The sequence below is a fragment of the Pan troglodytes genome, chromosome 1, assembly GCF_028858775.2.
Source record: "Pan troglodytes isolate AG18354 chromosome 1, NHGRI_mPanTro3-v2.0_pri, whole genome shotgun sequence".
NCBI lineage: Eukaryota > Metazoa > Chordata > Mammalia > Primates > Hominidae > Pan > Pan troglodytes.
The window spans coordinates 136,806,428-136,878,516 of NC_072398.2; the positions used below are offsets into that span (position 1 = coordinate 136,806,428).

A 72,089-nucleotide genomic window follows, 5' to 3' on the forward strand; every position below is an offset into this window, starting at 1 on the left:
TGCATCAAAAGGGGAAGGAGAGGGGAGAACAGCAGCATAAGTGGCTGGCAGAGGCAGAGAAAGACAAAGAGAAGGAAAGAGAGAGAAAGAGGAAGAGACAAAGAGAAAAAGAAGGAGCCAGAGAGAAAGAGAGAGAGAAAAAGAGAGACAGAGAAGGAAAGAGAGAAAAAGAGAGCGATAGAAGTAGTAAAGAAAAAACAGTGTACCCTATTCCTTTAAAAGCCAGGGTAAATTTCTGTCTACCCAGCCAAGGCATATTCTTCTTATGTGGAACTTCAACCTATATCTGCCTCCCCACCAACAGGACAGGCACCTGCACCTTAGTCTTCCTAAGTCCCAACATTAACATTGCCCCAGGAAATCAGACCCTATCAGTGCCCCTCAAAGTTCAAGTGCATAAGTGCAGGGCCATACAACTAATACCCCTACTTATAGGGTTAGGAATGGCCACTGCTACAGGAACCAGACTAGCAAGTTTGTCCACTTCACTATCCTACTACCACACAATCTCAAAGGATTTCTCAGACAGTTTGCAAGAAATAATGAAATCTATCCTTACTCTACAATCTCAAATAGACCCTTTGGCAGCAGAGACTCTCCAAAACTGCCAAGGCCTAGACCTCCTCACTTCTGAGAAAGGAGGACTCTGCATCTTCTTAGGGGAAGAGTGTTGTTTTTACACTTCAGTCAGGGATAGCATGAGATGCCCCCCGGCATTTACAGGAAAAGGCTTCTGAAATCAGATAATGCCCTTCAAACTCTTATACCAACTTCTGAAGTTGGGCGACATGGCTTCTCCCCTTTCTAGGTCCCGTGACAGACATTTTGCTATTACTCACCTTCAGGCCCTGTATTTTTAAACTCCTTGTCAAATTTGTTTCCTGTAGGATCGAGGCCATCAAACTACAGATGGTCTTACAAGTGGAACCCCAAATGAGCTCAACTAACCACTTCTACTGAGGACCCTTGGACTGACCTGCTGGCCCTTTGACTGGCCTAAAGAGTTCCCCTCTGGAGGACACTACAACTGTAGGGCCCTTTCTTTGCCCCTATCCAGCAGGAAGTAGCTAGAACGGTCATCGTCCAATTCCCAACAGCAGTTGGGGTGTCCTGTTTAGAGGGGGGATTGAGAGGTGAAGCCAGCTGAACTTCCTAGGTTGAGTGGGGACTTGGAGAACTTTTCTGTCTAGCTAGAGGACTGTAAATGCACCAATCAGTGCTCTGAGTCTAGCTAAAGGATTGTACATGCACCAATCAGCACTCTGTAAAAAACGCACCAATCAGCACTCTGTGCCTAGTTAAAGGATTGCAAATGCACCAATCAACACTTTGTAAAAAAACACCAATCAGTGCTCTGTGTCTAGCTAAAAGATTGTAAATGCACCAATCATCACTCTGTAAAATGGACCAATTGGTGCTCTGTAAAATGGACCAATCAGCAGGATGTGGGTGGGGACAAATAAGGGAATAAAAGCTGGCCACCCCAGTCAGCAGCAGCAACCCACTCAGGTCCCCTTCCACTCTGGGAAGCTTTGTTCTTTTGCTCTTCACACTAAATCTTGCTGCTGCTCACTCTTTGTGTCCGTGCCACCTTTAAGAGCTGTAACACTCACCACGAAGGTCTGCGGCTTCACTATTGGAGTCAGTAAGACCAAGAAACCACCAGAAGGAACCAACTCTGGACACAGTAGTATTCCCTGATTATTTAAAAGTCTACATGCATATTAACAAGTCTACATATGTAAATTTGACAAGTTAGATGAAATGGACCAATTCCTCAGAAAATACAAAGTGCCACAAATTACTTATATGAAATAGATAATTCAGATTTGTAACTATGAAGGAAATTGAATTTGTAATCTTAAAACTCCCAAAAATGAAATCTCCACCTCCAGATGGTTTCACTGGAGAACTTTACCAAACATTTAAAAAAGAATTAACACTAATTCTATACAATCTTTTCCAGAAAATAGAAGAGGCATGAATATTTCCCAATTCATTTTAGGAGGTTAGTATTGTCTTAATACCAAAACCAGGTAAAGACAGTGCAAAAAGAAAACTAAAGATCAATATCCCTCATGATATAAACACAAAAATCCTTAACAAAGTATTAGCAAATTGAATCCAGCATAGAATTATATTCTCTGACCAAGTGAGATTTATACCAGGGTTGCAAGCCTGATTCAGTATTTGAAAATCAATCAGTGTAATTCAACCCATTAACAGGCTAAAAATGAAGAGCCACATGCATATCAATCGATGCAGAAAAAACATTTGACAAAATCAGCACCCATTCATCATAAAAACTCAGAAAAATAAGACTAGAAGATAATTTCCCCAGCATGATAAAGAACATCTACAAGAAAAACCCTACAGCTAACATTATACTTGGTAAAAAATGAGGCTTTTCCCCTAAGATCAGAAATAAGGCAAATATGTCCACCCTCACCAATCTTACTCAAAATAGTGGCAAAAGTTAATAAGCAATAAGGCAAGGAAAGAAAGTTTAAAAGCATTCAAATAAGGAAGACATAAATGAAACTATTTCTATTTTTAAATTACATGATTGTCTACAGAGAAAGTGATAAGTAATCAACAAAAATACTCCAAGAAATAAATGAGTTCAGCAAGTTTGCAGGATACAAGATAAATATACAAAAATCAACTGTATTCTTATATACTAGCAATAAACACAGGGACACAGAAATGAAAAATACTTGTACTATTTATAAATTGTTCAATAAAAGTGAATTACTTAAGGTATAAATTTAACAAAACATATATAAGATTTATGTTCCCAAAACTAAACAATGCTAATAAAAAATATCAAAGAAGATCTAAAGAAATGGCAAAACAGACCTGTTTCAGCCCCTCTGAGCCAGAGGCCTCTTGCACAGTTCCTGGACCTCACCGGGCCTGAATGCATGGCCTTGGCTTTGTTTATAAACATCTGGGGATATTTTTGAGGTAGTCTGATATAGTTCCATGGTTTTCAACTCACAAGTCCCTGAAGTCCCTGTTAAAAATGCACATTCTTCCAAGATGGCCAAATAGGAACAGCTCCAGTCTGCAGCTCCCAGGGTGATCAATGCAGAAGACAGGTGATTTCTGCATTTCCGACTGAGGTGCCAGGTTTATGTCACTGGGACTGGTTAGACAGTGGGCAAGCCAAAGCAGGGCAGGGCATCGCCTCACCTGGAAAGTGCAAGGGGTCAGGGGATTTCCTTTCCCTAGTCAAGGGAAGCCATGACAGTGGTACCTGGAAAAATGGAACACTTGCACCCAAATACTGCGCTTTTCCAAAGGTCTTAGCAAACAGCACACCAGGAGATTATATCCCGTGTCTGGCTTGGTGGGTCCCATTCCCACCAAGCCTTGCTCACTGCTAGTGCAGCAGTCTGAGATCAGCCTGCAAGGCAGCAGTCTGGCAGGGGGAGGGGCATCCATCATTGCTGAGACTTGAGTAGGTAAACAAAGCAGCCCAGGAAGCGCAAACTGGGCAGAGCCCACCGCAGCTCAGCCAGGCCTGCTGCCTCTGTAGACTCCACCTCTGGGGTAGGGCATAGCTGAACAAAAGGCAGCAGAAACTTCTGCAGACTTAAGCGTCCCAGTCTGACAGCTCTGAAGAGAGCAGTGGTTCTCCTAGCAAAGAGTTTGAGCTCGGAGAATGGACAGACGGCCTCCTCAAGTAGGTCCCTGACCCCATGTAGCCTAACTGGGAGACAACTTCCAGTAGGGGCCAACTGACACCTCATACAGGTGGGTGCCCTTCTGGGACGAAGCTTCCAGAGGAAGGATCAGTCAGCAATATTTGCTCTTCTGCAATATTTGCTGTTCTGCAGCCTCTGCTGGTGATACCCAGGCAAACAGGGTCTGCAGTGGACCTCCAGCAAGCTCCAACAGACCTGCAGCTGAGGGACCTGACTGTTAGAAGAAAAACTAACAAACAGAAAGGAATAGCATCAACGTCAACAAAAAGGACATCCACACCAAAACCCGATCTGTAGGTCACTAACATCAAAGACCAAAAGTAGATAAAACCACAAAGATGGGGAGAAACCAGAGCAGAAAAGCTGAAAATTCTAAAAACCAGAGCATCTCTTCTCCTCCAAAGGATTGCAGCTCCTCTCCAGCGACAGAACAAAGTTGGATGGAGAATGACTTTGACAAGCTGACAGAAGAAGGCTTCAGAAGGTCAGTAATAGCAAACTCCTCCGAGCTAAAGGAAGATGTTCGAACCCATCGGAAGGAAGCTAAAAACCTTGAAAAAAGATTAGACAAATGGCTTACTAGAATAAGCAGTGTAGAGAAGACCTTAAATGACCTGATGGAGCTGAAAACTATGGCACAAGAACTACATGACACATAAACAAGTTTCAATAGCCAATTCGATCAAGTGGAAAAAAGGGTATCAGTGATTGAAGATGAAATAAATGAAATAAAGAAAGAAGAGAAGTTTAGAGAAAAAAGAGTAAAAAGAAACGAACAAAGCCTCCAAGAAATATGGGACTATGTGAAAAGACCAAATCTACATCTGATTGGTATACCTGAAAGTGACGGGGAGAATGGAACCAAGCTGGAAAACACTCTTCAGGATATTATCCAGGAGAACTTCCCCAACCTAGCAAGGCAAGCCAACATTCAAATTCGGAAATACAGAGAACACCACAAAAATACTCCTCGAGAAGAGCAACCCCAAGACACATAATTGTCAGATTCACCAAGGTTGAAATGAAGGAAAAAATGTTAAGGGCAGCCAGAGAGAAAGGTTGGGTTACCCACAAAGGGAAGCCCATCAGACTAACAGTGGATCTCTCTGCAGAAACTCTAAAAGCCAGAAGAGAGTAGGGGCCAACATTCAACTTTCTTGAATAAATGAATTTTCAACCCAGAACTTCATATCCAGCCAAACTAAGCTTCATAAGTGAAGGAGAAAGAAAATCCTTTACAGACAAGCAAATGCTGAGAGATTTTGTCACCACCAGGCCTGCCTTACAAGAGCTCCTGAAGGAAGCACTTAACATGAAAAGGAACGACCAGTACCAGCCACTGCAAAAACATGCCAACTTTTAAAGACCATCAATGCTAGGAAGAAACTGCACCAACTAACAGGCAAAATAACCAGCTAACATCATAATGACAGCATCAAATTCACACATAACAATATTAACCTTAAATGTAAATGGGCTAAATGCCCCAATTAAAAGACACAGACTGGTAAATTGGATAAAGAGTCAAGACCCATCAGTGTGTTGTATTCAGGAAACCCATCTCACGTGCAGAGATACACATAGGCTCAAAATAAAGGGATGGAGGAAGATCTACCAAGCAAATGGAAAGCAAAAAAAAGCAGGGGTTGCAATCCTAGTCTCTGATAAAACAGACCTTAAACCAACAAGATCAAAAGAGACAAAGAAGGCCATTACATAATGGTAAAAGGATCAATTCAACAAGAAGAGCTAACTATCCTAAATATATATGCACCCAATACAAGAGCAACCAGATTCATAAAGCAAGTCCTTATAGACCTACAAAGAGACTTAGACTCCCACACAATAATAATGGGAGACTTTAACACCCCATTGTCAATATTAGACAGATCAACGAGACAGAAGGTTAACAAGGATATCCAGGACTTGAACTCAGCTCTGCACCAAGCAGACCTAATAGACATCTACAGAACTCTCCACCCCAAATCAACAGAATATACATTCTTCTCGGCACCACCTCGCACTTATTCCAAAGTTGACCAGATAGTTGGAAGTAAATCACTCCTCAGCAAATGTAGAAAAGAGAAATCACAACAAACTGACTCTCAGACCACACTGCAATCATATTAGAACTCAGGATTAAGAAACTCACACAAAACCGCACAACTACATGGAAACTGAACAACTTCCTCCTGACTGACTACTGGGTAAATAACAAAATGAAGGCAAAAATAAAGATGTTCTTTGAAACCAATGAGAACAAAGACACAACATACCAGAATCTCTGGGACACATTTAAAGCAGTGTGTAGAGGGAAATTTATAGCACTAAATGCCCCAAGAGAAAGCAGGGAAGATCTAAAATTGACACCCTAACATCACAATTAAAAGAACTAGAGAAGCAAGAGAAAACAAATTCAAAAGCTAGCAGAAGGCAAGAAATAATCAAGATCAGAGCAGAACTTAAGAAGACAGAGACACAAAAAACCCTTCAAAAAATTAATGAATCTAGGAACTGTTTTTTGAAAAGATCAACAAAATTGATAGACCACTAGCAAGACTAATAACGAAGAAAAGAGAGAAGAATCAAATAGATGTGATAAAAAAATGATAAAGGGGATATCACCACCGATCCCACAGAAATACAAACTACCATCAGAGAATACTATAAACATCTGTACGCAAATAAACTAGAAAATCTAGAAGAAATGGATAAATTCCTGGACACATACACCCTCCCAAGACTAAACCAGGAAGAAGTTGAATCCCTGAATCGACCAATAACAGGCTCTGAAATTGAGGCAATAATTACTAGCCTACCAACCAAAAAAGTCCAGGACCAGACAGATTCACAGCCTAATTCTGCCAGAGGTACAAAGAGGAGCTGGTACCATTCCTTCTGAAACTATTCCAATCAACAGAAAAAGAGGGAATCCTCCCTAACTCATTTTATGAGGCCACTATCATCCTGATACCAAAGCCTGGCAGAGACACAACAAAAAAAGAGAAATTTAGACCAATATCCCTGATGAACATCGATGTGAAAATCCTCAGTAAAATAGTGGCAAACCAAATCCAGCAGCACATCTAAAAGCTTATCCACCACTATCAAGTCAGCTTTATCCCTGAGGTGCAAGGCTGGTTCAACATACCACAAATCAATAAACATAATCCATCACATAAACAGAACGAATGACAAAAACCACATGATTATCTCAATAGATGCAGAAAAGGCCTTTGACAAAATTCAACAGCCTTCATGCTAAAAACTCTCAATAAACTCGGTATTGATGGAACATATCTCAAAATAATAAGAGCTATTTATGACAAACCCACAGCCAATATCATACTGAATGGGCAAAAAGTCGAAGCATTCCCTTGAAAACTGGCACAAGGCAGGGATGCCCTCTCTCACCACTCCTATTTAACATTGTGTTGGAAGTTCTGGCCAAGGCAATCAGGCCAGAGAAAGAAATAAAGTGTATTCAATTAGGAAAAGAGGAAGTCAAACTGTCCCTGTTTGCAGATGACATGACTGTATATTTACAAAACCCGATCATCTCAGCCCAAAATCTCTTTAAGCTGATAAGCAACTTCAGCAAAGTCTCAGGATACAAAATCAATGTGCAAAAATCACAAGCATTCTTACACACCAATAACAGACAAACAGAGCTAAATCATGAGTGAACTCCCATTCACAATTGCTACAGAGAAAATAAAATACCTAGGAACCCAACTTACAAGGGATGTGAAGGACCTCTTCAAGGAGAACTACAAACCACTGCTCAATGAAATAAAAGAGGACACAAACAAATGGAAGAACATTCCATGCTCACGGTTAGGAAGAATCAATATCATGAAAATGGCCACACAGCCCAAGGTAATTTATAGATTCAATGCCATCCCCATCAAGCGATCAATGACTTTCTTCACAGAATTGGAAATAACTACCTTAAAGTTCATATGGAACCAAAAAAGAACCCACATTGCCAAGACAATCCTAAGCAAAAAGAACAAAGCTGGAGGCATCACGCTACCTGACTTCAAACTACACTACAAGGCTACAGTAATCAAAACAGCATGGTACTGGTACCAAAACAGAGATATAGACCAATGGAACAGAACAGAGCCCTCAGAAATAATATCACACATCTACAACCATCTGATCTTTGACAAACTTGACAAAAACAAGAAATGGGGAAAGGATTCCCTATTTAATAAAAGGTGCTGGGAAAATTGGCTAGCCATATGTAGAAAGCTGAATGTGGATCCCCTCCTTACACTTTATACAAAAATTAATTCAAGGTGGGTTAAAGACTTAAATGTAATACCTAAACCCATAAAAACCTTAGAAGAAAACCTAGACAATACCATTCAGGACATAGGCATGGGCAAGGACTTCATGACTAAAACACCAAAAGCAATGGCAACAAAAGCCAAAATAGACAAAGGGGATCTAATTAAACTAAAGAGCTTCTGCACAGCAAAAGACATGACCATCAGAGTGAACAGGCAACCTACAGAATGGGAGAAAATTTTTGCAATCTACCCATCTGACAAAGGGCTAATGTCCAGAATCTACAAAGAACTTAAACAAATTTACAAGAAAAAAACAAACAACCCCATCAAAAAGTGGGTAAAGGATATGAACAGACACTTCTCAAAAGAAGACATTTATGAAGCCAACAGACACATGAAAAAATGCTCATCATCACTGGTCATCAAAGAAATGCAAATCAAAACCACAATGAGATAGCAACTCACACCAGTTAGAATGGCGATCATTAAAAAGTCAGGAAACAACAGATGCTGGAGAGGATGTGGAGAAATAGGAACGCTTTTACACTGTTGGTGGGAGTGTAAACTAGTTCAACCATTGTGGAAGACAGTGTGACAATTCCTCAAGGATCTAGAACTAGAAATACCATTTGACCCAGCGATCCCATTACTGGGTATATACCCAAAGGATTATAAATCATGCTACTGTAAAGACACATGCATACGTATGTTTATTGCAGCACTATTCGCAATAGCAAAGCCTTGGAACCAGCCCAAATGTCCAACAATGATAGACTGGATAAAGAAAATGTGGCACATACACACCATGTAATACTATGCAGCCATAAAAAAGGATGGGTTCCTGTTTTTTGCAGGGACATGGATGCAGCTGGAAACCATCATTCTGAGCAAACTATCACAAGGACAGGAAACCAAACACCACATGTTCTCACTCACAGGTGGGAATTGAACAATGAGATCACTTGGACACAGGGCAGGGAATATCACACCCCAGGGCCTGTCATGGGACTGGCCCCAGGCCCCAGGACTGGGGGAGGGATAGCATTAGGAGAAATACCTAATGTAAATGACGAGTTAACAGGTCCAGCAAAACAACATGGTACATGTATAGCCATGTAACAAACTTGCACATTGTTCACATGTACCCTAGAACTTAATGTATTAAGAAAAAAAAGAGCAATGGCAAAACATAGTGTGTTCATGGATTGGAAGACAACTTAATAAAGATATTGATTTTCCCTAAATTAATATACAAGTGTAATGTAATTCCTATCACGGTAAGATGTTTTTGTTGACAGAGACAAGATTATCCTAAGATGTATATGGAAAGGTAAAGAAAGTAGCATAGCTAAAATTACTTTGAAAAAGAAAAATAAATCGAAAGGGCTGGATGCAGTGGCTCACACCTGTAATCCCAACACTTTGGGAGGCCAAGGCAGATGGATCACGAGGTCAGGTGTTCGAGACTAGCCTGGCCAACATAGTGAAACCCTATCTCTACTAAAAATACAAAAAATTAGCCACATGTGGTGGTGGGTGCCTTTAATCCCAGCTACTCCAGAGGCTGAGACAGGAGAATTGCTTGAACCTGGGAGGCGAAGGTTGCAGTGAGCCGAGATCGCACTACTGTACTCCAGCCTAGGCAACAGTGAGAGACTCTGTCTCAAAAACTAAATAAATAAATAAATAAATAAATAAATAAATAAATAAATAAATAAAGTGAAAAGATTCAGTTTACCTGATTTCAAGACTTAATATACAGCTACAGTAATCAAAACTGTATTGTATTGGTAGAGAGACAGACACATAGATTAAGGAAACAGGATAGAGAACTCAGAAATACACCCACAAAATAAGCCCAGCTGGTTTTTGACAAATGTACAAAAGCAATTCAATGGAGGAAAGATAGCCTTTCAATAAATGGGGCTGGAGCAATTGGACAGACATACATAGGCAAGAAAAACACACACACACACACACACACACCTTGTCCTATATACCACATTGTATACAAAAATTAACTCAAAATGGATCATTAACTTACCATGTATAAAATTATACAACTTATAGAAAAAAAGTAAGAGGAAAATTGTGGAGTTTAGAGCCAGGCAAAAAGTTCTTAGATTTGACACTAAAAACACAATCATAAAGGAAAAAACTGATACATTGGACTTTATCAAAATTATAAACTTTTGATCTGCAAAAAATCACGTTAATAAGAGGAAAGACAAGCTACATAGTGAGAGAAAGTATATGCAAATCACATATCTGAAAAAGCACTAATATCTAGAATATGTAAAGAAAAAACAGTGAAAAAAAACCAATTCAATTAGAAAATGGGAAAAATACATGAAGAGACATTTCACCAAAGAAGATACACAGATGGAAATAAAACACATGAAAATATTTTCAACGTTATTAGCCATTAGGAAAATGTAAATTTAAACCACAATGAGATACTACTACATACCTATCAAAATGGCTAACAAAAAATAGTGACAAGACCAAGTGCTAGCAAGGATGCAGAGAAACTGAATTACTCATACGTTGCTGGTGGTGATGTAAAATGGTACAGCCACTTCGGAAAATAGTTTGGCAATGTTTTAAAAGATGAATCATGCAATTATCATACAACCCGCCAATTGCACTACTGGGCATTTATCCCAGAAAAATAAAAACTTATGTTCACATAAAAGCCTATTCAAAAATATTAGTAGCAGCTATATTTGCAATAGCCTCAAACTGAAAACAATCCAGATATCTTTCAAAGGGTGAATGTTGAACAAATTGTGGTATATCACTGCCACGAAATACTACTCAGCCATGAAAAAGATTGAACTATTGATACACTCAACAACCTGGATAAATCTCTAGAGAATTATGCTGAGTGAAAAAATATAATCCTAAAAGGTTACATTCTTTATAATTCCATTTGTATAAATTATTGAAATAGCAAAATTATAAAAACAGAGATTGGTGTTTGCTAGAGACTGGAAAGAAGAGGGTGTGGTTATAATAGAACATGAGGGATCTTTGTGATGATGGAACTGTCCTGTATTTTGACTCTAGTGATGGATACAGGAAGCTACACGTGGGATAAAATTGTACAGAACAAAGCTTGTATACATGCACACACACAAATGAATAAAAGTCAAATTGGGGAACTCAATAATATTGGTGCACTGTATCAATGTAAATATCCAGGTTGATATTGTATTATAGTTTTGAAAGATGTCAACGTTGGGGGAAACTGCATAAAGGATACATGGGATCTCTTTGTATTATTTCTTACAACTCTGTGAATCTAAAATTATCTCAAAGTAAAAAATTTAATCAAGAAAGTAATAACTTATGATGGGGATGTCAACCAAAGCAACATGCTGCATGCTTACTGAAACTGCTTATTGATAGAACATGTGCCTTAGGAAGGGAAACAGACTTAAGCAGTCCACCTACTATTATCATAATTTATTGTATTTTTAAATTAAATTTTTATTTTAGGATAAATAACAATCTTATGGGACCACTGTTGAATATGTGGTTCATCACTGACCAAAATGTCATTATACAGCTGAGATGGTTTGGCTGTATTCCCACCCAAGTCTCACTTGCATTGTAGTTCCCACAATCCCCATATTTGTTGGGAGGGACCTAGTGAGAGGTAACTGAATCATGGGGACGGTTACTTGCTGTTCTCCTGATAGTGAGTTCTCATGAGATCTGATGGTTTTATAAGGGGCTTTTCCCCCTCTTCGCTCTGCACTTCTTGCTGCCGCCATGTGAGAAGGCCGTGTTTGCTTCCCCTTCCGCCATGATTGTAAGTTTCCTGAGGCCTCCCCAGCCCTGCAGAATTGTGAGTCTATTAAACCTTTTTCATTTAGAAACTACCCAGTTTTGGCCAGGTGTGGTGGCTCATGCCTGTAATCCCAGCACTTTGGGAGGCTGAGGCAGGCGGATTACCTTAGGTCAGGAGTTGGAGACCAGCCTGGCCAACATGGTGAAACCCCATCTCTACTAAAAATACAAAAAATAGCCGGGCCTGGTGGCACACTCCTGTAATCCCAGCTATACTCGGGAGGCTGAGGCAGAAGAATTGCTTGAGCCTGGGAGATGGAGGTTGCAGTGAGCCGAAATCATGCCACTGCACTCCAGCCTGGCCAACAGAGCAAGACTCTGTCTCAATTAAAAAAAAAATAAAAAAATAAAAACTACCCCGTTTTGAGTATGTCCTTACAGCAGCATGAGAACAAACTCATACAGCAGTGAATTACTCTACTAAAAGTAGTACAGCACAAAACCCATATACTTTCTAATGAAAAGTATATTTATAAATTGGGGTTTTTCATAATATATTATCTTGACCTTAAATATATGTATCATGGTGCTCAATAACAATTTCTCCTACTTTTGCATTTCAGAATATAGGTGTTTCTAAGCTTTTAAACTATTGGAGATCATGAGAAGAACCTCATAAAATCCTACTTAACATTTACCAAAGAATTTGGTCATAAACCACTTTTAAAATGGCCTCCATTGTCCACTGTAGCTTGTTTAAGTGACTTGGATACAATGCCAAGAGTTTCTGAAGCTTTCTTCTTATTCATCATTGATATGGTTTAGCTTTGTTTCCCCACCTTAATCTCATCTCAAACTGTAAATCCCAACATGTCGAGGCCAGGAGGTGATTGGATCATGGGGGCTATTTCCCCGTGTTGTTCTTGTGATGATGAGTTCTCATGAGTCCTGATGGTTTTATAAGGGACTCTTCCCACTTCGCTTTGCTCTTCTCTTTCCTGCCACCTTGTGAAGAAAGTGCCTGCTTCCCCTTCCACCATGATTGTAAGTTTCCTGAAGCCTCCCCAACCATGCAGAACTGTGAGTCAATTACACCTCTTTCCTTTATAAATTACCCAGTCTTGGGTATTTCTTTACAGCATTGTGAAAATGGACTAATACAATCATCTTTCCATGTATGACCTCATCAAAGGTTTCTTTCCAGGAAGTCAGATGAATTTACTCCATGTACACTCTGATTATACATTTAATTTACCATTTCAAAGGAAAAAAGTTGAAAGAGATTATATATTAATCTATATCAGCTAGTTAAGTGATGAACCTAGGATTTGAACCTAGATATGGCCCAGAGTCCACAGACTTAACCACTACTCTATCACTTTGCACCTGGCTGTCATTTGCAGCCTAAAGCATTCCAACAGGTACTAACTACACTTTGCTTCTCAAGGCTGCCTCAACTGAGACCTGGGATTTGAACAGATTTGTCTCCCAAGTATACATCTTAAGGCAAGCTTTATTCTCCCATGCCCACTTGCAGGGCCCACTGCTTTCCCAGAAGAGGAGGTGAAACATTAATGTCTGCTTTTATATCCTATTTAAATACCTAGAAAGACAGCCAAAAGTTAACATGTGAGCTCTTATTTCATATTCTGTGGATTTTAAGCAGTTTGATATGATCAAAGGGCATCAATTATGTAAGCCAAATCCTACCTTTCAGGAGAGACACTTTGCTCATAAGATCTGGCTGACAGCAACTGGGAGCTTTTATATTTGTCCTGTTGCCATTGAGGAAATAGACAAGCAAGATGTTAATGGAAGAAACTGGTAGTGGTGGGGGCTAGGGTTATATCAGAACTCTGTAGTTTGTATTCCATTTATCTGTAAACGTGATACTACTCTGAAAAATTCTATTGATATTTAATGTAAAAAAAGTTTGGACTCTACAATATATTTTTATGTATTTTAGATTAATGTCTTATGTTGGCTTATGTATACAAATTACTTTTTTATGTTGTACAAAACACTGGTTATTTGTATGCAGCCTTTCTGTGTGATTGATTTCTGTCTTTATACATTAAACACCATGATTAGGATCTAAGTAAGGCATTTCCATTACAGACTGAGTGTAATAGACACAGGGAAGCCTGCCACAGCATTATCACAGGGTATGTGAAAAGCCTGGTAGGAAGCTCCTTCACAGAGTCAGGGCTGTAATTCCCAGGCTGATATCACTCCCCAGGCTGGTTATGCTCCTGGGCCCCTGGAGGCAGACAGCCCGGATCCACTCATGGCCCTGCCACTTACAAGAACATGTGGCCTGACCAAAGTCATCAGCCTTTCTGAACCTCAGAGTACCCACCAACAAATGGAAATAGTAACAATCATTTTCTTATAAAGCTGTTGCAATTGTTAATGTGTCCTGAATTTTCACAAACTTAACACACCCTTGTAACCAGTGCCTTGATCATGAAACAGAACATTTCCTGGCTCTCAACAACTGCCTTGTGCTCTATTCCTGTCACTATGCCCCGGTGTAATCACTATCACCGTCCTGATGTCTGAAAGCATAGATTAGCTCTGCCTACTTTGTAACTCATGTCAGTGAATCACGCGGGACGTGCTATTTTGTATCTGGCACCTTTTCCTTAACCTGCGACCCACACATTGCCTGTAATTGTAAATTGTTCACTCACATTACTGTATTACAAATTGTTCACTCACATTACTGTATATTATTCCATTGTGTGAATATTCCACAGTGTATTTATCTGTTCAGTCCTTGATGGGCATTTAGGTTCCCGGAGTTGTTTTCAAGAGTGGGTGGTACATACTGATCTTTCACCAACTGAACACTCCGAGGGAACCAGCACCTAGGTGGAAAAACAAAAGCCTTCCACATATGCCCTTCCAGCCAGTATACTCCAAGAGTAACTCAAATATTATTTAACTTTTAAAAGTAGTACTTGACTATTAGTTAGCGTTGTTGAGGTCAGAAGAGATCCTGACGCCATCCAAAAATGAATTGTTCTCTTCTCCAGCAAGAGTTGTGCCAGAAAATCATTTGCGATCAATGAAAGTCCATCCTCGTTATCTGGAAGAGAGCGTGTTAGCACCTTGAAATCACTTGTACAGGGGTACGGGTGAGGCCTCGCTGAAGAGTCAGTCTCTTTAAATCACTGAGAAAGGCTTCCTATGAGAATGGGTACAGGGCCCCTGGATCTCTGAAGGTAGCTTCCTTAAAAGGTTTCATCTTTATCTCTATTGTCTAAGGAAACAGGGCGTAATCAGACCCTTTTGACTTTAAGGTTTAAATAGAAAAAGTAGCCAACGTTTATATCAGTGTTTTTCAAACTATGGGCCTTGAATCACTAATGGACCACCAGTATTTGAAAAAAAAATGACAGAATAGAATAGAGGAAGATTATAGGAATGTCGGTCATATGTAGTAAAGGTAAGTTTTGTGATACTTTTGTTTCAAATCTATGTATATGAGTGCCTGTGCACAAGTGTGTATACTGGGTTGAGTAAATATATTTCTCACTGTGGGTTGAGAAAACTGTTCTAGATGGATCCATAGGAAGGCAAGAGCATCAGGGTTCAGGTCTGACTTGGCTCTTCTCGGGCTGGTGATGTCCTAGAACGTGGATTTGCCTGGAATTCGAAAATGTTGCATCCTTAATGCCACAACACTCAGAGCACTGCAGAGGTGAATACTGATGGCCCTTGGCTCTGAGGGCATGGGATCATGCTCTCTGAAAGAACTGAGAAACTGTGTGGTGACCTGTGTCAGCAAGGCCTCAGGTCAATAGTGGATAAACATCTGCTGTGGGATCATGCAGGTCTCATTCCATGTTGAAGGTATAGTGGGACAACTGTGTGAGCCTCAGGAGGAAGTCAGCCTGATCTACCCTTTACAACCTTGAAAGCACCTGGATTCTCAGACTTTTCAACAAGAGAGAGAATCCTTGGAGGAAAATACTGAGCTTCCTGCTTATTCAGCAGATGAGTGCTTAGGCAATTTCTTGGAAAAAATAAAATGATATGAGCGTATTTTCACTTTGAGATTATGAGGCTCATTATACTAACTCAACAATTCATTCACTCAGGAAATGTTCAAGATACAGTTCTATCTATCTATACCTATCTGTCTATTTACCTCTATCTATCTATCTATCCATCCATCTATCCCTCTATCTATCTATCTATCTATCTACCTATCTATCTATTTATCTATTTTCCTACCTACTGTTTGCCTACTTACTAAGAAAAATTTAACAATGAACTCTAAGTACTGGCATTATAGGTAATTTTCACATGATTATAAGAACAGATGCTCAATAAATATCTGTTGAATGAATAAGTGAATGACATTTCTTCTGTGTGCTTTATGTTTGATTCTAAACTCCATGAAAACAGAGAATATGTCTATTTTTGTTTGAGATTGCATTCCTAGAGGCTACATATAATAGGATCTCAAAAATATTTATTGTTTGAATGAAGAATACTTTAAAAAATTTTTAACAGTAAACGTATTACTTTTAAAATCAGAAAAAAATACTATTATACAGCCATCCCTTGGTATCTGTGGTGGCTTGGTTCCAGGACCCCCGGCAGAAACCAAAAATCCAAGGATGTTCCTTATATAAAACGATGTTGTATTTGCACATGACCTACACACATCCTCCCATATACTTTAAATGATTTCTGGATTATTTGTAGGGCCTAATACAATGCCTACACATCACTTTAGTCTCATGGTTTCAACACAGTGCTCAGCATGCTACAGATTCAAGTTTAGCCTTTTGGAACTTTCTGGACTTTTTTTTTCAGAATATTTTTAATCCTCGGTTTGTTGAATCCATGGATGTGGAAACCACCAATATGAAAGGCTGTACTGCACTATAGTATATCATATAGTATGCCATACAAAAAAATTATAAGAATAACTAAAAATGCTTATCTATAAATTGAGGATTGGTATTTCCAAAAGATAAATACATCACCCTGACCATCTCCTTAGTGTTGAACTATTCCATTAAGAAACCAGGAGGACTGTCAGAGATCAGAGCATTCTACCAGAACACATAAGCCATTCATAATTGGAGCTCCTCCAGCATTTTCCCCATCCCTATTATCACTTTTCTATATATTTTTTTTTGTCTGGAGAAAATAATATTTGAATTTTTAAAATATAAAATAAAAAATTTCTTCTAGAGTGCACACAAAGAAAAATCCCAGTCCTCTGTGAGCATTCTCTTCTTTAGCTATTCACATAAAGACAAGACCTCTCAAGCCTCTGACCTTTATCTTCAAAGCCCAGTGTGAGTTGAAAAAGAGACATTATACTTTTTTGCACTCTAAATTCAGATAAGTTTGAACTATCTGCTTCATTTTAGTTCTGTTTAAAAGGAAGCTTCAGATGTTTATAATACAAAAGATTTTAGGAGAAAAAACCCAAGTCCTCCATGTTTAGACATAAGGAGATCCTATCACACTTGAGATCCTTTACCATTTTAGAGTTTCTCAAATGTGAAGTCTTCCTCTCTCCACATCATTCAAGATAACACACCTTCTTTTTCAGATAAATCTAGAAATGAGTTATTTAACATTATTTCTCTTCTTGATCCTTATGAAGTGACTTCAAACAGATTAGTGTTGAAAGAATGCTGCCTCAGGATTAAGCAAGAGTACATGCCTGACTTAATCAAATAGAACCATCCACTGATAACCTTTGCCTCAGATTTAGAATCCCTTTCACCTATCCCCTAGATGCTTTGATTATTTTTCAAATAATTCTGAAAATTTGCCAAATAATTTACTGGTAATAGTGGTAGGCGTGGAGCATGGGAGGGCTGGCAGGGAAGGTAAGTTGCTAAAATGTTCCTATGCAAAGTCCAGATCCTCTTCCAATCACAGGCTAGGAAGAATGTGATCGACAGCCTAAAACTCTCAATGAGGAGGGGGGAAGGGACTGCTCAGGACGAAGGGCAGGGGGAGCAGAGGTAAATTGATTGATCTTGTCTGGTAATCATGTTCCTTCCCACTCCCATGTTATACAATGAAGGGGGAAACCGTGCTGATTATCAAAGGAAGAATATATACAGCTGTGCTAGGTTCAGGAGTTTCCTATCACAACATAAGCTTGGTAAATATATGTGTGGGGGGATGTGTCTATCTGTCTATTATTGATCTTCCTATTTACTGTCTGCCTACTTACTTATCAAAATGTAGCAATGAACTCTAAGTTTTACGTATATAATATATGCATATATATCACATAGTCCCCGAGACAGGCTTGAGGAGAGCTTGTCTATTTCCTCAACAGCAACAGGACTAATATAAAAGCTCCCAGTTGCTGCCAGCCAGTTCTTAAGGTCCTTAAGAGGGTCTCTCCTGAAAGGCAGGATTTGGCTCACACAATAGATGTCATTTGAATAGGGTGACCATATCAAGGTGCTTAAAATACACAGAATATGAAATAAGAACTCACGTTTAACTTTTGGCTGCCTTTCTAGGTATTCAAATGGGAAATGACATTAGATATTAATGTCTGGACTCCTGGTCCCTGCAGGTGGGCATGGGAGAGTGAAGCTTGCCTGAAGCAATAGATTTGGAGGCTAAGGAGGTCCAAAGCCTAAGTCTTGGTTGAGGCAGCCTTGAGAAGCAACGTGTAGTTAGTATCAGCTGCAATGCTTTAGGTTGCAAGTGACAGCCCGGTGCAAAGTGATAGACGAGTGGTTAAGTCTACGGATTTTGAGCCAGCTCTAGATTCAACCCTAGCTTTATCCCTTAACTAGCTGTGTGACCTGGGCAAAATATTTAAGCTCCTTGTATCTTAGTTTTCTTGTGTGCAAAATGAGGAAAATAGTGAACTTGATAGGTTTGTTATAAGTTGTAAATACATGGATTTATTTAAGGTACTTGAAGAGTGCCCAAAACTTAGCTCAATGTATGTTAACAAGTAATAGAATTCTCTACTCAAACTGAGTCGAACATTTAGAAAATGTATTATATATTTCTCTTAACAGGAAGCCCAGAGGCAGAGTGGGCACCACAGTTGATTGACTGAGCAGGATGACATTGCCGCCATCTCTCCATTCTGCCATCCTAAATGGGGGCTTCGTTTTCAGGCTGGTAGTAAGATGGCTACAGAAGATCCTAACATCACATTATGAGATAGGATATGTTTCCTTCTGTGGCTTTCTTTTAAAAGAAAAGCGTTAAGTCTGGCACAGTGTCTCATGCCTGTAATCCCAGCACTTTGGGAGGCTGAGGCAAGAGGATCACTTGAGCCCAGTAGTTTGAGACCAGCCTGGGCAACATAGGGAGACCTCATCTCTACAAAAAAATTTAAAAATTAGCCAGGCATGGTAATGCATACCTGTGGCCCCAGCTGCTTGGGAGGCTGAGGCTGGAGAGTCACTTGGGCCTGGGAGGTCGAGGCTGCAGTGAGCCATGATGGCACCACTGTACTCCAGCCTGGGTTTCCTCCTTAGGCTTCTAAATCCTCATTGGCCAGAATTGGTCTTTTGGCAAAGGGAGTGAATAAGTTTCCCTTAGACTGATCAATTTCACCTCTGGAGCTGGGGGTGGGATCAGCTTCCTCTCACTGCTTGGAAATAAGCGAATGTCTGAATGGTGTTGCAGTTCCATCAGGAACCATCCTGAAAGGGGTGGGAAAATGGTAGAGAATGAATACTGAGTAGCCAACCAATAATGACCACTACAACTATTGTGGACAAAGACCAAGAACAGGCTGAGAGAGGATGGCACAAGAGAGTACAAGAGGCAGAGCCTGGAGAGACCCATTGAGGTAATTTCCTGTTTAAAGAGCCTGTCCGTGGCCATCATGCCTGTAATTCCAGCACTTTGGGAAGCCAAGATGGGAGAATCCTTTGAGCCTAGGAGTTTTGAGGCTGCACTGAGATGTGATTGCAGCACTGCATTCCAGCCTGGGCAACAGAGGGAGACCCTGTCTCAAAAACAAAAACGATAATGAGCCTGGCCAAGCCCGCTGATGGGGAGAGAGTTGTGGAGGACAGCAAATACCACCCTAGTCCCTCATTAATCCTTCTTTTGAGGTTGGAAAGGAATAGGATTATGCTAAATTCACTTGGTGGAAAACTTTAACCCACTAGGAGCATTATGAATAAGATGGAATGATGTCAAGAGCTGTGAAGTGTCTGAGATTTTACCCTACTTGCAATCTAACAAGTTAGCTTGTCATAGTTTCACGGATACTAGCAGAAGACTTGAGACTCCTGGGTCAGAGTTAAAGGCCTTATTATTCACAGCAATAAGAGTAGCCAGATTATGAGGATTTGTGCTGGTTCCCCAAGCCCCGATTCCCACAGGGTGATGCAAAAAGAGTCAGGTGTTATGTGATGGATTACATCACAGAGGAGAGACCCTAAGGTCCAAGAATCCAGATATTTTACAAAGGGGGCCAGGCTCAGTGGCTCATGCCTATAATGCCAGCACTTTGGGAGGTCGAGGCGGGTGGATCCCTTGAGGCCAGGAGTTCAAGACCAGTCTGGGCAACATGGCAAAACCCCATCTCTGCTAAAATACAAAAATTAGCTGGGCGTAGTGGCAGGCGCCTGTAATCCCAGCTACTTGGGAGGTTGAGGCATGAGAATCACTTGAACCCGGGAGTCAGAGGTTACAGTGAGCCAAGATCATGCCACTGCACTCCATCCTGGGCAACAGAGCGATACCCTGTCTCAAAAACCAACAGACAAACAAACCAACAAATATTTTACAATGGAATGTAAGCCTGTCTACTCTTTTTCCCAGAAGCAAACATTATCTTTATTACACTAGACTAGATAATAAGTTTGTCTATCTATACTCCCTGGGTTCTGTCAAAATTTCCCATGAATATGTCACTCCATTGGCCACTCTGATTAATCTGAACAATAGAGGCTAAGGGCAAATCTGTTCCATTTGTCTCATATAGCATTTAATTAAGCTATTATTAAGATGACTCAAATCAGCAGAATGAGGCCAACCTACAGGATTGACCTTCTTCATGCTGCCCAGGGTGCCAGACCGAGGCAGCTGGACAAACCCTATGAATCATCAGGGTCCGCTTTAGAGAGTCACGTGGCTTTCTCCGTAAATTTTTGTACTGGTCTTTCCACTTGGCCTAAGACATTAATCCAGGAACATCAATATATATCAGTGATTGCATAGGCTCTGTCTTGGCCCTCAAAATGGAAATCCAGGGCAATTATACTCATAACAACCCTGGCCACTTGAGGCCAACCGGAATGCCTTCCAAGAAGGAGGCAGTAGTGTTGATCACTTAAACTAAAGTCAGGCACTAATTTATACCATGTGTTTAAACTGACTCCTGACATAGGGATAATTATATACTGGGGACACATACATAACAAGGGATACAGTTATCTCTCTGGGAATCTCTCCCACGTAGCCAAAAGTTGCCCTTTTTTGGGAGAGATATCTGTAGTTCAGAGGGCTATGTCATCTACTGGTGGTGCTTCTTTAAACATCTGAAGATTTCTTATGACCATTGCTAAGTCGTAAGTCAATGTGTTTTCAGAAGGCAGAGAGGTTAATGCCTGAGTTCTATATAAAAAGTACAGTCCCAAGGGTATACATCATGTTCATGGAAAAAAAGTGTTGTTTATAATTGTTGGGGGTCCCTAGTGGAACCTACGTCATCTAGATGGAGAGGCTGACGTGCCTCCGACATGACTTTTTGGCCAGTTGGTAAACTTTAAAATTCCCAGTTTAGTTTAAATGAATGAGTTTAGTCTTTGTTTTTAGAAAGACTGCCTGAGGGCAGCCAGTCCAACCTGACCTGTTTTTTCATACCACCACCTGGGTGGCATTTTTCCACCAGAGAAAATGACTGAGTGACAGTTATGAGAAGGGGCTAGGAAAGACATCTGGAGGTGTTAGCAGGTGTTCTTGTGGGAGGTGTGGGAGCTGGGGCCATCCACTGTTGTTTCTGATAGACTTCTCAGTAAGTTTAAAGGAAGTGGCAGTCAAATCATGATCAGAACCATCTGGCAGAGGATTGCAGACCCGGCAGGCAGTTCCATTTAAGGCCCTTCTGACAGTTTGGAAAAGCCTCATCAGAGTTTTCCTTCATGAGGAAGGCTCCGGAGGTGGTTCTGGAAAACAAACATCATCTGAATCCCCCTCTCTTTTGTGTCTCTCAGGGTCTGAGGCACTCCCATCTCAGGTGCTGTTGTTTTGTCCTGCTTCCAAATTGGTGCATCCAATTCTAGTAGGTGCAATTCACCTTTTCTCAATTGTCCCCTAATCACACCCCGACCTTTGTTCAGAAGGTTGGACATTTTTATAAAAGTTATAGAGACCCATTATAGCCCCCACATTGGCCTGTGTGAGCCACTCACTGTAGGGGGATTTCGTGAGCATGTGCTCAACCAAGTGGCAATTATCATTGTAATCCAAGTCAATCCAAATAGAGAATACAGATGACTGAACCAGAATTAAGCTGAACTCTCCTGGCCACCAGGCTGGTGTGGGGTTGCTATCAGGGAAAAGAAAGATGCATCATGGCCAGGAATGGTCAGGGAGAAATCTCACATTTCAAAATAAGTCTACACAGCCTTGCACTCCTTTTTGTCCTGGTTATCATCCAAAAAGCTGCCAAGAGGAGATGATCTCTTTCTGGGGACAGCTGCCTTCATTAACCAAACTGCCTTACTAAAGTGGACCAAGACAAGGTGAGGGAAGTAGAGTCAGAAATCTTTTGATTCCTCAATTTTTGAAGAGGCCATTCCATTGCTAAACAATACCAAATACCTGTTGATGGTAAGGGGCTTGGAAGGTCCATTGAATATCTGTACTGTCAGTAGCAGAGGCCAGGGTAGAGAGGGAGGGATGGATCAGAGGGCAAAAGGGGAAAGAGCCTCTCCAGCAGTGAGGCTTTTCATTTACTTTCAGTTTTAGACAACGTGGTGGCTGCTCATGGCTCAACCAAATGAAGTCACAATGTTTTTGGCCAGTCCAGTGCCTTCTATTGGGCAGCAAGGTCCTCATGTCTAACACCTTCTATTTCAGCCTGGGGACCTTTTGACTCAGAGTCACAGCCACACTGTTATCTGCCTGGCGTCACCAGGTTTATGTCACTTTGCACTCTTGGGCTGGACTCACACAATGAGCCTGCAACTCTTCAATTCCAACTCACAACTGGCAAAAAATAGAGAAGCATTTCATGCCTACCTGATCATAAAATTTGGTCAACATGTTCACTACTGATTACCAGAGGCTCCCCACAAAAACTTTTTATTGGCCTATGAGGCCCTCATCATTCCTCTTTTACTTATCAATCTACATCCCATCATAGTCACTAAGACTGTCAAGAACTGTGAACATTTTGCTGTACTTATAATCTAAGTTATCCTGCCACAGTTTCATAGATGCTGACAGAAGACACAAGACTCCTGGATCACAGACAAAAAACGTTATTGCCCACAGCAATAGCAGTAGTTAGATAAAGGCATTTGTACCAGTTTCCTAAGCCCTAATTGGCACAGATCAATGCAAGCAGAGCCAGATGACACCTGCACATGTAGAGGATTGTGTTGCAAGAGAGAAACCCTGAGCTTAGGGAACTAAAAACCTTTTATAATGGACAGCAAGTAAACACGCACCTTTGTTCCAGGGGAAGATACTCTATCTTCCAAAGTAGTTTGCTATACAAATATCCTTAAAAAGATAGTTCATAACAAAAGTGTCAGTCATTGTGCTTGTAAGATGTGCAGAAACATAAGAGACCCAAGAAGATTTGTCTTTTAATAATGAATTTTAGCAACTACTTCTCTCAGTCACACCATTCCTCATAAGTCTCTTGTGAATCACAGTCTACTTTCCATTCTTGTTCTTCACAGATGGGAGATGCAATATTGGTAGAGGAAATAAAGCCAGCAATAGGGATAATTGATAGGGACTTTAACAGAGAGAGGCAATAGGTATTAGAAGATTTATTAGTTAGAAGGTTTTTTTGGTTGCAAATGGCAGAAATCTACTACGGTTAACATAAGTAACGATAAAATTTATTACAGAACTACGGAATAGCACAGAGAAATAAAGAAAAAGTTGGACAATTCGGTCTTTAAGAGAACAGGAACCACAGAAGATCCAGGAATCTAGATTTAGGAACTAAAAAACAGTCTCTGGGTGATGCTGTTAAGATGATCCTAATGTCATCTATTCTTGTGTCACACTGCTCAAGATTCAAATTCTCATAGGACAGCATCTGATTGGCCACACTTGGGCCACATGCCCATGTTTTGGGCAGGAGAGGATAGGGATGGTAACTGCCAGTTGGAACAAAAGTGCATTCAGGGAGAGTGACAGATTTTCAGAGAAAAATTGAGATATTTTCCTACATATGAGATTCATTTTTTCAGTTTTCTCCACATAATGGGGGATACTGTTGCTAGCAGTTCTGGGATCACATCTTACTTACATCTTCATTACCAGTGACAGATGAGAAAGAATCAAAGAGAATGCCTCTGAAAGGCCAGGCTTTGTCACACGCTCTGTGTATGGGGGTTAGGGGTTGGAGCAAGACACTGGAATTTGTTCCTATTTCAGGACCATAAGGTAAAATAAGGATCATATAACAGCCATTAATAATAATAATGGCTATTATTTTAAAATAATATTTATAATTATTTAAACATAATAGCCATTAATGGCTCTAAAGAATGCCATTAATGGCTATTATTAAAAAGTCAAGCCAGACACGGTGGCTCACGCCTGTAATCCCAGCACTTTGGGAGGCTGAGGTGGGTGGATCACCTGAGGTCGGGAGTTCAAGACCAGTCTGACCAACATGGAGAAACCCCGTCTCTACTAAAAATACAAAATTAGCTGGGTGTGGTGGTGCATGCCTGTAATCCCAGTTACTCAGGAGGCTGAGGCAGGAGAATCACTTGAACCCGGGAGGCAGAGGTTGCAGTGAGCCACGATTGCACCATTGCACTGTAGCCTGGGCAACAGGAGCAAAACTCCATCTCAAAAAAAAAAAAAAAAAAAAGTTAAGAAGTGACAGATGCTGGCAAGGTTGCAGAGAAAAAGGAATGCCCACATACACTGCTGATAGGAATATAAATTACTACAGCCATTGTCAAAAGCAGTTTGGTGATTTCTCAAAGAACTTAAAACAGAACTACCATTTGACCTAGCAATCCCATTATTAGATATATACCCAAATATGTTAAGACATTCTTGCTTTGCTATAAAGAAATAGCTGAGACTGGGTAATTTATTAAGAAAAGAGGCTTAATTGGCTCACTGTTCTGAAGGCTTTACAGGAAGCATGATGCTGGCGTCTGCCCAGCCTCTGGTGAGGCCTTGGGAACTTTCAATCATGGTGGAAGGTGAAGTGGGAGCAGGCACTTCACATAGCAAAAGCAGGAGCAAGAGAAAAAGAGCAGGGGGTGGAAGGTACCACACACTTTTAAATGACCACGTTTTGTGAGAACTCAACTATCATGAAGACAGCACCAAGCCATGAGGGACCTGCCCCTGTGACCTCAACATCTCTCACCTGGCCCTACCTCCAGCATTGGGGATTACAATTCAACATGAGATTTGGGTGGGGGAAAATATCCAAACTTATATCATCAAAGAAATGTAGATCTTTCTGCCATAAAGACACATGCACATGTATGTTCATCACAGCACTATTTACAGTAGCAAAGACATGAAATTAACCTAAATGCTCATCAACAGTAGACTGGATAAAAAAACCTGTGGTCCATATAAAGTACTCCATGGAGTACTATGCAGGCATGAAAAGAATGAGATGATGTCCTTTGCAGCAATATGGATGGAGCTGGAGGCTATTATCCTAAGCGAACTAATGCAGGAACAGAAAACCAAATATCACATTTTCTTATAAGAGGAAGCTAAACACTGACTACACATGAACTGAAGGAAGTGAACAACAGACTCCAGGGCCTACTTGAAGGTGGAACATGGGAGGAGGGTGAGGATCAAAAACCTCCTATCAGGTATTATGCTTATTACTTGGATGATGAAATAATCTGTACACTAACCCCCATAACATGCAACTTACCTATATAACAAACTTGCACATGTGCCCCCTGAACCTAAAATAAAAGTTAAAAAGAAAAGAATGCCATTAACAGTAGAAGGGGGTGAGAGTGGTATTGGGCAGAGAAAAACAACAGATGTCCACTATGGTCACCAATCCTACACTATCCTTCCTCCCAGTCTGGGATTTCATATCTTGATTTGAGCACATCTGTAGGAGAAAGGAAACTAAAGGCATTGTTACTGAGCGTTCATGGGAGCAATAGCCCAGACCAGGGTGGGTAGTTTCCTCTGGCCACCGGAGGATGGGGGATGCAGGGAAACAGAAAATGGCTGGGCAGAGACCTTGGACATTAATCACTGGGTGCTCAGGGCCACCTGGGGCCACTGGAAGGTACAACTGAAGCCTGAGGCTGAGAAGTCTCATTAAATACCACCAGCCTCTCACCAGAGACCAAGGAGAAAATCTGCAAGGTGAGCAGGTTTGCCATTTGGGGCCTGTGGCTCATGCGTCAGAAATAGGCAAGAAGCTAACTGTCCTTCGTTTCGCCCAGGGCCACTCAAGGGGAAACAAGCATGATCTAAAATATCAAGCTCACAGCACAGGTTGAGAGATGGGATTAAGAGTGAGGTGTGTCAACAAAATTCTGAAACCAGATACCAGCCAAGGACTCCTAAAGGCAAGCTGCCCCTAGTAGAGTCTGAAGATATATTCTGAGGCACCAAAGCCAGGGAAGGGAGTCCTTTATGGAGGAAGGAAAGAAAAAAGTTGATTTTGAATAAATGGTAACTCCAAACATATAATGATTTTTTTTTTTTTTTTGCGACGGAGTCTCACTCTGTCACCAGGCTAGAGTCCAGTGGCGTGATCTTGGCTCACTGCAACCTCCATCTCCTGGGTTCAAGCGATTCTCCTGCCTTAGCCTCCCAAGTAGCTGGGATTACAGGCACCCACGACCACGCCCGGCTGATTTTTTTATATTTTTAGTAGATACGGGGTTTCACCTTATTGACCAGGCTGGTCTCGAACTCCTGACCTCGTGATCCACCCGCCTCAGTCTCCCAAAGTGCTGGGATTAGAGGCATGAGCCATCGCGCCCGGCCGTGATTTTTTTTTTCTTATGCAAGAATAAAAGCATCAGGTATGCAGACAAGTGATATGACTATATATTTTATATTAAATTATATGACACTATATATAATAAATTATATTATGTTAAATATATTGTAATATGGTATGTTTTGTGAAACTCCTGTTGGCCTACCTTGGATCTCCATGCAACTGCCATGGAAGTTATGTAGAAAGCAAGGCACAAAAGGAGAATGTCTTTGCTGCTCCACGGTGTTCATGGAGCCTGTCAACATAGGTTCTCAGTCACAGCGCTCCCCACATGGGGCATGGCTCACAGAATAAAATCTGAGAACTGTGAACAGGAAAATCTGAGATCTGGAGGTCATCTGCAGATCGTGGTTCAAGATATTCAGCTGTCATAAGAAAACACATAGGGCTGCTCTGTGGGCCCTTATTCATAACTGTATATAGCCGGCGTTTGTACCTCATCCTTGGGTAAGAGTGAGATCTACCTTCTTGACAGCCTGGCATTTAGTCCAGGCTGGCTTTAAAAAAAAACCAACAACTTAGTAACCAATCAAATGTCCATTTTCTGGAAAATTGGTAAACAAACTATGGTACATCCGTACAATGAAATACTACTTAGCGATTAAAAAAAACAAACTACGGATTCACACAACAGTGTGGTTGAATTATGTTCAGTGAAAGAGGTCAGAGAGAAAGAACTACGTACTTTATGATTACATTTATATGAAATCCTAGAAAAAGCAGAATTACAGTGACAAAAGGTAGACTGGTGTTTGCCAGGGTTGAGGAAAGTGATAACTGCTAAGCGGCACAGGGAAACTTTTGAGGGTAATGAATATTTTCTATGTTTTGATTATTTGGTGACTTTTTATTGTGGTAAAAAATATATATAGCATAAAATATGCCATTTTAACCATGAAGTGTACAGTTCGGTTACATTAATGACATTCATAATATTGTGCAACCACTCTCTATTTCCATAACTCTTTCATCACCCCAAACAGAAGCTCTGTGCCCGTTAAGTAGTAACTCCCCAGTCCCTCTTCACCCCATGTGACTTTTATTGGATGTAAATTAAACCTTAATAAAGCTGATTCTACAAAATGTACTGTCTCTCTCCAGTCCCTGTGATAAATGTCCTCCTCCTAGGTGGGGTCATTTTATGGAGCAACCCCCTCTGGACTTTCCTCTGTTCTCTGGACCTGAGTGCCCAGGTCCCTGGCCGTCAGCCTCCCTTCCCAGACCATCCACAGATTCTACACACCCATGGTGTCCCCAGCTTGTTTGAGGACTTATTCTTTGGCCCTTGCTCTGACAGCAAGCATCCTTTCCCTCTCTCCAGCTAATCATCTCTCAGTTAGTCTTTTTACCCAGCCCCACCTACCAATGTCTGTCTTTGGCAACATATACACAACACACACACACACACACACACACACACACACACACCATATCTCTTCAGTCTTTTTACCCAGCCCCACCTACCAATGTCTGTCTTTGGCAACATATACACAACACACACAAACACACACACACACACACACACACACACACCCCCCATAACGACAGCTTCTCCCTTCAACAGTGTGGCATGGCCTGTTTTGTGTCTTTTCTACTTCCAGGCCCCTAATCCTCTTAACTTTAGCATTTTTCCCTCCCTCACAAGTCAGCTAAGTCCAACTTGGACTTCATACTTGTATTCTTAAACAGTACAGACTGACTTAAAGTCCAGGTAAAGAGAAAGACATTGAGTTTTCTTTTAAAAGACAGGAATCCTTCTTATGTCATCCTTTCTATGACACTCTACTAATCATGCACTTTCAAGGACATGGAGCTGTCATCTTCCCAGTGTCCTGTCCCACTGATGTCCAGCAGTGGCCCCAGATCTGACTTGTTGGTCCTGTTGTCCTTTCAAGTGAGAAAGTAAAATGCATCTCTCCCTTTTGGCTTCCCTTCTCCTCCTCCAAAAGATATGTAACCAACCCTTTCTCTCTCATTTTTCTCCTCACTAAGGGCAAGGGTGGTCCTTAGTTAAAAACAGCATCCTGGCCTGGCATGGTGGCTCACACCTGTAATCCCAGCACTTTGGGAGGCCGAGGTGGGCAGATCACCTGAGGTCAGGTGTTTGAGACTAGCCTGGCCAACATGGCAAAACCCCGTCTCTACTAAAAATACAAAAATTAGCCAGGTGTGGTGGCACGCACCTGGAATCCCAGCTATCTGGAGGCTGAGGCAGGAGAATCGCTTGAACCCAGGGGGCGGAGCTTGCAGTGAGCTGAGATAGTGCCATTGTGCTCCAGCCTGGGCAACAGAACGAGACTCCAACTCAAAAAAAAAAAAAAAAAGAAAAGAAAAAAAAAGAAAAAAAACACGGCATCCCATCATTTCACAAGAGGTGCTAGAAAGCTGCTGCAGGGTGGCTCAGACAGTGGTCACATGGGTTGGGTCCATTTCTTATTTTGTGAGGCCTGAGGGGATACAGTCTGAAAGCATGAGATTAGGGAAAGATATTAACACACTCAGTAATAGGAACATGAAGATAGGGGTCTGCAGCTTATGTGGGTCAGGATACTTCCAAGGGGGCTGGACCAAGGCTGCCCACTCCGGACTCCTCCATATTGAAATATTGAACCCTCTCCCCACACAGTTCTGGGGAACTTGCAAAGGCAACTGTTCACTCCATAAGCGTGTGCAGGAAGAGCTCCTCTTCCCCTTCAATATCTTAAGGAAAAGGTACTGCTGCGGTTAGAGAAGTAATCTTGGGATAAGACTGACCCTTGTGGACAAGTAGCAGAGTTTCCTTGAGAGGTGGGGTTAGAAGAAGGTTGGAAGAAAGATCTAAGGACAGGGAGTCATGTTAGCGACATGGCGAACCCATGAAGAACTTCTTATGAAGTAATTTAACTTCCTGAGTGCCTTCTGGAAAAATCACATTTAACCCTCAGTTTCAGTCCTCTTCCCCCACCATCCTATGTTATAATTCCCTTCAATTCAATGGCAATTCACCCTCTCCCTATCCCCTCAAAATGATTGATGGTATTATGGAAAATGAAGGGAGCATATAATAAACAAAGCGTGGTTTCCCCCAGACTCAGCTCAACTGGTGCCTGGTTGAAGGGCCCTCTCTGCAGGGAGGGGATTATGCCTAGGAACTCCAGGTAGGTAGCAGCCGTGAGGTAACCAGAGCTCCACAGCAGAGTGGATAGAGGGAAGACGCACATGAAGTTGAAGAGCAGCTCCCGGTAGTCATCTCTGGAACATAAGATGAATCTTTCCAAATGCTTACAGAGGAATGTAACCTTTTATGGAGGGGAAGCTGATATTTGGGCCATGAGTGGATCAGCTCTAGAATTTCACTCCACTCCAAACAGAAGGGAGCGGGAAGTTGCCATGTATTTTTCAAACTCTAGGTCACATTTGAGTGACCTTGAGTCTTGAGGTCTGTTCACTCAAGACTCCATTCTTGAGTGGACTCCATTCCATTCTTGAGTCTTGAGTGAACAGACCTCACTCAAGTAAACCTACACAAAAGCCACATTAAAATAAAACTAGAAAGCAACAAGCTGAGGGAAATGTTCCCATGATGAACAAAGGGTGGTGCCCTAATGTGGAGAGGAGAGTATCTATAATTCAGTTAGAAAAGTCAACATAACAAAAAAGTAAAAATGATAGTATATACCCAAGGATAAACCAAAGAGAGTTTATTTACAAAGAAACTATTTATCTAGTTGTGATCTCATGAAACTACATAAGATAGTGCAGTTACCTGATAGCTCCAGGTAGCAGTCCCAGTTATCACTTCTTGATCTGAAAAGATAAGAGGAGGGAAAGGTTACAGGAGCTCAGAGGGAGAGCAGGTCGGGTCAGAAGATCACTGAGCTTTGTTCTAAAGATACAGCCAGTCAGAGGCAACCTCACAGGGAAGGACCTAAGGAAATAAATACTTTGAACTTAACCCCTTCCTACCTCCAATCTCCTGCCAGGCTTTCTGCTGGCTGAGCCCAGCTGGGAGCCCAAGGGCACAGGCGCCATGCTGACGAATCCCAAAGAGGTCCCACTTGTAGGGCAAGAGCAAGATGGAAAATGGAGAGAGTGAATGTGAAGTGGCAAACAGGATATTCAGCACGGGAGGAAAGAATATGAGTATGCAGTTCACAGAGGAAGAGATAGTAATGGGCTTATTGGCCACTTGAGACTAGCTCAATCTCACCAGTCGTGAAAGCTCAGATTCTGAAGTCAGACTGCCTGAGTCTGTCTGTTCTACTGCTTAGTTATGATTCAGTCTTATCAAGTCTTGTTTTCATCCTTTGTAAAATGGGAGTAATGATAGTATCTACATCATAGGGTTGTTGCAATGATCAAGTGGAGAAAGGCATCTAAAGCCCTGGGGCAGTGCTTGGCATGGAGCGAGCAATCAATACATGATATCTATTTTTTTTATTTCAAATTGGTAAATGATAAAGATCTGTAGTACTTGTTATGGGCAAGGTTATAGGGCAAGAGGCACTCTCAGAAACTTTTACTGGGAGTATAACGGGTATGTAATCTTTCGGGTAGGGGAGTAATTTGACTGTACTGATTATAATTCAAAATAAGAGTAAACAATTCCATGTCTAATAATTTATCTTACACAATTACCTTCAGGAATACACAAAAAATATACATACAAAGATGTTTAATGCTAGATTACAATTTGGAAATAACCTAAATTGACATAATGAAACTCTGTGTACCAATTTGTGTTGGTTATCTATTGCTGTGTACAAATTATCCCTGAAACTTGATAGCTTAAAAACGGCAAAAATTTATTATCTCACAGTTTATGTGGGTCAGGAATCCCTGCATGGCTTAGCTAGGTACCTCTGGCTCAAGGTCTCTCATGAGGTTGCAGTTCTACTGTTGATCAGGGCTATGATCTCATCTGAAAACTTGACGCGGGAGTGGAAGGGGAAGATATAGACACACGTGTATCTGTTATTCCTGCATTGTTCTCCCCATATGGTTTGAATGGGCATGGGCATCCTCTCTTCCCATTGGAGTGGTAAGGTCTATGTTAAGTGTTTGGACTTTGGAAGAGAAGAGACCAAAAGAGGACCTCTGTCTTGCCTTGATCCCAGCCCATTCAGACCAGTCTAACTTAGGTAAGGAGCTCTTCTTTTTTTGAAAGGAAACATAATGTTTGAAGCTGATCCCTGAGCCAATTGCATGATTTGCCTTGCCCTGCTTTGTTCTCTGTGAATATATTTCATATATTTCCCTCTGGTACCTTAGGAGAAGGGGTTGGCAGCCAAAACAGAGTGAAGACAATCATGTATTCCAGCAGTTTCCAGCTAAATCTATATCTCAACCCATCACACCCTTCAAACATATGAAACTACATTCGTCACGAAGACATTATCATGGCCCTTTTGAGTCTTCTCTCCTTGAGGTCAAACACTCCCCATTTCTTATCATTTTCCCTCAAATAAGATAGGTTTGCTATCCCTAATAGTTTTGCTCACTCTCTAAAGTATGTGTATGGAACACCATAAACACTTGATGAGTGAATTCATTCATTCAATAAAGAATGAATATTCTAATTTGTGAATGTCCTTCTTCAAACATTACCAGGGCCTGGTGACATTTTAAGAGCAGTGTACCAGTTAGCATGCTTGAAACTACACAAAAAAGAAAAACTAACCTCAAGCTGATTTAAACAATGTAAGAATCGATTAGTTCACAAAACACGGAGCCCAGAAGCTGTAGAGATCCAGCAGAATTCAGAAAGTTTGACACTGTGGTAAAGGTTCTGGCTCTCTATGTCTATGATGCTATTGGCTCAGCTTTTGACCTAATTTTCAAGCTGGGGTTTCTCCTCTTAGCAAAGTACCTGCAGCTATACTACTGTTACCAGGCTCACTTATGCCCATCTAGAGACCAGAGAGCTTCCCATTCCCATAACCATCAAGCTAAAGGAGCTTTATCTGGACTGGACTGACATAGGCCATCTTCCCAGTCCTGAACCAACCACCCCCTGTGCTGTTCAACTTGGACTTGGGGAGGTGCACATACTGGAGCCATGACTGCTGCTAAGAGGATAGGACTTCCAGGCCATCACATTCCCCCTTTCCCACTCTTACCCAGCACCCAGAGGTGGGAAAACCTCACCCGAACCTCCTGGCTGGGAATATCAATTCTGTTAGGGGGAGCAGAAACGGGACTTGATTCTTCCACCATTTATTCAGCCAGTGTTCAGTGAGGACTGAGTGCATGCCAGACACTCTCCAGTGCCCTGGGAAGACAGCAGAGAACAAAATGGACAAAGGCCCTGCTCTCATGGAGGAGAGACAGAAAGTAAACAGATAGAAATAAGTCAGGTAGGGTAAGAATTACCGGGAACCATGAGGGTGCTATTCTATGAGGTCTGACGAGGAGACTTCTCAGGAAAGGTGACATTCAAGAAGTGATTTGGAGAAAATAGAGAACCATGCAGCTAAGAAGGGGAAGAATGGGGACTGGGGGACTAGGTAAGCACAGGGAGCCTGAGATGGGAGTGTCCTTGCAGTATCTGAGGAACAACAAGGTGTGGGGTGAAGGGAGGGTGAGAAAGGGGTGAGGGCTGGGCATTTGGGGCCGGGTGGGCCATGGCAAGAATGGTGAGAATGAGAGCAAGGGAGGAAATTAACCTGGACTTCCACGGACAGGGGCCTGGCTTTTCAGCTGTGGCTACACTTGGTGGCTATGTCACTGCCACCCCCACCCCACTGCTTCCTTGCCACAGAGCTTACATCCCATGCAAGGCTGAAAATACCACATAGTTGCCCTGCAGCTGGGCATAAGGAAGTGATTTGCAATCCATGTCACATAGCTTCTGTTCAGGCAGTTTGCAAAGAGGAGAGAGGGTGTCCAAGAGCAGTCAGGAGGCCCTTGCCAGATTCTAGGACAGATGCCGGTTGTGTCTGACTAGTGATAATGGCCATAGGACAAGAGATGAGGGTGGGCTGAGACACAGAGGACAGAGATGAAGCAGAAAGGGAGAATGAAGCAGATGAGAGAGGGGTGAATGGAGGAGGGGCAGAGCCTGGAGCAAAAGCCATGCTGTGGTTACAGAAAATGAGTTTCCTGATGTGGTGGCCCTGCCTGTCATAGCAAGAGGGAAAGAGCTCCGCCTTTGGGGAACACCAGAAGGCAAGAATGGAAAGGAACCAGACCCATTCACAGCTCTGGTCATTGCATATGTTATTCGTTCTGCCGAGGGTACCCTTTGCCATTTCCTTTGCCTGGCAAACGCCTGTTTTTCTCTGTTCTCCTCTTCTGTACCAGACTGCAGGTGGGCTCCTTAGGGACCAGCTTAATGCTTTTTGTACCCCTGGCTCTTAATATAAATATATATAAATATTAATTTATATTAAATCCTTGTAATATAAATAGGTGATTATCAAATGAGTGCTGAATGAAATATTGATAATGAAAAACAGGAACAGGTAAAAAATGGTAATGAAAAGGGGTGAAATTGCGAAATATTTAAATTAGGGTATTGAGACATTCATAGATATTGGTGGAAGAGGTGAGGCTGTACTTGAAAACTCTTAGAAGATTCTGTATGTGGAAAGAGGATATTTAAATCTTTGAGCTAATACCAAATATGAGGAGGAATTGTAACTATTAACCAAGAAGAGCCCATGAAGAAGCGTTCAGAGAAAACTAAGTGAGATAATAAATTAAGTTCAAATTCTGAGCCCACAGATAACCTGAAGGTCAAGAAATCATGAGAGTAAGTCTTTCAAATTTTCTGAAAACATAGCACATTTTATGATGCGATCACACAATGCAATCATGAAAATCTTACACACTCAAGATCGATTTTTCCAGAGGAATCAACATAAGGGCTGCATACTTAGCCTGCATGACATATAACATGGTAGTTTCATGGTACTTTTCTGGGAAATGACCTTTCAGCCAAGCCAATGGCAATGTTTCATGTTTCCAATTCCTTCTCTGCCTTAGGACAACTTGGAGAAATTAACATTATACCGGCTATAATGCTACTTTAATTTTTACCTTTTCTCAACTCTCTCATAGTATGTTCCATCTCAACCTAGGAGAATTTGGGGCCTCTCCTTTGCCCCATCCCCAGCCATCTGGCAATGTCTGGAGATATTTTTGTTTGTGATGACTGGAGGGGTGCTACCGGCACTGACTGGATAGACACCAGGGATGCTGCTGAACACCCTGCAATGCACAGGACAGCCCCCCACACCACAGAATTCTGAAGGCCAAAATGTCAATAGTGCCAAGGTTGAGAAAGCCTGCAAGTTTCTCCTAAATGTACAGCACAGATATTATGGCAACTGCCTGGCTGGCCAGCTTTAAGATTTTGTGGTTTTAACAAATGTAAAAAAATGGGAAGGATTTCCTTTTCTTTTCTTTCTTTCTTTTTTCTTTCTGAGATGGAGTCTCACTCTGTCACAAGGCTGGAGTGCAGTGGTGTGATCTTGGCTCGCTGCAACCTCCACCTCCTGGGTTCAAGCAATTCTCTTGCCTCAGCCTCCCAAGTAGCTAGGACTACAGGTGCCTGCCACCATGCCCGGCTAATTTTTGTGTTTTTAGTAGAAACGGGGTTTCACCGTGTTGGCCAAGATGGTCTCGATCTCTTGACCTTGTGATCCACCCACCTTGGCCTCCCAAAGTGCTAGGATTACAGGTGTGAGCCAACGCGCCTGGCCAAAAATGGGAAGGATTTTCTTTGTTTCCATTTTAGAGGTTAAAATGAGATTTTATCAATATCTCTTATATTGCACTTCAAATTGTATCACACCTAAAGTCCACTTCCAATGCGAGGTTTTTCAGGTGCTTTTTTCAGGACTCACACCACCATTTACCAAGTGCTTAGATGACATTGCTAAAGGGCTATGAGAACAATGAAGGTTAAAAGCAGGTGTCAATAGACACTAAAATCCTGCCCAAAGTCACAGTCGTGGGTAGTGTGAAGTAGCGGTGTGTTGGGGCTCAGAAATCAATGCCTCAAAATGAAGGCCTTGGAAGCACCCTCAGAAGCAAAACCGTTTCCCTGCCCTTCCGCCCTATCAGTGCCATACTTGCCCTAGACTAGCCATAGAAACTAGAATCCCTCTGCTCCCAAGGCAGGTCATAGAAACCAGAACCTTTTCTCCCCAAAGCTAGTCATAAAACTGAAAAATACTACTTTAATTTTCCCTCCACTTTTCTGCATAAAAACAGGCTATAAAGAAATTATCTGACCCACCTTGTTTGACTATGAGTCGTATGACCCCCCGCCATTCCAGACAGGATCCTGCCCCATACCCAGAAGGAAGGAATGGTGCTCAGGAGGCCAAGAAGAATCCAGACAGACAGGCTTTGCTGGGCGTCCCCATTCAGTCTAAAACATTGGATCATACTCTTTTCATCCAGTCATATTTCTACATGGCTGTCCATACTGTGGTGTACCTAAGCATAAAAATGGACAATTTCTCTTTTATCTTTGAGTCTTCATTCTGAAGGCGCCCATATATACATGTTAAATAGATGTGTATGCCTTTTTTCCAGTTAACCTGCTTTTTGCTAGTTGATTTTTTCAGAGAACCTTCAGAGAAACAAGGGGAAAGCTCTCCCTCGGCCCCTGCAGTAGGCTGGCCTTCAGTCCCAGCTTCGCCCGCCAGCTCTGCCACTGACCAGTCACTGGCCCTTGGCAGTTCCCTCTCTGTGCTTCAGTTTTCTCTTTGGGAAATGAGGATTATGGTAGAGGGCTTACCTCTTTGTGGTGCGAATGCACATGTGACAAAATTAGAGCAGCACCTAGTGTGTAGAAAGCTTAGTTACCAAGATGGCGGGCACTTCCATTTACGAACCAAAGTGCTGCTGCTGTGAGGAAATAGCATAAGTATAGTTTATGTTTTCTTTGGCTGGCCAGCTTTAACTTTTTGTGGGTTTTTTTTTTTTTTTTTTTTTTTTTTTTTCTGAGACAGAGTCTCACCCTGTTGCCCAGGCTGGAGTGTAGTGGCGCCACAATGTCAGCTCACAGCAACCTCCACCTCCCGGGTTCAGGCGATTTTCCTGCCTCAGCCTCCTAAGTAAGAGCGTGCCACCACGCCCGGCTAATTTTTGGTATCTTTAGTAGAGACGGGGTTTCACCGTGTTGGCCAGGCTGGTCTCGAACCCCTGACCTCGTGATCCACCCTCCTCGGCCTCCTACCTTGATTTCCATTTCTTAGGTTACAATGAGACTTTATTGTTATTTCTCATATTACTTTATATTTGTAAATTAATAAAGCAAATTACATATATTTGCTTTGTAATTTGCTTTATTAACTTACAAGCAAAATTAATAAAAGTGATTTTTGTTAATAGCCGTGATTTTTCAAAGAATCACTAACAGCTATGATAGCAGGAAGAGCAATTCCTGGAACCAGAGGCGTTATCCTGTATCTGTTGTTTCTCCCAGTTTTGTAACACACCACAAGAGGGCGCGAGAAGACGCCTTTTGAACACAAACAAGCCCCAGGCTGAAAATTTTGTTGTTTAAGCGGTACCAAAATAGTCACAAGATGGTGCTAATAGATTCCTTTTGAAAACCTAAGTGGGCAGTCTCGATTTGGTTATTTAAATTATATAAAAGCTAATACTGCAGTTATCACTTTAATTAGAACAATACAATTCACGAGGTCAAGGGCAAACTTTTCAGTTCAAACGTAGACCAAATAGTCTCTGTTCTAGATCTAATGATAGCAAAGGTCTTGGAGTGAAAGTTTGTCTCTATTAATCAAAGTTTTAACAAAAAATATATTTTAAAAAATCATACTTAACAGGTGGTGAGTTAGCAGCCCTATTTCACAGAAAGGATGGAGTTCTTGGGGTCTGCTCTAAAGAGCCCCTGCCTTGAGGAATGACTGTGAGGGGTAGCTACCTTGGGGAGTTCTGGTTTCCTTTCATTACAAGTTTACTCCTCAGCAAATTAGAGACTTGCTGGAAGAAAAGTAACAGGTCATCTCTGGAGTCCTGGATTTTATTCAAAGAAGAGCACGAAACATGATTTTAGACAACAAAAATAAAAGAGCAAGATTTTGTTGTCGTGTCTTTCCTTCTGAGCCTGAACTTACCTTCCCGTGGGGCGGGATGGCCCCCAGCAAGTGGAGAAGAATGAGGCTGAGGGACACATTCAAAGCAGAATGCATGCATAGCTTTTAAGAATATGATACAACAGCCTCAAGAACAGGAACTCGGGGTCATTCAGATGTCCTAACAGGAGGAACCAAATAGTGGCAGCTCCTTCAAATTGGTCGGTTCCTCTACTATTTCACTTTCTCCTTTTTGTATTTATGTAAAGAACAGGCTTGAGAATTATCATGCAATAATGAAGTAAGGAAAAGCTCTGAAGTCAGGAATGAAGGAATCCCACTTTTGTTATATCAAAATTGCCAGAAGCCTAGACTAGAAGCAGGAGGGGGGAGGAGAAAAGAAGCTAAGAGGGAGAAGGAGGTGATCAGGATTGAAAAACCACTCTAACCAGCAAGGTCTTAGCACCCTCTCACTCGGAACTCATATAATTCTCAAAATAACTCTACCAGTTTGGTGCTTTTACCTTCACTTGACAGATACGGAAACTGAGAATGTGAGAAGGTAAGTCACTTTTTCAAGGTCACGCAACTAGTAAGGGGTGGAACCAGGAGTCAACCCAGATAGCTAAGAAATGCCAAGTATGTGGAATTTTAATAAAAGCTGACAAGGAATCATCCAGAACCTTTCATATTTACTCTGTGGCAGTTGTTGTCAGAGGAACATACAGAAAACAGGTAATTTGCTCCTCATTGCTGTGACTGAGGGGCAATGACCATGGAGGATACAGATAGGACTATAGTCTCTTCCCAGGGAAGAGAGTCTGGCTCCTCTCTGGAGGGCCCGGGATGCTGGGTGGTTTCCAGCGTAGGATGGAAGAAGCTACTTCCATGCTCCGGGCTGCGGCCTGCCCAGCAGAAACTGCCTGGCTCCTTCCAAGGTGGTAGTTTCCCTCTGCTGTTTATTGATGTGCTATAAAAAGAAAAGTGCTTGTAAGCAACGCAAGTGCATGAACAACTTAATTAAAATAATTAAAGTAATAGCTTGTGAAGAAAAGTAGTAAAACTAATTATTATAAAGTAGCTGTGTGGGAGGATGAAAATTGCTGACATTCTTTAGGTCTAAGCTGCTCTGTTTGGCACAGAAAACACAGACAGTTTAACTATATCCTCAGAAGGGATCTGAGGTTCCCCTCTCCCAACTTAGATTTTAACTCTCCTGTTTCTCAGTTTTTAATTTCCTCCTTGGCAACAACCACACACGAATGACCCTCCAGTTCTCACTCTGAGTTGTCCCTTCTAGTCAAGCATGTGACTTTTTTTTTTTTTTTTTAGAGGGAGTCTTGCTCTGTCGCCCAGGCTGGAGTGCAGCGGGATGATCTCATCACTGCAACCTCCGCCTCCCGGGTTCAAGCAATTCTCCTCTCTCAGCCTCCCAAGTAGCTGGGATTATAGGTGCACCCCACCATGCCCAGCTAATTTTTGTATTTTTAGTAGAGACGAGGGTTCACCATATTGGTCAGGCTGGTCTCGAACTCCTGACCTCAGGTGATCCGCCTGCCTTGGCCTCCCAAAGTCCTGGAATTACAGGCGTGAGGCACCGCGCCCAGCTGCATCTGACTTTTTTTTTTTAACTCAAAGAATTATAAAAGTTTAGAATCTGAGAAGCTCAGTGCTGAAGGAACCTGCAAACCTGCTGGTAAAATTATCTGTAGGATGCGTGGCTCCCTTTGCAAACGTTCCCAGAGCGTTGCCACTTGATGGTTATCCAGCCTTTGCTGGAGCCCTTTCAGTGAGGACGAAATGACAGCTGTGGTAGCTCTGGCTGCTGTCGAGCGCCTTTTTGTTTTAAGTTACACTCAGTCCTTTTAGTGCCCCAGTATTCCTCATTCTCTGCTTCGAGGCCATAGTGAATAAGGAAACTGCCCCTTCCAAATATTTGAAGGAAGAGCGATGTCAGCTCATGCCTTCCCAGTGTCTAATTCAATTGCCAAACCAGCCAGGTGTTCCACGCACAGGAGTGGAGCTCCAGCTGAGAGGTCCCACAGTTTACCTAGGCTCAGCCATGTTTACCTGAGCTGGGCAGATGCAGCCCGGCTGAGAGCAGGGTCAGAGTCAGCTGAGAGGAGCCACAGTCGGAGCTGAGGGAAAATCGGTGAACATCAAGCCCAGACCTAGAATAGGGAACAGAAGAAGGACATCAAACTTGCTAGCTCAGAGCATCAAAAGTAGAGGAGAAACAGAAAGAAGGGTCCAGAAAGGCAGTTCAGAACTAAGACCATGAATGGTCAATTTGTACAGGAGCTCACCTCTCCAGGGTGAGTCACGCACATCTCATGGCCATGCAGGGCAATCCCCTCTGTCAAACAGACACCTGGTAGTTCTTCAAGTATTCATTGTGTGACAGGCTTTTGCTACTCCCTTTATTAGCCATTCTATAATCTTTCAGATCATCTCATAGAATAACTGGTCATTAGTAGGTGGAACCCAGCTGACACTTTTGGCTGATGAGTGAGAGGTGCTTAAAAATGTATATCAGAACACAGAGCAGACTTTCTTTGCTCAGGAAAAATCACTTTAGTGGACTCTCTTAATTATGTAAACATAATTTGATATAGGATGGGAGTTACATCGAATTATAACACTGCACAGCCAATAACTTAAAACCAAATATGGGACATCCCTGTGTTTAAAACTCACCTGGTCACTCTTAACCCCTTATATGTAGAGTTCCCTGACAACATTTCCATTTCATTTCACTGCCCTGAGCTCCTCTTTCTCACTTCCCTTCTGGCTTTCAGCCTTCAATTCTTTTTTTTTTTTTTTAATTACTTTTATTTTAGGTTAAGGGGTACAAGTGCAGGTTTGTTATATAGGGAAACTTATGACATGGGGGTTTGTTGTACAGATTATTTTGTCACCCAGGTACTAAGCCTAGTACCCAATAATAATTTTTTTTTTTTTGAGACGGAGTCTCCCTCTGTCGCCAGGCTGGAGTGCAGTGACATGATCTTGGCTCACTGCAACTTCTGCCTCCCAGGTTTAAGCGATTCTCCTGCCTCAGCCTCCTGAGTAGCTGGGACTACAGGCATGCACCACCACGCCCAGCTAATTTTTGTATTTTTAGTAAAGACGGGGTTTCACCATGTTGGCCAGGATGGTCTCAATCTCTTGACCTTGTGATCTGCCCGCCTCGGCCTCCCAAAGTGCTGAGATTACAGGCGTTAGCCACTGCAGCCGGCCTTAATAATTTTTTTTATCTTCTCCCTCCTCCCACCATCCACCCTCAGGCAGGCCCAGTGTCTGCTGTTCCCTTCTTTGTGTCCAAGTTCTCATCATTTAGCTCCTACTTATAAGTGACAACATGTAGGATTGGTTTTCTGTTCCTGCATTAGTTTGCTGAGGATGATGGTTTCCAGCTCCATGTTTCTGCAGAGGACATAATCTCATTCTTTTTTATTCAGACTTCAATTCTTTTTTCTTTTTTTCTTTTTAGAGACAAGGTCTCCCTCTGTCACCCAGGCTAGAGTACAGTAGCATGATCTTTGCTCACTGCAACCTCTTCCTCCTGGGTTCAAGCGATTCTCATGCCTCAGACTCCAGAGTAACTGGGATTATAGGCATGCGCCAACATATATGGCTAACTTTTGTATTTTTAGTGGAAATGGGGTTTCACCATGTTGGCCAGCTGGTCTCAAATTCCTTCTGGTCTCAAGTGATCTGCCCGACCTGGCCTCCCAAAGTGCTGGGATTACAGGCATGTAATAGCTTTCAATTCTTGATACATTTCTTATACAAATTAAGTTAGCTTTGGAGATTTCATCTTTCATATCCAAGGTCTTTTGCTAAACAAAGGATAGTCCTCTCTATGAACAATTCTATTTCCGTCTTTAAAATTGATGTTTTTAGGCCTATTACATAAATTTTCTGCACTACTTGTATAGAATTTTAGAATCTTAATGCTAAAAGTAAAATTAGTGCAAGAGAGGTATTAATTGATAACTGAGTCTATTTGTGTTTTTGCCAAAGAATGAATAGATGTGTGTCCTCTAAGGTCCTTCTCATAACTGTCTATCACTTCATGTATGATTTCAGCTCAATATAATTCAACAGTATTTATAGAGTCCCATTTAGTTCTAGAAACTATACTAAGTCACTTTGGGAGATTACAAAGAAATAAAATTAGCTTCTGCTCCTAAGAAAAGGATATCATTTACCCAGAGAAAAGGCAGGACAAAATGCAGATGAGAGTGGGGATGGAGAGAGATAATTAGATAGGTTTTTTTTTATTTTTTTATTTTTTATTTTATTTAATTAGATAGTTTTAAACATGTTTCAGTAGCACTCAATAAATATTTTTGAGTGGATGAATAAATGAATGAAAAGGCAATGGTGTGAGAATTTCAAAAAGCAATTGGAAATTCCAGCCTCAGAAGGATAGTCAAGGAATGACCTGCAGAGAGATGATAAATAATGACCATGTGCACTGGCTTTTGCCTGTAATTCTAATACTTTGGAAGGCAAAGGCAGGAGGGTCAGTTGAGGCCAGGAGTTCAGGACCAGCCTGGGCAACATAGTGAGAGCCTGTCTCCACAGAAAAATAAATAAACTAGCCAGTCATGGTGGCATGTGTTTGTAGTTCCAGCTACTTGGGATGCTGAGGGTAGAGAATCATTTGAACCCAGGAGGTCGAGGCTGTAGTGAACCTTCATCGGGCCACTGCACTCTAGCCTGGGCAACAGGGTGAGACTCTGTCTCAAAAACGACAACAATAACAACGAAATGATAAATCATGGGCTTGAAGGTTTACATGAGGTTGTTCAGTACAGTGTGAGAAACTGAACAAGCCAAGTCTAGAATCCCTGGAGATACTTACAGGAACAGCCTCAGCAAAGAAAAAGAAGACTATAAAGAAACCATCAGAAAAGAGAAAACAATCTGTCAATAGAGGTAACACAGAATCACAAGAAACTAGAATAGAATAAGATGGAGAAAAACTTTCTTCTTTGGTGGCCATCAAACCAGCTGCTTCAGCAGAGGAAGGGGGAGTAAAAATCAGAGAGAGGGGAGTTTCATTTATGCAGGGAAGGAAAGAAGTGGGTGGTGTTGGCTCTGCACATTGGAGGAAGAAATGCACAGAGCCAGAGAAGACTTGAGCAGGGCTGGAGGCTGACAGGAAGGAGTTACTGCAGCTGGGAGAGAGGAATGGGCTTACTGATGGAGCACCAACCTGCTGGAGGTCAACCGTCAACTGCTGAATCCATAACAGTTGGGTTCTCTGTTGCCAGAGAGGTTTTAGCTTTGGAAAGAAATGGGGCACTGTGTTCTCAGAAACAGCAGAGGGGGCTAAGAAGAAAGAGTGTGTTTTGAGGGGAGAACAGGGAAATCGAGAGTGAAACTGTCCTTCCCACCATCTCTTAGAGTGAGAGAGCCGGGTAGGGCTGTTGTCCTTAGACAGTGTAAAAGTTTTGAAAAGGCAGCAGAAAGTCAAAAGAGATGACCCCAAGGAACTGAGGAAGGCGAGTGTTCTCATCTTTGGACTGACTACAATTCATTCACAGCAATAGCTAATATTGGAGTTCTTATTTTTTCTAGGTGCTTGAACACAGAACATCTCACTTAACTCTTAGCACAATCCTTAAGGTGAGTATATTAAAATTCCAATTTTAAGATGAAGAGACCAAAGCACATAGAGGTCAGGGTGGGGGTGGGGGTGGGGGTGGGGGAGAGATTATACCACTATGGAGCTAGGCTTCAAACCAGGTTGTCTCACTCCAAAGCCCATGCTCAAATCTGTCTCCTACTATAGGCTACCTAATCTTTCCCATCACTTCTTACGAATATTATGCTCTCTCAGCCCTGTTCATGATTCCTCAGCCCTATTTCCCACTCCTGGCTGTGGGCCTTCTCAGAGGCTCTTCTTGTATCAGAAATATCCTGCCTGCCCAGCAAACCATTCATTCCAAAACCTCTTCAAGGATTTCTTCATAGGTACTATTTCTGTGATGACTTATTTGTTTAAATGAATCTGAGATTGAGATGCTCTTGCTCACGCATACAATGCATTGCAATTGTGCAATGCATGTGTGACAGATGCCACTAGCTTTCTGGTCATTGGATGCCTACGCTTATGGATACTTTTGCATCTATGCTGATGTCAGCACCTCCAGGGGGAGAGGACTGTTTAATCTCTTCCAATTCTTCCTTATCAATCTGTATTCTATGATGTTAGTTAACAAATGCCATTTGCAGAATATCATGATGTTGCTAATAGATGTCCATTTATTCATCTTCTCTATAAACTGTAGTATAGTGGCCAAAATTCAAAAGCCTGAAAACTTCTATAAGGATTTTATTCAGGAGGTCACTTTCCCTAAAATTTGATTGTTTTGTCTGCTGAACTCATATATTTCTAGGTATTTGGTAATTCCACCTTGGTTGCTTTATCTATACTTTAAATATTTCAATTGCTCCCGAGTTGCAAGGCTAGCATTTTTCTGCTTCCTCCGTAGTCCATTGTTTTTTGAAAGGTACTAGATTTACTTGGCTCTGATTTCCCCAGGTATCTTTATGATTCCTAGGAGCCATCCAAATGCTACATGAAGGCAGTATTAATCTCTGCAGCTTTTTCTTCCCACTCAGGAGTTGTCTTTTCTTGAGTTATCTTAATTTATTGGAAGGGAATTCCTCATTGTTCTTAATTTATCACTCTCTGACACTGTTTCCATTTCTGGTACATTTATTGGCCTCATGAAGGCAAGACCAAAAAATTAAGGTAAAATAAATTAAAATAAACCCGAGTTTAATGTTTCAATTTCCTGGATGCTCCTCCTTACCCACAATCCCTTTAAGATATTTAAAGAATCTTGTATCGTTGAGGTGTCTTCTAAGGCTGTCCTTCCATCACTGTCTACTTTACATTTTTTTTTCAGTTCACTTTTAAAGCCTCTTAGTATTGTTTCAAATGCCCCCACCCTTTTCTTCTTTTTAAGTGTGCTGGTTTTATAAACCGGGAACCTTCTGTTTTCCCATGGTGACATTTAATCATTATCTTCTGTGTGATGCTTCTTCATTTATTAGTCTGAGCAGTTAATTCATTTCCTGGACACAGGATTTATAAGAATGTTTAATTTGCCTTATTACCCACTTTGTTGCTCAATCAACCCTTTGTAATAGTATCATGTTTTTCTACTCCTACTTAGCATCTTCATTCCACTTCATTCTATGAAATCAACTCTCCCCCTTCTTTTGAATGACTTAGCTGCTGTGGTCTATCTTTTTTGCCTTTCTCTCCATGATTTTAGCATCTTGGTTGATTAAAGAAGAGCTTCCTCTTAGCTTTCTGCCTGCTGATTTTTAGGATTGAAGTAAAAGACAATTTAATTTTGGGCTCATAGCATATCTTCTCTAGTGCCCATAATCATGTGTGACAAACTCATTGACTTAAAATAAGCAAATTATTATTTTCATAAAACAATCATACTTTTTTTCTATCATTTCCTACTAGTTATAGGACATTTCATCCCCTTAGGTCATCTTGATAGTCATCAAAATTAGTTTTAAACACTTTTACATGTTTTCCTTTAAAATATTTCATTTTCATGAACACTTTCTTCTTGGTCTTAAAACATCTGCATTTGCTGATACTTGTGTTTTACATGTTCCTTCTTATGTTTCTGATGGAAATATTTTGCTAATCTATAGAAGCTTAAACTTCTGTCTTTTTTGGGGGGGTGGGGGTAACTTTTTCTAAACTAATGGTGCAGTCATTCTTATCTGGAATTCATCATATTCGTGGCACAATCTCAAAGAACTTCATGGATAAAGATAGCTGCCTTGGAGTTAGACACTCCGAGGCATGAAGGGGTTAAATCATGATCGCAGCGACGGCGACCTAACAAGAAGGCGGTGATGGAACCCAGAGAAGCCAGCATTCTTAAGTCACTTCTCCCGTCCCTCTCGCCCGCCCCCGCCAGTTCATCTCTTTTGTTGCTGGCTAGTTTCCTCTGATTGTAATTCATTCTGTATTCCTTCCTGCCCCTCTGTCTTGGCTAATTGTTCTTTCCCACACTACGGGGTTTTAATTTCCTCAAGTTATCGCCTTATCACCGGAGTTTACACTTCCTCAGCTCTTTGGGCCTGTCTCCCGCTCACCACTGAGTTTTGGTGACCCTTGCCTGACCGCTCAATTTCCACTGTACCTTAGTTTGCCGATCGCTGAAGTGGGACTGTTATTTCTCCCACTTCTCCCAAGGCAGCTGCATCAGAGTCCAGTCATTTTAGGACAGTTTTGCCAGTTAAGAACTATGTCTGAGCTCTGTGGTGATTTTCATGGACATTCCAGTGAGTTCCACTAGCAAAGCTGGAAGCTCCAACGATATGCCATCATTCTCTTCCCCAGATCACTACATTCCCCCAAACAGCCGTTTGGTTCTGTTTATCCTTATTTTTAACTTTGAAAGGAAATCTAGCAATAAAAATTCTATTTTGCTCTGAGTGGTACATTCACTGACAAGCAATTTTCTCCATGCTTTAAAAGTTGGAGTGACATTTTGAGCAAACTCACTATCTCAGAAAATGTCTTCACGACATGGTGCTGACCTAGGAATCCCATCAAATGCACAGACTCATCAATTTTCTTTACATTAGGTTCAGAGGAGAATCTTAATTTTCTAAAACTACAATCCACACCTTCTAAAAATCTCTTGTCATTATCGCATTGTGAGGGGAGGGAATTCGATATTAAATACAGACCACTTTGCATTAATTCCAGGGTGTCAAGAGTTAAAGGGAACACACAAACCCAGTGTTGCTATTTTGTTTTATTTTGCTCTTACAGGATGGATCCTTCCTTTTCCTCTCGGTGCCTGGGGCTGGGGAATGAAGTGTCCTCTGCCTGAGGAGGTGGAGTGGAGGCCTTCGTTTTAAGACCAGGGTTCTGATTACACCTGACAGGGCCGAAACTTGATGCCCACAGAGCTTACTGATATCTTATCTTCTTCCACTAGCCAGGATTACAGCAGGAATGTAACAGAAGTTTTCACTGATTCAGTTTGTGTATGCTTAGTATGTAAACAAAAAAGCAAAAACAAAAACAAAATTCTTTTTTGTCCTCCTTGAAATTAGCTCCAGAGAGAGTTCTTTCCATCTTTTTAAAAATATTGGTCAACATAAAGAGTTTTGTTCTCAAGGCTAAATCTTAATGCTCCTGCAGAGAGTCTCATAGTTCAAGAATAATCACATTTAATAAAAAGTCTGCCTCAGAAAAAGATTCACAGAACCTGAGCCATGGCACTGATTTTGTGGTATTTGGATTCGTGTCTATAAAAATATTTGTACACCAGATGGTGGATTGTTCGACGCATTCATCCCAAACCAAAAGATTTTTTTTTTAAACTCACACACACCAAACACTGTGGGGGTGGGGGGGATCATTAATTTTTTTCCCAGTCATGCTGCATGAGTAATGGTAAAAGCAACAGCTAAAACAATAAGATTACTGTGTTGAATTCTTAATGCATTGTCAGGTATAAAGACTTCAAGTAGTGCTGAAAATATTTTCTCCCTCTGAACAACACATACCTTACGTACAACTCACTTTGACAGTTTACCAAGTGTACATATTTTCTAAAACAAAATCATCCTGCTGATGGAGGAAGCTATATGGGGTGACCTACTCAAGATTGGATTGGGAAGCATCCAAATTAAACATGAAGCCAACAGCCTAGGGCCCCAGTGATTCATCCAACATGACTTTTTCTCGGCAGGTTGATTTCATTTTTAACAGTCAATTCTCAACTAACTACTCTAATGGGTGGGGAGGTATATATGATAAAACCAAAACAGGATAACAGAAAACTAACTGTGCAGTGTCTAATGTTGGTGGGAGGGTTGTTATCTATGTCCCACACCATGGCCACTTCATGGATCTTGGCTATTCATTTATTGTCATGTTACAGCAACTGTGGACTATTTCCTGAAGGAAATCTGGCCCCTACCCATGGGTACACTGTGGTCTGCCTCTTTGAGGACGTAGGTCTATACAAGTACATGGCCTGGTTAGGAACCTTCACTTTCACAAGTGGATGCCAAGTTCTTAGGTGTACATCCGCATCTAATCAGAAGTATAGAGTTTCAGATATTGGGTACCTGCCAGACAATTTATCCTTGACTTCTCTGCTGCTTAATTCTTAAGGAAGTTTGATTGGCGAAAACAACATTTAGGGAGAGATGCAGGCCATCCAACTTTCTTTCTTTCTTTCTTTCTTTCTTTCTTTCTTTCTTTCTTTCTTTCTTTCTTTCTTTTCTTTTCTTTCTTTCTTCCTTCCTTCCTTCCTTCCCTTTCCTTTCCTTTTTCTTTTATTTCTTTTATTTTTTTTCAAGATGGAGGCTCACTCTGTCTCCCAGGCTCGAGTGCAGTGGTGGTGATAACAGCTCACTGCAGCCTTGACCTCTTGGGCTCAAGCAATCCTCCTGCCTCAGTCTCCTGAGTAGTTGGGACCACAGGCATGAGCCACCATGCCCAGCTAATTTTTACATTTTTTATAGAGAAAGGGTCTCCCTATGTTGCCCAGGCTGGTTTTAAATTCCCGAGTTCAAGCAAGCCTCCCACCTCGGCCTCCTGAAGTGCTGGCATTACAAATGGAAGCCACCACACTTGGCCTTCTTTTAGATATTTTAAACTTTATCTGTGCATCAAGTCAGATACTTAAAAAACTTCATTTGTGAACTGCATCTTGTTATTCCCTCAGAGAACTGAATTTTAAAGGACCTCACTTTGTCATTAGGCCCTAGGTTAAAGGCTCCTGGAGTGATACCATAAGAAACAGCTATTGGAAACTCATCTGCTTTAAGTGTCATTCATGACATCAGTGTCCCTTTTGAGGACATATGGGAGAAATGTCTTTCAGGTCTTAAGGCTCCTGAGACCGTGGTATGTATGTTATAAAACACTGTGAATCCTATAACTGGTCTGTTTTCTTCATTGCTCAGAGCCAAATTTGTGATCCCCCTCCAGAAAAGACTTGAGTCTTTACAGTTGGAATTTCCGTGTCGTGAGTGGTGGGTGGTTTTATTTCTTGTTTCACTTTACTGCCTTGCTTGTATTTTTCTCTTTGCTCTAATTAATTTCTTTTGTTTCAATCATATTGCATGATTTTTATGTTACCTAAAATGCATGTCAAATGAGGTGGTGATTTGAAATCGTTAAATCATCCTTATGGCATTTCCTGAGCAAATAGCAATAAAAATATACCTTTGGAGTATAAGGGAGGAAAAATTTCTCACTCATTGCTGGGTTCATGGCTGAGGCATCTATAACAAAAGACAGATTAAAAAAAGAAAAACATATAAATGTATTTAATATGTAAGTTTTATATGGCATAGCTTCGGAAATGAAGATCCAAAGAGACAGAGAAACCTGTGGGTTTTTATGCTAAGTTTGATGAATAAGTGGATGATTGTGGAGATGATTAGACAAAACTGTATGATCTAATGCTAATAAACTAGGGGGAACTTAGCAAGGCTTGTTTGTTCAGATTCCTCTCTGTGTCTCTGTGTCTTCAAAGACAGGGACGTTCCTTCCCCCTGGCTACAGGGTGGGCACCTCTGGAAAGAAGGTTTTATGACCTGCTTCTAAGAGAAAGGCAAGGGGAAGGTGAGAGTAACCTTCCTGCCTCTGGGGTTTTCTGAAGTGCCAAGGTGCCATATTTTGGGGTAGTGTGTCCTGAACCCTACAAGGGGATACTCCCAAAAGTATAAATAATTCGGGGAAAAATTTAGGATGTTTTAATTATCCCAGATAATTGGGAATTTGATATACAGTGACACCTTAACGAACAAACTCTCAGGACAAATCTAGTTTTAATTAATTTGACTGAGTTGCAGAATAAATTGAAGGACATGCTGATCTCAGACAGGAAGGCACCGTCACTGGTGGGAAATGTTCCTTGAAAAGGGCTCGTCTGGGCCAAGGACTGAAACCAAGGCCTGCTTCATCGGAAAAAGTGAAGGAAGGAGGGAATTCATTCCCCTAACACAATTTAATGCTTCACTCCCCCTTTAACAAATCTTGTTCATAGTATTATTATGCTTAAATTTAAGTAAGCCATAACATAATCCTTCTATCCATCCTTGATAATGGAGCTTATTTATGAAGATAAAGTCTACCAAATACCTTCAACAATGTGCCCAGCACTGGGGATAAATCAATGAGTCAGAATCCCTGTCCTCAACACCCGCTTTGAGCCCTTTTCTTTGTTCATTCATTCAAACAGTATTTATTAAGTATCTGAAGGGAGGGCTATGACTGTGGCAGGGCATCTAAGTTATAATGGATGAGGGGCAGCAAAAAAAAGCCCACCAGAGGAGGTGGCATTTAGATTGAGGTCGGAAGGATGAGGAGTTGGTCAAGAGACAGGGAAGGAAAATACAGTCCTGAGGATGAAACAATGTGTGTGAAGCCTGGAGGTGGGGAGGAGACTGCAGGGGCTGCTGGAGATCCGTGTGGGAGGGCCACAGGGTGAGAGGGTGCTGGGTGAGGTCATGATATGGAAGGCATTTCCTCTTCTCCCAAATGGTCTCATGGCCACACCTTTCACCTCCTCCAAGACTTTGCTCCACCCACCTTCTCAAGGAGGCCTCCTCTGTCCCTCCCCTCTCAATTGCAACACCCCCTTGCTCCAATTAGTTTCCATTACATCTATCACCTTCTAACACAGAAATAATACGTTATTTATTCATTATCTTTCTTGTTTGCCTCCCCCACCTCACTCCTACCTCCCTCTAAGCTTCGGTGAGGCAGAAAGTTTTGTCTGCTTTGTTTACTGACATATCCCCAACATCTAGAACAGGGCCTGGCATTCCGGCTCTGGTCTTCAGGGCCAGGTCTTCAATCAATAGCCGTTGAATGGAATTGAATTGAAAGTTGATGAATGTTTTAAGCAAGGATGTGGGCTTATCTTATTTAATTTTTTTGAAGGTAACTCGAGATCCTGAGCAAAAACAATGCTTTAAATCCAAAAGACACTTTTCTGAATTGCTCTGTATCAACTCTGGAATCTAAAACCAAGGCTTGGCTAGCCAGATGTTAAGCTTCTTCCTAACCTTTCTTTCCAAGTTACCCGAGTAGAGAGAGGCAAAGGCACAACATGGTTATCGTGGAGGCTTTAGGCACAGGGGTGAGAGCCCCAGAAAGAATGCCAACCACCCTATGCAGTCAAGTCAAGCCAGAAGCATGGACTGTGTGCATGCCTACCAACAAAGCCCAAAATAACTAGGATCAATTAAATGGCAGGTACAGAAGTGTGTTTGTGTCTTGATTCTCCTCCTTGTTGGGGCTTGCTACTGCCCTGAGGAAAAAACTGTTTACTTTTCATATCAGGTTTAAACAATTTTTATTTTTAGGCTTCACTCAAAAGTAAAGCAATTTGTACTGGATAATTCATTTTAAAGAAGTCTGTTGAGAGAAATTGCCTCAGGATGGGGCGCTCAGATCCCATTAAGAGGAGATTTATTGGTTAGCACAGGCTTAGAAAAGGTTGATTCATTCATTCGACAAATATTTATTGAACATTTTCTGTGTGCAAAGCCTTGCTGGAAAGTTAAGCGTGCAGTCCTTTTACAGATTCCTTATAAAGCTTACCTTCCAGTTGGGGAAATAACATATGTGCACAAGAAGTTAAATAGAGAGGCAACAATGCAAAATGTGCCCCAAGGCAGCCTGTGATTAAATGCGAAACAGGTGGTGGAGACCAGAAGCACTGTAGAATCACTCCCAAATGCCAGTCTGAACAGTTTTCACTACCTCAGACAGTCATACAATTTTTTTTAAAATGATTTTTTTCCTAAAGCTAAGTGAATTACATTTGAAGAACCAACAGTTATTCTGATATTATGCCTTTCATGCTTTTTGATTAGTAAATGTCTTTTTTAAAATAAGATACTGTGATGGTGGTAGTTGTTTTTTAAGTTCTTATTTGGCAGAATAAAAAATTGACCATCAGATGTTGTACTTTATTATTTTGTTTTTGTTTTTTGAGACGGAGTTTTGCTCTTGTTGCCCAGGCTGGAGTGCAATGGCACAATCTCAGCTCACTGCAACCTCCGCCTCCCAGGTTCAAGTGATTCTCCTGCCTCAGCCTCCCGAGTAGCTGGGATTACAGGCATGTGCCACCACGCCCAGCTAATTTTGTATTATTAGTAGAGACAAGGTTTCTCCATGTTGGCCAGGCTGGCCTCGAACTCCCAATCTCAGGTGATTTGCCTGCCTCGGCCTCCCTGTACTTTATTATTGTTTTTAAAAGTCTTACTAGTCCATTTCAACCCCTCTCAAGCTAGAAACTGCTGCTATTGAGGCAAACAGGATTGCAGCCAGGAGGGGCTTGTGGACTGGCATAGTAAACTGGGTGGGTTTTTCATGGTCAGAATGGAGGCAGATAGACATCCTAGATTAAGTAAGTCACAGCACATTTTTGTGGAGTTGAATTCAATCAGATTTTACGTGTAGCAAAGCCACAGATGTGACAATGGGGACGGCGGGTGGGAGTCGGTGAAGAGCACCCCCTGCAAAGGGCATGCGCAGATGACTCTTGAGAAATCAGGTTGAAAGCTGGGGAAGATCGTGGAAAGTCTTGAATATCCAAGTAAGGACATAGACTTTGGAGATATGGACAGAATTTTATTTTATTTTTTCAATTTTTTCCTTGAATTCTGAAATATGTCCTGATGGTCAGCATTTTTATGAACAGTTTTAAAGCAGACCAGTGATATGAAAAAATAGTATTTTTTTATTTTTTATTTTTATTTTTTGAAACAGATTCTAGCTGTGTTGCCCAGGCTGGAGTGCAATGGCACAATCTTGGCTCACTGCAACCTCCGCCTCCCAGGCTCAAGCCATTCTCCTTCCTCAGCCTCCCAAGTAGCTGGGATTACAGGCACCCGCCACCACGCCTGGCTAATTTTTGTATTTTTAGTAGAGATGGGGTTTCACCATGTTGATAAGGCTGGTCTCGAACTGCTGACCTCAGATAATCCACCCACCTTGGCCTCCCAAAGTTCTGGGATTAGAGACGTGAGCCACCACGCCCAGCTGAAAGAATAGTATTTTTAAAAGATTAAACTCAATGTCAACTATGGACTTCTGGAGATAATGATGTATCAATGTAGGTTCATTGACTGAAACAAATATACTGATGTGGGATGCTGATAATCAGAGAGGCTGTGTGTGTGTCTGGGGACAGGAGACACACAGGAACTCTTTGTACTTTCTGCTCAATATTGCTGTGAATCTAAAACTGCTCAAAAAATAAAACCTATTGTAAAAAGGATTAATCTGGCAGCTGAGTGCAAAATGGATAGGGGGTGGGGCAGGTCGAGAATATAAAGTCACAAGATACAAAATTAGGTACAAGCATCTGTCCTGGAGCTTGAGATTTATTAGCTACATGACAAATCCACTTTTAGCAGGGAGCGACTCTAAAGGCAGGGAACCCCGCCAGGAAGCAATTGTAATGTCCCAGACCCAAAATAAGCAGGGCATCGAACAAAGTATCAGCAAAGAAAATGGAAAACAGAGAATGAGTATGGGCATGAATAGGAAGGAAAACCCATGGTACTTGGTGATTAATGAAGTCTGAGGGAAGCGAAGGGTGGGCAGAGTGACCCTGGGGTTTGACCAGCTGGGTGATAACTGCACTGCAGTCAGAAATAGGGAAATCAAGACAGAAAACTCCAGGCAGTGGGGGAGAGGGACACGAAACTGGGGAGGGCTTGTCTTTGGGTTAATGGCAGCACCTCTCTGAGGAGGTGGGAGTCAGTGAGCAGCATTTCCTAAGTGCCAGGCACAGTGCGTATCCCCAGCATCTGTGTGGAAGCCAGGGGTGGGAATGACTTTTTAAAGTGGAGAACCTGAATCTAAAGAAAGCAGCATCCTCAATAGGAGGATATTTTCAGTCCTATGACGTTTTCAGTTCTGTTCTCCTATTGGCTCCAAGAAATCTTAGAGGAATAGAAAACTGTATTATTTGCTCCAAGAGTCAGAATAAAGACAGGAAGCGGTGGTTGCTGGTCACCTTTTCCAGGAGTGGCCCAGAGGATGTTTACAGGAAAGATTCCTTTCTGCCCTTTGACTTGTAGGACTGTCAGACTAGAAATAGGGACTCTAATGCAGAAGTTGAGCAGATTCAGAGAACAGGTGAAACGGGAGTGGAACTCCCCAAGAGACAAAGCACCCTTGCACATCCTTCAGAAAGAAAGAGAAAGAAACTGTGGGGGGGCGAGGAGAATCTTCCTTAACACAGGATGACGTCTCTGTTCCTTTCTCCTCTTTGGCCTCGCCCTTTTCATTTTCCCCTTTCCCAAACTTCCTTCTATCTTACCAAACAAAAATATGAAGTGAGGATAGGGACAGGAAAAAACCTGTAAAATAAATGTTTTCCCCAAATCACAGGTTATTTTTAAAGACCAGCCAATCATGCAATTGTTGCTATTACAGTTACATCAGGTGAAATTATAGTATTTACCAAGACCACACCTAATTTTTTTTCTTTTTTCTAAGACAGGATCTTGGTCCATCACCCAGGCTGGAATACAGTGGTGCAATTATAGTTCACTGCAGCCTCAAATTCCTGCCCTCAACAGATCCTCCCACCTCAGCCTCGCAACTGGCTGGGACTACAGGGATGCACCACCACACCTGGCTAATTTTTAACTCTTTCGTAGGAATGAGGTCTTGCTGTGTTGCCCAGGCTGGTCTCGAACTCTTGGGGTCAAGAGATCCTCCCATCTCGGCCTTCCAAAGTGTTGGGATTACAGGCACGCACCACCACACCTGGCTACATGCCTAATTTAACATGAGCTAGAGTTAGGTTTGGCCATCCCTAGTGTTCAGTGGAGTTGTAGAGTTAGTCTCAAATGCCAGAGTGAAAGTCCTTGCCCATCACTCCCTCATGGGGTAACCATGGTGGAGCTGCCCAATTTCCTCATCTCAGAAGTGAATATAATAGCTTCTACCTCATAGGGTTGTTGTGAGAATTGCATGAGGAAACCATGGAAAGGAATTCATAGAGTACTTAGAAAGGCATGGGTTTCATGGGACTTGAAGACTATACAACTTCGGAAGCCCTCTTTAATAAAAAGAAGATAAATCTTACTTTTGCAAGTTTTATATGAGTATGTGACTATGTGAACACATTGCTCAGGTCCTCCCCTCGCCCGCACACAAGGTCTAGAAAAGGCTTATTAAAGTGAGACATCCTGAAGCTTAAGCGTCACCAGCTTCAAGTTCAACCCACCTCTGAATAAATGCTTCAAATAAATATTAGCCCTTGCTGTTATTTATTTATTTAAAAAATGTTTATGGAGCACTTACTATGTGCCAGGCTGTGAGCTTGCAGCTAGAAGTTGGGAGTGTTGCACATCTGGAAATTCTATGCCCTAGCTAAGGGAAGGTCACTAAATATCAAAGCAAACCAAACTCCTTATCTAAAGAATGTGGTTTGATTTGACAAAACATCCCAAAGCTAATAAATGGCTGCAAAGCACTTTGCAGACCTCTTTAACAGAAACATTGCACCAATGGAATAGATGAGCTATTTGTAGTTATTATTTTATTTTTCCATTAAAAAAATGTGATAAAATAGATCTAACATAAAATGTACTATCAACCATTTTTACGTGTACAGTTCAGTGTTATTAAGTACATTTATATTGTTGTGCAACCATCATTACATTCATCTCCAGAACTCTTTCTTTTATTTTTTGAGACTCGCTCTGTCACCTGGGCTGGGAGTGCAGTGGCAACATCATAGCTCACTGCGTCCTCAAACTCCAGGGCTCAAATGATCCTCCCACTTTAGCCTCCCTAATAGCAGGGACTACAGGCATGTATCAGCACGCCTGGCTAATTTTTGTTTTTTTGTTTTTTTTTTTGTTTTTTTTGTAGAGATGAGGTCTTGCCATGTTGCCCAGGCTGGTCTTAAACTCCTGGGCTAAAACAACCCGCCCACCTCGGCTTCCCAAAGTGCTGGGATTACAGGCCTGAGTCACCGTGCCTAGCCAGAACTCTTTATCTGACAAAGCTGAAATCCTGTTCCTGTTAAACAATAACTTCCATTCCTCCCTCCCTCAAGCTTACAGCAAACCACCATTCTACTTTCTGGCTCTGTGATTTTGACTACTTAGAGTAGACAAATACTCTAAGTATAGTATTTATATCTTAGATCTGTAAGTATCCACTCATAGAGTACCTCTTAAAAGTAGAATCATACAGAATTTGTCTCTTGGTGATTGGCTTATTTGACTTAGTATAATGTCCCAGAATTTATTTTTGTTGAAGCAAATGTCAGAATTTCCTTCCTTTTTAAGACTGAATCGCATAGTTCATTGTATGTATATACCACACTTGGCTTATCCATTCATCCATCCATGAACATTTGGGTTGCTTTCACATTCTAGCTATTGTGAGTAATGCTGTTATGAACATGGGTGTTCAGTAGATGTTACTTTTATGTTGCTTTAGAACATCTGTGTCTTTATGATCACTGATTAGAATGTACTTGGACTATCGCTTTCCTCTGCTCACATATGAATTAAATAAAGCAGTCAAATACCAACAAACCAGTCATCAAACTTAAGTTTGGAGAAGTCAAGTGGGTCAGTGGAGCTTTGAACTAAGACTTAGAAGATTTGGGTTCTGGTCCCAGCAATGCAGTCAGTGTTGGCTAACTATGTAATATGGTGGCAAATGATTTCATCTTGCTGGGCCTCAGTTTCTTCACCTGTCCTGTGAGTGATTTGGACTAGGGTTTCCTTTCTAGGATGATCAGCTCAACTTGGCCTCCCAAATCAAAGAAAATCCTGTGTCCTTGGAAACCCCTCAATCCCAAGAAAACCAGGATGATTGGTCACCCTACCTTTCAGCAAATACTCAAAATTTGACACCAGATTTCAAAGAAATGTACTACATTAAATGAAATCAGGCTATTTATCTCTTCCCCACCCCCCAGGAAACATCAAAAGGGAATTCAGCAGCCTAGTCAGACTAGGACAAAATTCCAGATGTGTAATTTTTAACAGGCTTTTTGGGAAACTGCTGATTTTAGATCCTGTTAAGAAGTCATCCCGCACAAATATTCTGGTTAGGGAGGTTTGTATGTTAACGATTAGACAAGAGCTGTTAAAATTTCAGCTGAGCAACTTAAAATATTTCTTACTTTTAATAACTAGTTTGGCTTCTCATGGAACTAACTGTAAAACAGGTAGGATTTTTTTCCCCCTCAAAGTGCACGCTTCTATGTCACAGAGGGAAAACAACAACAATAAACCAACTAAATAAAACTAAGGTTGACTCTGTCTGATCTGCAACTGAAAAGAAAGGTCAGCCTGGAATATGCTGAAACTCCCCTAGTCTTATACAGGAATGTGCTGATATGCCTGCCTGAAACCCCAAATAAGCCCCCTTTCCTGGAAAGATGATCCAGCCAGATTCCAGCAACCTTCAGCAAACAGGCAGGGCTGGTGTGAATGAAGTCAAGGAAGATTCAGGGGGCTGGGTGCAGTGGCTCACGCCTGTAATCCCAGAGAGCCAGTGTGGGAGGATCAATTGAGCCCAGGATTTCAAGATCAACCTGGCAACATAGTGAGGCCTTGTCTCTACAAAAAATTAAAAATTAACTAGATGTGGTGATGTGCACCTGTAGTCCCAGCTACTTGGGAGGCTGAGGTGAGAAGACGGCTTGAGCTCAGGAGGTCAATGCTGCAGTGAGCCATGATTGTACCACTAGACCCCAGCCTGGGCAACAGAGCAAGAACCTGTCAAAAAAAAAAAAAAAAGATTCAGGAACTGTTAATTTCTATATATGAAAAAGTGGCCTGATTTATTTGGACAAAAGAAGCACTTCAGCTTAATTATTTTGGTTGCATATTTGTAGATTATTTGAGGCTATAAGCCTAGGTCTATGGGCAGTTACAGTGCATTACTGATTTGATTGGATCTTGACAGAGGGCCTAAAAACAATCACAGGCCTACAAGTATGACTTTCTCCTTACAGACACAGACATGAAAAGACAATTGCCTATACCAATTATTATTATGATTATTATTATTATTTGAGACAGGGTCTTGCTCTGTTGCCTAGGTTGGAGTGGAGTGGTGCTATCTCAGTTCACTGCAACCTCCACCTCCTGGGTTCAAGAGATTCTCGTACCTCAGCCTCCTGAGTAGCTGGGATTACAGGTACCTGCCACCACACCAGGCTAATTTTTATATTTTTAGTACAGGCAGAGTTTTGCCATGTTGGCCAGGGTGGTCTTGAACTCCTAACCTCAAGGGATCTGCCCACCTTGGCCTCCCAAAGTGCTGGGATTATAGGTGTAAGCCACCATGCCCAGCCCTGTATCAATTATTATCTTCTATAGACAATGGTTTAGTGACCCCTTTTTATGGTCTATCATAATAAAATCTCTATTTATAGATCAGATGATATTTTATAAAACCTATCCACACATGTATCACCCAAACCTCATACATTAAGATAATGCATGTAAGGTGAGATATTATTCTCCTTGTTTTATAAATGCAGAAATAGAAGCCTAGAGAAGTTAAGAGTCTTGACCCCAGACACAAAATGGGTAAGTAGCTCAAGCCTAAGTCTTCTGAATAAAAATCAGGAGACTTCACCAACATGCAAAGCAAAATGCATTGTGCTTTTTAAATATTACTCCTAGCATTTTTGCAATCTTTCTCATGCTATCATCTTAGATAATGATTAACAGGCATTTAGAGAGAGTGTTAAAGTAAAAAACTGTTTGGCAACACACAGGTTTAAAGGGCTAGCAAGAGAAAGAGGAGCCAGCAAAGGGGTCTGTCTGAGTGGTGGTCAGAGAATGGGTGGAGGACTTGGTCAACTCAGTGCTGCCCCTTAAGCCGAGGGAAAGGAGAGAGAAAACTTCATCTGTAAGTTGAGAAAGACCTGTGGGTTCTTTGTTCAGGGAGCTACTGATGACTTCAGGGAGCACAATCCCCCAGAATCATGGAGTCTTGGGTTCAGTTAACCCCAATACTTATTCATGTCCCTGATGCCCTCCCAGATGGTCACTGCTTGCCTAATGCAATGACTCTGAGAGGCAGCTTTCTGAAGCAGCCTTGTGCTTTTGAACAACTTTGACTCCCTGGAAGTTCATTCTTAAACCAAGTGGCTGCTATGTTTTAAATGATACTGTTGTAAGTGTTAGGGATCAGAGTAGTAAACAAAGTGTTCAAACTTGCTGCCTTCAAAAAGTTACCTTCCAGTGGGGAGATTTATTTTATTTTATTATACTTTAAGTTCTAGGGTACATGTGCACAACGTGCAGGTTTATTACATATGTATACATGTGCCATGTTGGTTTGCTGCACCCATTAACTCATCATTTACATTAGGTATTTCTCGTAATGCTATCCCTCCCCAAGCTCCCCACCCCCCGACAGGCCCTGGGGTGTGATGTTCCCCACCCTGTGTCCAAGTGTTCTCATTGTTCAAGTCCCACCTATGAGTGAGAACACGTAGTGTTTGGTTTTCTGTTCTTGTGGTAGTTTGTTGAGAATGATGGTTTCCAGCTTCATCCATGTCCCTGCAAAGACATGAACTCATCTTTTTTTAAGGCTGCATAATATTCCATGGTATATATGTGCCACAATTTCTTAATCCAGTCTATCATTGATAGACATTTGGGTTGGTTCCAAGTCTTTGCTATTGTGAATAGTGCCGCAATAAACATATGTGTGCATGTGTCTTTATAGCAGCATGATTTATAATTCTTTGGGTATATACCCAGTAATGGGATGGCTGGGTCAAATGGTATTTCTAGTTCTAGATCCTTGTACCACACTGTCTTCCACAATGGTTGAACTAATTTACACTCCCACCAACAGTGTAAAAGCGCTCCTATTTCTCCACATCCTCTCCAGCATCTGTTGTTTCCTGACTTCTTAATGATCACCATTCTAACTGGCATGAGATGGGGGGAGATACACTTTAAACAATAATAGGGTTAATATCAAATAGGAACAAGTATTTTGAAGAAAAACAAAGCAGGGGTGATTGTGGGGAGAAAGAGGGTCTTGTTTCTTAGTCAGGGAAGTTTTCTCTGAGATGATGCCATTATGGAAGATGCCCTAATGAGAGGAAGAAGCAAGCCATGTGGATGGATAACTAGGGGGAAGAGCATCTCGGGTAGAGAGTACAAAGGCCTTGGGGCAAGGAGCAGCAGGAGGAAGAGAAAAGGAAGGAGATTTTCCAAAGCAACTAGAAGAGTGAAGTTGTCATTTACTGAGATGGGAAAGCCTATAGGTTTAGGGGCAAAGATCAGAAGTTCAAGTTTTGACACATGGGTTTCACACACTCATTAGACATCCAGGAAGATGTGTTGAGAAGGTGATTGAGATCTGTCTGGGGTACAGGGAAGGGGCCCATACTGGAATTTTAATGTTTATGACTTAGCACATAGCTGGTACATAAAGCCACAGACCAAATGAGATACGGCTGAAGAAAGGATGAGGTCTGAGGCTGGAGCCCTAGGCACTCTCCCATTCAGAATTCAGGAAGCTGCAGCACCCAGCAAAGGAGATTGAGAAGGGGTAGTCACTGAGATTGAAGTACCTACAGGGAAGGATGACTCAGAAACTGATGAAGCAGACTTTAAAGAAGAAGGCGGGGCCAGGCAGGACCAGGGTGTGGTGGCTCACACCTGTAATCCCAGCACTTTGGGAGGCTGAGGTGGATGGATCACTTAAGGCCAGGAGTTCGAGAGCAGCCTGGCCAACATGGTGAAACCCTGTCTGTACTAAAAATACAAACATTAGCTGGGTGTGGTGGCACACACCTGTAATCCTAGGTACTTGAGAGGCTGAGGCAGGAGAATCGCTTAAACCTGGGAGGCAGAGGTTGCAGTGAGCCAAGATCACACCATTGCACTCCAGCCTGGGCAACAGAGTGAGACTCTGTCTTAAAAAAAAAAAAAAAAAGAAGGAGGGGGGGCATCTCTGTTCATTCTTCTTAAGTTTGTTCTGAACCTAAAACCACTCAAAAAAAAAAAAAACAAATAAAAATGAAGAAGAAGGAGGAAGGCCGGATCAGATTTGTACAATGCTAATAGGTCAAGTAAAATGAGAACCAAGAGCTGGTCACTGGATTTGGCAATGTGGAGTTCATTGATTATCCTGACAATGGAGTTAGGGGGATGTGGAAGGATGGGGAGGAAAGCCTGACTGGAATATAGTCAAGAGAAAATGAAGGAAGAGTTGGTGAAGACAGCAAATATAACAACTTTTTCAAGGAATTTTGCCACAATGAGAATCAGAAAAATGAAGCAGCAACTGGAAGAGGATATGTAGGAGAAAGGTGTTGTTTGTTTGTTAAGGGTGGGAGATATCACAGTACATTTGTATGTTTATCTGAATAATCCAGTAGAAAGAGAGAAACTGATGCAGAAGAGGGGATGATGGTAAGAGCAAGGTCATTGCATGGCAGAAGAAGAGACACAGGGCCCAGGTGAGAGCTGGCCTTGGAGAAGAACATAGTTACAGAAGGAGCCTTGCATTGTTAATAGGAGGGCAGACAGCATATGAGGATACAGATGTGGACATTTAGTGGACTTAGTGGTACATATGCGGAAGCTCTCTTACTATGCTTTTATTTTTTCAGGAAAATAAGAAGCAAACCCAAGAGTTAAAAGCAAGAGGGCTTGAGAAGAGAGAAGAATCAGTGAAATAATCTCTTGAATGGAAGAGTGAGTTGACTGAGGAAATCAGCTGGAATTGCCAGGCAGCACGAAGGGTTTGAGATCACTTAAAATTTGATGTTATTGTTGGGTCTTTAAGATTAAGCACCAAACTCCAGACCCCATTTTTCTCTTACCCCTCAAACATGGTCTTCTTTAAGACATAATAACATCATTATTTTATTTGATCTGACAAGCATTTGTGTTGCACCTATCCAAGCCTCTGGTGCAGAGGTGCAGTCGAGGGCACGTTCTCTCCAGGGACAGACTGGTTGGTGGGTAGAGACAAGAGAGAAAGAGAGAGAGAGGGAGAGAAGAAAAGGTTGATTCCATTGGGAGTTTTGCCTTCATCTTCCATGAACAGAGGGAAATCAATGCTCATCGAAGGCAGCAAGCTCCCTTTAGAAGGAAAGACATTAATAGCTGGGAAATGTGGCTTAGATTTGACCTTTCACTTACTGAATACCAGAATTAGACAGGCTTACCCATCCAGACCCAAGCTTCAGTGAACCCTCCCAGACCTCTCCAAGAGAGGCTTCTCTGAAACTAACAGCATGGAGGAAATAGGTCAGGAAATGAGTGGCTCCTTGTAGGCGCTTGTTGCCAAGAGGAGAGAGGCAAGGAAGGTGTCCCCATCTGGTGCAGGCTCAGTTCTCCTTCCAAAGCCACTAATCAGGTATGTTATTCCATCTGGCAGGAGTGCAGTAGAGAAGGGCAAGTGGGAGAGTAGAAGGAAGCCAGGAGTGTGACACTAGTTCAAGTCCCCACATGGAAGAAAACAGCAGGCGTGGGGAAGAAATATTCCCTTTCATGAATTGAAAGTGAGGTCTTGGACCCTAGATGGCTGCCCTGTCCCATGCTTGGGCCTTTGACTCCCCCTCTCCTGCCCCCCTTTATCACTGAAGCAAGCACCAAATAGGTGAGAGAGTGAGAAATTTGAGGGTATAAACACAACATTGATTACCATGTTGGCCTTTGAAATCTGAGCTAACCAACGAAGAAAGTGAGATAGCAAAAAGGAAGTAGGATTAATCAATTGGAGGCTCAACTGAGGTCAAAGAGCAGTTGACTCAGAGGTTTTAAAAGGATTGTGCTGGAAAGATCACAGCCTTTCACATATTTGAAAATTACTGTGATGGTCCTCTTGAGTCTTTTTGCTTGGATTAAACATACTCAGTTCCTTTAGTGGTCCTCATAGGGAAATGTTTCCAGTATATTTGTAAAGAGCATGTTTGCTTTCTATTGAGCACGCTCCGGCATGTGCCTTTGAAAGGGTGGCACCTGGACACTACTACATGGCTTCATCCAGCTGGGGGTAGGCATGGAGTGCCCATCTTCCCGGGCCATAGAAGCCCTTCTTCACCTGGGACAGGAAGCTGAGGATCTCCTTCCTCTTCACTGTTTCCCCACCCTATGAACTCAGCTTGAGCTCTTTGTCTACTACAACCCCTGTATCTGTTTTGCCCAGGTATTGCTGCCAGGTGAGGACTCAACCACCCCATACTCGGGCAGTTGTGGCAGTTTTCTGGGGACCTCATGTGTACCGATATTAAATAGCAAGGATTCGAGGAGTGATTTATCTGTGGGTCATTTGAACTCTTACTAAAATTCTTAATGACATTTTTATTCATTTCTTAATCATTTAGTGTTAGTCTCAGAAGTTTTTGGTGGTAAAGGGAATGTATGTTTACTCATATTTATTTATTCAGCAACCACAAATGTTTACTGAGAGCCTTCTAAAATATCAGTAGTGGGCGACAGACATGGCCCCTGTGTTCATGAAGTGTGCAGCATAGGACCCAAAGAATATCCCTTTGTTTTGTATTTTTGAATAAGGGAGATCGCCATTTACCTAGAGACCTGAACTTATCTATAGGAGTTTCTTCTTCTGCCCTCTGGTTGTAACAGAGGAATTGACTCTCATGTCTTCGAAAGACAGGCTCTTTATTTCTACCTTGGGACCTATCGCCTCTCATTCACTCTTTCTCTCCTGCATCATCCATCCCTCCCTCTAGTCTGGGTGATTCTCTTTAGCATATACATCTGCTCATATTTCTCACCTTCAAAACCCCCTTTCCTTGTCCCACATTCTCCTCTCCAGCTACTGATCTATTCCTTTGTACTTGTTCACAATAAAAAAATCATCTGTGCATAATGTGTCTGTGGCTAGAAAAAGCGGGGACATGTTTGGAACAGCTGTGAGTGTTACAGCAGAGGGCTGATAAGCGAGGAAGAGCACTTTCCAGAGTGCAAGGCACTGACATCAAAGCACTCTGCAAATATTTTGATAGGAGGCAGCTGTGTTATAGCAAAGAGGGCCCTGACCTCCCCTCTCAGAGGACCTCTGCTGAGTCCTGGTTCCACCATCCTCTCGCTGTTGTGATCCTGATCAAGTTACTTAACTTCTTTTGAGCCTCAGTTTCCTCATCTATCAAATGGAAATAGTTGTGGCTCTCTCATAAGTTTGTTGTGACTATGAAATAGGGATGCTTGAAAGTATGAAACAAATGTTAGAAAGTATTGTACAGCAATAATCTCCTTTAAAAGAAAATGGCTAACCCCAGTCTGCCTGGGCGCCCCCGCAACAAGAGCCTGAGCCAATGGCTCCCCTGTTGTACACTTGGGAATGTGATCCCAGGGAGCAGGACAGAGGAGGAGAAGGAGGGGAAGGAGGCAGTCCAGTGCAAATTCGGGTCACTAAGTTGCTCAGGGCTGCAGGCAGCCTTGACCCACACAACCTCCTGAGGAAACTTATGAAATGTGTCTCAGAACTGTCCACCCTGGGAACTGAAAGGGGCAGCATTTACCCAAAGGTTCCCATTCCCATCTATCAGGGGTGGTCCACGAGCACTGACTCCCCTCTCTTCAGGGTTACATACACATAAATGCCAAGTGGACACCACAGAGCCTCAGGGGAGGAAGTGAAAGGTAGAAGGTGTAGGAGGAGACAAGGCCATGTCAGGTTGTACCTTTGAAACTGGCTCAAAATGGGATCCTGGCGCAGTGGCTGGACTAAGAGGTGAGATCAGGAGGATTTGAAATGGTGCACAAGATGCAACCCCATCCAACAGAAACAAAAACCAAAAAAATGATGACGTGACTTGGCTTGGGTATTTTTAGCAGGGATTATGTGCCATCTCTGTAGAAAAAGAGGGTAGGCCTTACACATTAGTTTTTAACCTATTTTTCTAGACACTATGTGTTTCTGTAGAATTAAGGAATGGAATCTCAAATGCCCCACCTGGCTTTTTGCATCAAATTGTAATCAGAGACTGCATGACCTAATTGGAAGAGACCCAGACCAAGATCTTGGGGAAATTGCTCAATGTCTCTGAAGCAGGGGATGGGGAAGGGGGGGGTAAATTGAGAACCTTACTACTACCATCTTTCCTGCCTACTTTCTAGTGTTTTGGGGGCTTTTGTGTGGAAGGGGAGAGGAGGTTCATAAAATAAACTATGAAAAACTTTTTTATAAATGAGGAAGGATTATTATCATTTGGGTATTATTAAGTATTGATGATTAAAGTCTATTTCTCCCCAGGATTGTAGCACAATCAAAGTAATTTGAGTTCAGTCAAGTGAAATCAATAAGCCTAGAGCACATACTTTGTGCCAGGCCCCGTGCAATCCATTAAAGATAAAAAGATGCATTAAGAGGAGGGACAGAGAGTAATGTTAATCCTTGGGTACTAGGCAAGACTGCTATTACAGGAAGAAAAAGAAGGAGCATCAGTGCTTTGCTAGGCAGAACTGTACAGAAACAAAGTTTTGCTTTTTCTTGGGTAAAGTCTTGCTTTATAAGGCCTTTCCCATTAAGAAAATTATAACTACCCTCTTATATGTCCATTTAGTACTTTTGAAATTTTGTTTTCTATTTAATGTATAGCTTTTAAAATCTATTTAACTTTTTAAAATTGATGAGTAGTAGACATATAACTTTATTTTTTTCAAATGGATAGCCAACTTTTCAACACCATTTGTTAAATATCCTATCCTTTCTCATCATTTTGAAATGCTACCTTTATCTTATTTTACCCTTACATGTGGTCTCTGGTCTGTGCCATTGATGTATTGTCTATTCCAGCAGGAATTTAACATTATTTTATTATGGTAGCTCTATAATTTGTTTGATAACTGGTAGGTCAACATTACTCCCATTTTTCTTGTTTTTCTCATTTTATTGATTATTCTTATGTATTTACTTTTCTGGACAGTGTTTATAATTGCTTTATATTCCATTATAAAATCCCATTGGAGTTTTGGTCATGATTTGCCCACATTTTCTAGAGGAAATATTATTCAAAGTTATATATTTAGAATAAGATAAAAAGGAAGTGATAAGATGTTTGAAGAAAATGACAATATGAAACAGTTGTGGAGAGTGGAAGAGCTAGTCCATCAGATTGTCCTGTAGATGGGGAGGCAACCAAGTATTTATAGTGGCATCAATCTGCAGTTTAGGTGATTTTTATCAATGTTCAGCCACTCAGGAGCAGGCGTAAAGAATGATTTGGTTGGTCTTACACTGGGATTGGGTTTGGCAAGACAAGCATAGCAGAAGGAGAAAGGGGGAAAAAAATGAAGGTACTTTTATTTCTTTGTCTTCCTTTCAGTGAAGACAGAATAGAAATAATTGTGTTTTTCTTTCACCAAATAGTAATATATATGAATAAATGAAGAGAGGTGTAACTTTTTTGTTTTGTTGTTGTTTTAAACATCTTTGTATAATGAAAGTGTTAACTTGTGGACAAGAAAGCCAAATTACAACTGAACTTCATACTGTATAAATAATTTGTCTTGTGTGTATATATATATTTTTACCATGTTACACTTGAGATACTTTCTTTTGACAGGAGAGCACTTTTGGTGTAAACCCCTATTTTTTGAGTGTGGATATTTTCCCCTAACATTTTCTTTCTTTGGAACTAAGCATTCTCAAATGTGTTCCCAGGGGAATCTGGAAATGTTGGTGCATATCCATTTGGCAGTTTGGAGATTTGTTAGAGTGTGGGAAAATTCAGAGGTTATTTTCAGGTTATGACATCTGAATATTTCTTTGCAGGTCCAAAGCACAGTTTATTTTTAATACTGTAAAGATACCATAGTCTTGATCCTCATTTTGAGAAGAAAATGCTGCCATCTTTAAAGAAATATAGCTTCACATAAAATCCTGAGTTACAAAAGTGAAGACCTAAAATTCAGATGAAATATAACAGTCTACTAATGTTTCAAATTGCCTACTGGTTTATTATGTTTTCCCTTACTTAGGCAAGTAAAGTTAAGAACTATTGAAGTTCACGGCCATGAGGGCACATCCATGGATATCATAAAGCAGCCCTTTTACATTTTCTCTCTCTGCGAATCCAGCCTTCAGCAGGATGATTAACAGCTTCAACCTGGGGAAAGAACGCAGTCTTTCCTCTGGGGCTTCCCAGACCCAAGATCCTGCCCATCCCCATCACAGCTCTCTAAGCCCGACTGCCTGTGAGGTGGGGAAAGACTCAAAGAAACTGTGCCAGTCCCAATGATACCCAGGGCCCGACTACTGCAGGGAAGCAGAAATGATGCCTTGTAAATTGGTTATAAAATGGCCTTGTCCAAAGATATGTGACTGCTGTTTTCATAGTTCCCATCAGCCTCAGAACGTTCTCCATATTTCTTTCAGCTATGGGAAGCTGGTCTCATGCAATTCTAAATGAGTTGTTGTTCAGTCTAGACTCTCACTGAACCAGAATGTGGTCAGGCAGGGTGACTGCCTTTTTCAAGAGCTGCCAGCAACCTCACATTCAACTGCTCTGCTCATGTATCATATGTATGATTAACCACAACTTATTCCTTGAACTTTGAGGTAAGACAGTGAAAATAAACTTGAACCATCAATGTATTCTTAGCACATACCACCAATTAGAATATTCACATTTCAGATTCTGATTCCTTTTGACACCTCTACTCCTACTCTCTCCATTCAATCATAAATCCAGTCAATTTTACCTCAAAATATATCTCTTATATTCATCCCCCCTGCCATCTATTGTCACTGCCAAGTTCTTGATTCAAGTCTTCCTCACCTCTCATCAGGTCCATTACAAAAGCCTAATAAATAGTCTTGCTCATCCTTCAAAAATGTACAGCTGCTTATAATACCTCTCTGCCTAATAGTTATCTATGGCTCATCTGCCCAAATGGTCTGAATTCCTTCAAGTTCTGGTCCTTACCTGTGTTTCCTGACCCATCTTCTGTCATTCTCTCATTGGTGCTTTGCGTTCCTACCACATAGAACTGCCTTTACTTCCAGTGCTATTCTCTCTGCCCAGAGGTGATATTCAACATATTTAAAGAACAGAAACTGACCAGTCAGAACAAACCCCATGACCACTCAGGACTGGCACACAAGAGCATCCTGGTGAATATTGGCTGATGCTGCCATTTCCAGCACCGTGGCTTTGATTCTTTCCCTGGCATGTCTGCAGATCCCTTACATGGTCCACAGAGGACCTTTGAGTAGGGGCTGGAGGTGAGGGAGAGCATTATTTAGAAAGGTTTAGGGGCTTATACATGATTAACATTTTCAGTACCAATGTAGAGACTGATGTATTTGCATAGTGGGCACTATTTGCAGAACCTAAAATGACCTCTTTTGTTTTTTGAGATATTCTCAAAATAACCACTGCCTCATCTCTGGTTGCTCTGTAAACACTTTTGCCTGCTTCTGTTTCTCAGAATGTAATCAGCAAGAGACATCTACCTCTCACACAGGCTCACCAGCAGATTTGCTTTTTTAACCAGGCTCAATCTTTTCATTTCCATGCTGACTAGGAATCATTACGTCCTGAACTGACCTAAAAGTACAAGGAGAAATTCCAGTATCTTTTCTAACAAAAAGTGAATAATACATGCTTTTCTTAAATCCAAATCATGACTGTTTAAACTAGTCATCACTAATCATATTTCCTGCATCAGCATCCTTAAGAAATTGTTATCAAGTTGCTACTCAATGCAAAACACTAACCTGGCATTGAGGGAAATTTAAAGCAGCAATAGATACAATACCTGCTCTCCACTGCTGTGAAGCTAAGACATGAACAGCGAAGTAATAACTCTGATTTAAGCAGTACATTATGTGTTGCTATCAAATAATAAACACTGTAGTAGTGAAGAGGAGGAAATGACCTGTCTCTCTTCCAATTAGGTGAGGCTTTCTGGAGGAGCTGGGTCTTGAGCTGAGCATCAAAAGATGGGTAGAGGCCAGGTGTGGTGGCTCGCGCCTGTTATCCCAGCATTTTGGGAGGCCAAGGCCAGAGGATTTCTTGAGCCCAGGAGTTCAAGACCAGCCTGGGCCACATAGTGCGATTCTATTTATACAAACCAATAAAAAATTAGCAGGACGTGGTAATACACACCTGTAGTCCCAGATACTCAGGAGGCTGAGGCCAGAGGATAGCTTTAGCCTGGGAAGTGGAGGCTGCAGTGAGCTGTGCTGGCGCCACTGCCCTCCATCCAGCCTAGGAGACAGAGTGAGACCTTCTCCCCCCATCCCCCAAAAAAGGTGGGTATAGTTTCAACAGTGTTCCAGCAGAATAACTAGCATATGCTACGAGCATAGAAAACACAAAGCAAGGTAAAGCAGAGCCTTGACATCAAAATGAGGCTAGAAAAGTAACTGGGGTCACACTGCAAAAAGAATTGTATCAGGAAAGGGCATTTGCGTTTTAGACCACAGGTAGATCCCTTAAGTTTTGTTAGGCAGAAGCTTAACATAATCAAAGCAATATTTAAAAATATTAGGCAGTGGTAGCTGGCAAGAAGAGTGCTGGGAAGTAACATGGCATAATAGAAAATAGCAGGGCCTTAGTACTTAAGCAGTGGGTTTGAGTCTGGTCTCACCACTTTCTAGCTGGGTGGGCTTGGACCACTTACTTAACCCCCAAATCTCCACTTACTCAACTATAAACATGAAGATAATAATATCTGTAGGGCTGTTATGAGAATAATATTTCATATTTATGAGCACTTACTATGTATTCACTCACACTGCACTAAATACTTTACATCTGTGGTCTCATTTAACCCTTATGTCACTTCCTTAAAAATTGTGGTAAAATATACATAACATAAAATTTACCATTTTAACCATTTTTAAGTGTATAGTTCAGGGGGTTTTAAGTATATTCACACTGTTGTGCAACCATCACCACCGTCCATCTCCAGAACACTTTCATCTTGCAAATCTGGAACTCGGTACCCATTAAACACTAACTGCCCATTCACCCCACTCCCCAGCCCCTAGCACCACCATTTCACTTTCTGTCTCTATGAAGTTCACTTCTCTGGGCATTTCACATAAGTTGCATTATGCAGTATTTGTCCTTTTGTGACTAGCATATTTCACTTAGCATAATGTCCTCAAGGCTCATCCATGTTATATCATATGTCAGAATTTCCTTCCTTTTTTTTTGGCTGGGTACACGGGAATTTATTAATGTTATCTGACAAGGTCAGGCTCCCTAGGTCCTTCCCTTTTCAGGGTGTCTGATGTAGAAACAATGAGGAAGGTTGATTCTCAGTGTGGTGGAGGACTGTGTGGCAGGGACTTCCCAGCAACTAAAGGCTTCTCTCTTCCTCTCATGCTGTTGTTGGGGCTGGTGGTCTGGGGGCTCTTACTTCTTGGAAGCCATGTGGATCATAAAGGTTATCGCTTTGTTGCTGTAGCCAAATTCATTGTCATACCCGGAAACGAGCCTGACAAAGAGGCCGTTGAGGGCAATGCCAGCCCCAGTGTTGAAGGTGGAAGAGTGGGTGTCACTGTTAAAGTTGGAGGAGACAGCCTGGTGCTCAGTGTGGCCCACGATGCCCCTGATGGCCCCCTCCGATGCCGCTTCACCACCTCCTTGATGTCATCATATTTGGCTGGTTTCTCCAGAGAGCAGGTCAGGTCCATGACTGACACATTGGCAGTGGGTACATGGAAGGCCACACCACTGAGCTTCCTGTTCGGCTTGGGGATGACCTTGCCCACAGCCTTGGCAGCACCAGTAGACACATGCAGGGATGATGTAATGGAGAGCCCCATGGCCATCACACCACAGTTTCCCAGAGGGGCCATGAGAGTCTTCTGGGTAGCAGTGATGGCATGGACCGTGATGCTGAGTTGCTTCATGATGCCAGAGTTATTATGGATGACCTTGGCCAGGAGGTTAGGCAGCTGGTGGTGCAGCAGGCATTGCTGATGATCTTGAGGTTTTTATACTTCTTATGGCTCATGCCCATCACGAACATGGGGGCATCAGCAGAGGGGGCAGAGGTAATGACCCTTTTGGCTCTCCCCTCTAAGTGAGCCCCAGCCTTCTCCATGGTAGTGAAGATGCCAGTGGACTCCATAACATAATCAGCACCAGCGTCATCCTGTTTGATTTTCGTGGGATCTCCCTCCTGGAAGATGGTGATGGGATTTCCATTTTCAGCCTTGATGGTGCAGTGGAACTTGCTGTGGGTGGAATCATACTGGAACAATGTGATTCCATGGTAGACCATGTAGTTGAGGTCATTGATGGTGATGATATCCACTTTGCCAGAGTTAAAAGCAGCCGTGGTGACCAGGTGCCCAGTATGGCCAAATCCATTTACTCTGGCCTTCACTTTCATCATGGTGTTTCAGGGACATGGCTGGTGCCTCACTAAAGACTGGGCCATCTGTTGATGGGAGGAGCTGAGAGGCTGAATTTCCTTCCTCTTTAAGGCTGAGTAATATTCTACTGAATACTTTACATCACTGTTTTATCATGAGAAAACTGGACTTAGAGGGGTTAACTTATCCAAAATAAGAGAGAGAGAGTAAGAGAAAGAGCTAGGATTTGGGCCAAAGCAATCTGATTCCACAGTGCAGCCTCATTTCCCTTGTATATCCTGATGCATGTAGGTTAAGGGCCTAGCACTGCACCTGGATCAGGATGGCTGTTGCAGAAAGGCATTCTATTGTTTTTGATTATCCAGCACCTCTTCCACAGCTTATCTGGGTAACACAACTCCTCTTTTCCTTGAGGAACTCTGTCTATGACTGTACCCTCATCCCCCCTGGCCACCATACAAGGGGCAGAAAGCTGAACATATTGCCCAGGTCAAGAAATCAGAGCCTTCCTTCCCTCCCCATTGCAGTGACAGATTCAGGAACGGTCACATGGGTGCAATCAGAGTCCTTCCTGGTGCTATGAGGAGATTGTGAGTCAGGAGTTGTAGGTGTTCATTTAAAAAACTTAGCAGGGAGATGGCAAGAAAGGTGGAGTCCTGAGCAATATCTGAGCCGCTGGATCTAGACACG

General features: G+C 41.8%; 1 long non-coding RNA gene and 1 pseudogene across 1 annotated transcript; one reads left to right on the forward strand and one right to left on the reverse strand.

Moving 5' to 3' along the window:
* Positions 1-43,071: 43,071 nt before the first annotated feature.
* LOC107967393 (uncharacterized) lies at positions 43,072-47,271 on the forward strand. Its single transcript, XR_001707746.2, has 3 exons — positions 43,072-43,285; positions 43,613-43,660; positions 46,857-47,271. It is a non-coding gene; the product is annotated as an uncharacterized LOC107967393 (long non-coding RNA).
* A 23,160-nt stretch (positions 47,272-70,431) lies between these two features.
* LOC469386 (glyceraldehyde-3-phosphate dehydrogenase-like) lies at positions 70,432-71,407 on the reverse strand (annotated as a pseudogene).
* Between the last annotated feature and the right edge of the window lie 682 nt (positions 71,408-72,089).